Source organism: Mustela lutreola, chromosome 2 (assembly GCF_030435805.1).
Source record: "Mustela lutreola isolate mMusLut2 chromosome 2, mMusLut2.pri, whole genome shotgun sequence".
Taxonomy (NCBI): domain Eukaryota; kingdom Metazoa; phylum Chordata; class Mammalia; order Carnivora; family Mustelidae; genus Mustela; species Mustela lutreola.
This window is the reverse complement of record NC_081291.1, coordinates 44,432,823-44,504,911: the sequence shown is the minus strand read 5'-3', so window position 1 is coordinate 44,504,911 and position 72,089 is coordinate 44,432,823.

The following is a 72,089-nucleotide window of genomic DNA, read 5'->3' as shown; positions in this document are numbered from 1 at the left end:
TCCATCTACAAACTTAAAGCCCTAACATAATCTTGGGGAAACTTATTGGGGCCATTTTCCAGGAAAAAAAAAAAAAAGGTGAAATAGATACCAGGGACAAGTGTTTAATACTCAGATTTTTTTTTTTCCCTTAAGAAACAGCAATGTTGAATTCTAAAAAGTAGCACATTTACCACACTGTCTCTAAATAGAACCAAAATTATCTCTCTATGTCTTTCTAGTTTATACCACTACAGAACATACATGACATATTCCATTTCCAAATACCTATTGCAGTAATTAAATACTCAATATGTTGAGAGGATGTGGGTAGGAAAACAACTTTGGTAACATCAAATTCTAAAATGAAAACTAGACTGTTTTCTTTCTGTTCCTTCCTACTTTACGCATCCATAAATGGTCAAGTCTTGTTTTGGACTTACACAAGAATAGTATCTTTGATAACAGCAGTCACTATTAATTAACAATAATCTACTCATAGTGTTCTGCATGCCCAAGTCAAGTGTTCTCTTAGGTAAGACTTAAAATTTATAACATCTTGCATGTCAGAGGACTTTAAATATTACTTATGTGTGACTTCTATGTGACCACCAGCAGCAACACTGTTTGGAAGTTGTTATAAGAGCAAATTTGAGGCTCCACCAAACCTTCTAGGGATGGGGTCAAGAATTTATTTTAACAAGCTGCCCAGGTGGTTCTTATACATGGTAGCACTTGAGAAGCACAGCAATGGCTTAATGAAACCAATTAGCATTAATTGGTAAGACACACTAGGGTAAAGATACATTTCTCTGTGGGATGCTGCCTGCGCCTTTACTCTTGACTTCATCTTAGTTTCAAATAAAGACTGGGACTCAAGTGCCATACATAGAATGCTTCTTATATCCCTGTTGTGAGTGAATGAAACTATGAGTCACTTTCCTTTTACTACAGTCCTAAGTAGATCTGTGACTCTGGTATGCATAAAACAAAAGATCTTGTGTTTTGGATATAACACTTTTACCCTCTTTCCCTCCTTTCCTTCCTTTCCCTTCTCTGTCTTCACCCTTCCTCCCTCCTTCTTACTGCCCTTCTTTCCTTCTTTTTTTTTTTTTTTAAAGATTGCCCCTAAATCCCATGAATATATGTGGGTGTATATATACACCCACATATATAGTTATATATGTATAGTATAAATTTAGAACACAATCTACACAAAGTAAATGAGGATGATCTAAGCAATGATTATTTCTCCTTTCTGTGGGGAAAATTAAATCATCTTTTTATTCACTCAACACCTCTGAGCTAACCAGACAAGTTCATCAAATTTTATAATCTTACTGTACAGTAGAGCACTGGATGACTGTAAAAAATATTTGATACTACGTCCTTCAAATAAATCATTTTTTTAAATGGTTTTATTTGGGGCACCTGGGGTTAAGCCTCTGCCTTTGGCGCAGGTCATGATCTCAGGGTCCTGGGATTGAGCCCCACATCAGGCTCTCTGCTCAGCGGGGAGCCTGCTTTCCCCCCCCTACGCCGCCCCCGCCTGCCTCTCTGCCTACCGTGATTTTCTCTGTCAATAAATAAATAAAATCTTTTAAAAAATAAATAAAGGATTTTATTTATTTATTTATTTGACAGCAACAGAGCGTGAACCCACGAGCACAAGTATGCAGAGCAGCAGGCAGAAGAAGGGGAAGCAGGCTCCCTGCTGAGCAGAGAGCAGGCAGATGTGGTACTCCTTCCCAGGAAACTGGGATCATGACCCGAGCTGAAGGCAGATCCTTAACTGACTGAGCCATCCAGGCACTACCCTTCAAATACAAACTTAATTTAGAAATAGAGATAATATATGAGCAGGTATTGTTCCTGCACTTGAGATCAGACTGAATCACCAGTACAAATTTATGGAGCACCTAATAAGTCATGGTATGGTTTTAGATATTATGATAAAAGCACCTTGAGCTTAGTTCTTGTTCTGTAGTATAATCCCTTCTTGTAATTTATATACAAGGCTCTCAAAGGTATTTTCTCATTTCCACCTTATATAGAGCAAAAGATCATGGGAGCTTTCCAGTGAAAAATAGGCTCATGGGCAGCCAAGTACCAGAAAAGAAAAAAATAAAATGCCATAAATTTGTTGCTGGCAACATGTAGGAATCTTCTTTCACATCCCAATGAGAGAAAAATTTGTGGTTTTATGTGTTTTGAATATAAATTAAACCTATAAAGGTAAATATTTACCTTGATAGCATTTTAGGAGACAAATTCATAGGACATACTATGTCCATCCAGTAAAATTTGGGACATTGCATGTATTTTTGGTTAAGAAACCAGATTTAATAATTTCTGTTTTGAACTGCAATGTATTATGTTTTAAAGTTTAATTTTTGGTATCATGTAACACTATTGGTAAAAGTCCTGTCATTGGTAACATGTAACACTATTCATTGTAGAATTAATATAAAATATAATAAACTAAATTGATAATGATATATTCATAACTTTATTACAGTAGATTAACAAAGAAGGATAGGAGAAAATAAAAACATCAACTAACTCAAGACAACATTAATAGTATAATGATAACAAAGCAAATTCAAAATTGTTGGTATTCCCAATTTCCTTGTTCAAAATGTTCCCAAGGGCCATATGGCAGAATATTGAATTAAAATCTTCAGTAAGCTCTAGCAATACCTCAATTTTAGTTTTAGAATACCAAACTTAAGTTACACTTAATAGTACATTTATTAGGTTAATGGTAAGAACTTCCTAGTTCTATCACATAAAAGTGAAAAATCAATGGTATTATACATATTTTACCTATAATAACTGAGGGAAGGACTTACATCTTTTGTAACAGTTCAGAGCCCCATAAGAGAACTATGCATATTAGAACAGATCTATTGAGAGATGAGATATAAACACTAAAACTAAAACTCACTAGAATTATATAATAAGGAAGACAGTAGAAAGGATGTCTCAGTGTAGTATGTGCATAAGGCCAAATGATAATAGATACAATGCATATTAATAAGAATTCAGACCACAGAAGTTATTCGAACCTGAAATATGTGTGTTTAAAATAGTCCTTGAAAGGTATTAAACATCTGGAAAATGAAAGAGGAAGAAAGAATCTTGATGGGTAAATACAAAAGGAATCAAAGCATAAAGGTCAAGGAATACCCAATTACCACATTTGAACAGTTTGCTCACCTTCAAAATGGCAAAATATAAAGACATATTAATTATAAATACCATATTTACTGGGGTAAACCACAAATCATAAAATTATATGATATTTTTTCTAAAAACAAGCAAAATATTTTCAATGATTTTGAATCTCAATACCATTGAAAAATTCTATGTTCATATGATAATGGAAAAGCTTTCTTAAGATTGTCCAATTTTGTATTTCATTATATTTTTAATAGTGGAGCACATTACTGAGTTGACAAAGGCAATAAAGCTTAGAGAGTGAAAAATAAGCCAATATCATGGAATTATTTAGGAGGGAGGGAATGATATTGGGGGACTCTTAGAGAGGGGATGGGTAAATGTTTATGCTACTCTGTCCCCCAGACGATACTGCCTTTCATTAATCTTCATAATACGTTGATTACAAAAACTCACCGAAGGCTCACTGGTATTAATTACTAGGAAACCAAGAAACATAACCAAATTGAAAACAGTAAAGATTTCTAAGTCAGGTCACTATAAAATATCCCTCAGCCTTCACTTGAACTTTTGTTTTTTTGTAGTAGAAAACTTAACATTTCTGTTTTTTCTTCCCTTTGTGATAACTCCCTCCCTGCCTCCTTTTCTTCCTTCTTTTGTATGTATGTATGCATGTGTGTATTGTAAATATGAGAGTCCTATCATCCTCTTTTCCAAAAGCCTTAGAGGTAACAACCATCTTTTTTTTTTTTTTAAAGATTTTATTTATTTATTTAACAGACAGAGATCACAAATAGGCAGAGAGGCAGGCAGACGGAGAGGAGGAAGCAGGCTCCCACTGAGCAGAGAGCCAGATGCGGGGCTTAATCCCAGGACCCTGAGATCATGACCTAAGCCAAAGGCAGAGACTCAACCCACTGAGACACCCAGGCGTCCCAGTAACAACCATCTTATAAGTGAATTCCTATCAAATGCCCTGGAGATTATGTGAAAAATGCAGATTCTTATTCTCCAATAGGTCTCCAGTAGTGTTTGAGGTTTTTTTGTTTTGTTTTGTTTTGTTTTCTAACTAACTGATGTGGTGGGTGCTGTTGTGCAGACTACACTTTGAGTAGCAAAGCCTCTGTCCCTTTTGTGTTTTTGAGCAGGAGATTACTTTCTTGCTAGCTCATGTACACACTTAAAATATGTTTCAGGCACGCCTGGGTGGCTCCATTGGTTAAATATCTGCCTTTGGATCAGGTCAAGATCCCAAGGTTCATTGGGGGTGGGGAAGCGATCAAGACCTGCCATCAGGCTCCCTGCTCAGAGAGCAGCCTGCTTCTCCTTCTCCCTCTTCTCCTCCCCTCCACCATGCGTTCTCTCTCTCCTTCTCAAATAAACGAATAAATCTTTAGAATAAAATAAAATGATTTTTATAAAAATGTTTCAACTTTTTTTTTTTTTTTTTTTTTTTTTTTTTTTTTTTTTATCGAGCAGGCTTAAGTGTTGTCCACTGAGAAAGGTTTTAAAGTGGGCTCCTGAGTCTCAGTCCTTAAACATCTGCCCTCAGCTCAGGTCATAATCCCAGGGTTCTGGGACCAAGCCCTCCATCAGGCTCCCCGCTCGGGGAGGGGAGGGTGGAAAGCCTGCTTCTCCCTCTCCCACTTCCCCTGCTTGTGTTCCCTCTCTTGCTATGTCTCTCTCTGTCAAATAATAAAATAAAATCTTAAAAAAAAGAAAAGTTTTAAAGAATGAAGTTTTAGAGAATGAAGTTCTAAAACATGCTTATTGATTTAGACTTTGAATATAGATGTACGTGTGTAGGCTTTGAGTTTGCGTGTTTGGTTTAGATCTTTGGATAGGTTTACTAGAAAAAAGCTGCAGCAAGTATTTATGTATGACCTCACATTAGTGTCAGTGGAAATTTTAAAATTTGGTTTCTAGTCTTATGATTGTCTACAAAGCAAAGTCTGGAAAACAGCAGGCAGTTCAAAATACCTATTTGGAGTTGTTAGGATTTTATAACTTGGAATCAGAAATGCAGGGATTCTGCTAAGTCCTGCTATGTTAAAGCTGTGTGACTTTAGGAAAAATATTTTTCTTAGCCTGAGTTTGGTTTTTCAGTTTATCTATAAAATAGGTTTAAAGGAATACTTACTATAGAGGGCTGTTTTAAGAATTGAGCAATATAGTCAAGATCTAATTTTATTAATGTTTAAACATTTGTCTTTTTTAAGATAGATAGTAAAGTTCATAATAAAGGGACTACTGTGATTATATTAAAGAATGATGAAGATCATTACTCCTTAAAAGACAAATAGAAATCCCCCTCAAAATTACAATTTGAGCAATGATTTCAGAATTACTAGCTCTGTACTGTCAGCCACTGGCCACATGTGGCCATTTAAATAGAATTTTAAAAAATTAAATTAAAAATTGAGTTTCTCATTCATATTAGCCACATCTCAAGTACTTAGCAGCCACATATGGCCAATAATAATGCATAGAAGGTTTCCATCATTGAAGAGAGTTCTATAGGATGACTGTTTTAGACCATACATAAAAAATATTACATTGATAAATATAGGACACAAAAAGACAACTATATTTAAGTACTGGTTTATTCCAGTAATTAAATGCCAAATGACTAATTTGTTGTTGTTGTTGTTATTTGTTTGTTGTTAAATGGACTTACTGATTGGGTCTATAGAAAGAATGCTTAAAAGAATAAATGAAACAAGATGGGATTGGGAGGGAGACAAACCATAAGTGACTCTTAATCTCACGAAACAAACTGAGGGTTGCCGGGGGGAGGGGGTTTGGGAGAAGGGGGTGGGATTATGGACATTGGGGAGGGTATGTGATTTGGTGAGTGCTGTGAAGTGTGTAAACCTGGTGATTCACAGACCTGTACCCCTGGGGATAAAAATATATGTTTATAAAAAATAAAAAATTAAAAAAAAAAAAAAAGAAAGAATGCTTAAGAAATAGAGAGTCTTAAAAAAAAAACTAAAAACAAATAAAAACCTTGCCATTCCTTCAGAAATGAAACTAAGCTATGGTTTCTATGATGCCATTTAATTTTTTTAAAGATTTTATTTATTTATTTGATAAACAGAAATCACAAGTAGGCAGAGAGGCAGGAAGAGAGAGAGGGGGAAGCAGGCTCCCTGTTGAACAGAGAGCCCGATGCATCATGACCTGAGCCAAAGGCAGAGGCTTAACCCACTGAGCCACCCAGGTGCCCCACTGCCATTTAATTTTGCTTAGATCATTCTTTTTTCCTACTTTGAAATGGTGACTTCAGGGGAGGCACAGATGTGCAGCACTTGCTTACTAGACCACGGGCCAACCAACATATTCATAGAACTGTGTAAACAAGCTTACAGCAAGATATTCAACTGGATAGTCAGAAGAGGACCAAAAAATAAAATTTAAGGTAACCTAAAACCTAATTGTGGGGAAACTTCCAAGAATGCAATGCAGTATGAGGTGGCCCAGAATAAAGTAGGCATTCTTGGTTGTTTTTCTATCAAAATAGGAAATAAATCAAATTCAGGGCATCGTTACCAATTTGACCTTACCTAGAGGAGGTATTGGATTGGTCATTACACATTATGGAATTCCTTAAGGAAAAGAAAATAGATTTGGAAAATATACAGTTTAGGAAATACTATGAAAGTGACTATTTCAGAGATTTAGTATGTTGAGGAGAAAGGCTAAGGAAATGAATCTTATTCTCACAGGAAAACAGTACACTTCATGATGATTTAATTAAGCATTTAAAATGGGAAAGGGGCTGGATTAATAAAATTGATCCTTCGATTATATTCACACAGGGACAAAACAAAGCTGTTAGAAGGAGGAAAAGACACATAATAGTATATTAAAGAATATACTGCAGAGTAACTAGATTTGGATGCAGTAACTTTACAAGATAACAGCACTGGAATAAATCCAACTGCCCGATGTAATCATCACAACTATTTGATCGGCAACAATATCAATAATGTATTCAAATAATCTTCAGTATCCTACTGCAAACAGATGCATTCTTCAACTTAATCTAATTCAATCTCCCCCAAAGATTGCTTTATTAAATGATGTGACTTGCAATAGCATAAAAACTGGAATTTATTATTTCAGTGATATCTAGCTATATTCAAATATTCATTAATTTGAAAAGAATGAAACTAGCAACAACAGGATATCCTGTGTGCGCTGATTTATTTTTAATTTCAAACAGTTAATTAGTGGTAAGAAGATTATAGGCTGCAAATGAGTTAATTGAAAACTTAATACCATGTTCCTGGAACACAGTAGGTGCCCAATAAATATGGTAAATCGATCAATCATCGCTGCTGCTGTATTAAGACTTTTGCCCCATATATCATGGGAAGCATTACACAGACTAAAGAGAGCACAGATGTGTTTCTTTCATGAAGTCTTCATTTCAAGAAAGTTAGCTAACAAGCTACAGAACGAGCAGGGTTCTTCGCAATTTATCAAGCATATATAAATACAGCTTAAAGGAAATTGAGTTTACACTTTGAAATTGTTTCATGAGAAGAACTGAGTTTCCAACCATTGTGATTCTTCTTAGAACTATACCATGTTTCAAACACCTTTAAGTTGGGACCAGTGCTAAGTCTTATTCATCTTCATAGCTAGCTATTCCTTCCTTCGTCCCATATTATCACAGCGTGTTTGTTGCACACAGTAAGAGCTTATGATACATTGCCTATTTAATTGAAAAAAAAAAGCACTACACAATTCTTCTGAAAAGCCATTGTACACCAAGCCTGCCTTTTTGACATGCTACTCCATTTGAAGTATGGAAATGTATTATTAAATAATCTTTATGTGTCTCTAAAGGGGAAACTATCTGAGACCTAAACATAATTATGCACAAACTTCCCTTGACAAACAAAATTATTTTCCAATGATTAGATTAAGTCAGAAGACCTTATGGAAAAAGAAAAGAGCTCCACACAAGTCACTTGTCAAGGCTCCTGACATACCTGTTTTATTTTATTTCGTATACTTATATCTATCTTTATGAATTAACTGAAATAACAGTTGTGAAAAATTCTCTGCCAGTTTTAATCAGTGAATGTCCCAAGTGAACATTCTCATTTTAGCAGGGATCCAAAGAATTGAGGAAATTGTCTGATCTCTCCCCTTGAATGAACATGAAGATACTTAGTTTAATTCACTATTAGTTCATGAGATATTTCTGACAAAAACAATCTGTTCTATGATTTGCAACAAATATTTATTACTGCTCTCATTAACCTAGTGAAATCAAGATGTCATGGGTTGCATTTTTTGCATCACTTTGTTCATTAGTGGACATATTGTCCTATATAAATGCAAGGATAAAGTGCTTTCAAATTCTACTTCACATCAAGAAAATAGTATCATCACTGCAGCTGAAACATTTTGATAGGTGAAGAGGAAACTATTTCTTAGTATCCTGATTTTTTTTAAACAAATGAAATTTCCTTAGAAAGGTATATATTTAATGAGATTTGCTATCTTTTTCTTTTCTTTTTTTTTTTTTTACCAGTAGGGAAATGATTTTGAAATGGTCTTGATATTTACAATATAATAATAAGGAGATGTTTTATTTTTCTTGGGGTCTTATACCATCAAATTTTAAAGGCCTTTTAATATTTCCATTAACTGTCTATTTTTCACATGCTATAAAACTTTCTCTTTACCAGGACAACAACAACAAACAAAATTAAAAGAATTTGAAAAATTACTGAGGAGATTTGTGTGAGAAAAGTATTTTAAAAGATAAGGTATAAGGTGAGTATTTTTTCCTGTGGCTACAAGAAAGCATGCTGGGTGAAGGCATTTGTATATAAATGATCTGAAATCTGATCTGGAAGGAGAAGGCTGGTTGAGCCACAAGAAGTATTTTAATGGAACATTTGAGGCTTTTACAATAGTGCCCTACTGTGGCTTTCCAGTCTATTTTGATCATGGATCCATGCATCTGCACTTCCCATACTAACAAAGCACATAATAGATCTTCCAATTCTCTTACCTCATCCAGTTATGCTGGCTGATGACTCGAATTGTTCGTGCTGATAATGAGAACAAAAAAAATTTGGAAATTGTTACATATTCAATAACACATTGCTGGTAAAAAATTACCTTGTATTCTGTGAACAGTGCTGTATAGTGAGAGGACCAGATAAGAAAACAATGTTTTAAAGCCTGGTGTTTCTTTCATAAAGCATCAATTTTGATGATATATTGAATGAGCATTTAAAATGCCATTTATTGGGGCACCTGGGTGGCTCAGTCGTTAAGCAGATGCCTTCGGCTCAGGTCATGATCCCAGGGTCCTGGGATCGAGACCCACATTGGGCTCCCTGCTCAGTGGGAAGCCTGCTTCTCCCTATCCCACTCCCCTTCCTTCTGTTGCTTCTCTCACTGTGTCTCTCTCTGTCAAATAAATAAATAAAAATTTTAAAAATAAATAAATAAATAATAAAAAAATAAAAATAAAATGTTATTTATTGTCATTTTTCCAACATCCCCAAATGCCTTTCAAATGTTTTCTTTTCAGTTTTCCAATTGTCCATATACTATATGTGGGATACTATTGTAAAAATCAATTTTTAAAAATGTTATAAATTTTATCCCACAAGACAAAATAATTTCTTCAAAAATGATCAAAATTTAAAAATGTGTTTATTATAATGGTTTAAGTGAGAAAATGAACATAAATTCTTGACCCCTGTGAAGGCAAATTTGCCCATGTAGCCAAATCGTAAGTTTTTGGAAATAGTTCGGGTACCTTTATTTTGACACAAGACAATTAGAAACATGTATTCTGGATACTTATATAAGGCCCTTCCAATACACAGTAATGGTGAATTGCATCTTGACTCACTGAGTAGATCATATAGCCCCTGTTCCTGGGTCGGTCTCATAAACTATATCACTTTCTACCAGAGATGTTCAATTCCCCCACAAGCAAGGCTCTTTGGAATGAGCCCTGCGACAGAACTTCCTGACTATGGAGAGACTATTTCATTCTGCACACCATGGCAGCAAGTTCTATATATAGACCACAGCCTTGCTAGAAAGAATTCTGCACTAATCAGGTACATAAGAAGCTTATCACTACCATCTGATCTTTCACCTTCTGCTTCTCTTCAGTAATGCCAAAATAAAAGGTCAAAATGGAATATCATAAAGCCAGAAATAGGTTTTTCCTCTCCAACACTGAAATGAAGGTGTTTTCACATAGGGCATGGCCTAGCAATATCACTTGGGTGATTGACATGCTTTTTCACTTTTTAACTTGCTTTTGCACTGGGGCATTTATTAATTGTACCTGCACACTTTCACCCTACTGCCAAGCCCTACAAGAGACTTTCATAAACCCAACAGAATCAGACATGGTGCACTTTCCAGACACAACCTGCCTTCTCTTTTTTTTTTCTGTCTTCTACTTCCTCCTCTTTTTTTTTTTTTTTGTTGTTGTTGTTGTTGTTGTTGAACAGCAGATAAATGAGACTTGGCAGATTCAAGATTCATCGTTAAAACTATTCTTGCGAGAACTCTGATATGTAGTAATCTGTCATCTTGTTAAAGTATAAATCAGAGTAATTCTAATAATTCCTTACAAGGCTGATCGTCAAAGCCAGGCATTCATCCAGTAGCAAAACTGGTCAACAGCCTAATAGCAATGTCTCAGTTCAGCAGTGTTGGTTACCTTTCCCACTGCCTCTCAAGAAGACAATCTTTCTTTCTTTTTCAGCTCTATCAAGTGAGATATAAAACACTGAAAACTGAAATGGCAGCAAACTAGGGACATGATATTACACACTGTAGATAACACATGTGATTCTCTATAGATCCATGATTCATGATTCGGGTGAAACTTCCCTCTGTTGGCAAATTTCAGGATTATAGGAAGTCTCAGGGCATATTCCTTGTAAACTTGCACAAGCTGCTAGCTCTCATTTTCATATTCCACTCTTGTTCAAATTATTCCCTATGTGCAAAATGCTTCCTCTCTGCTTATTTCTTTTGTTTCACTTTTCTCTTTACTGTTTTATTTTCAAGCACAGTAAGGCATGAATGCAGTCTTGCTTTAAAATATTTAAATAATACATCATTACAAAAACAATGTCAAAGTTCCCATCACAACCTCCTCACTCCTACTTTGTTCTCCAGAAATAACCAACTCCAGAAGTAACCTATATAGTGTGTGTTCTTCCAGAATCCTTACTACTGAGTTACATAAACAGATTTACTCAGATGTACATAGATTTTTTTCACTTATTTTTATTGTTTTTTTACATAAACTGGATTACGGTTAAATGTAAGTTCCACGGGAACAGGGACTTTGTTGGCACTGTGATATATCCAGAAGTCAGAGAAGTGCTTGCTATATAATAACCACTTAAATATTTGTTGGGTGAATATAACTTGCCTTTTCAGCTTAATATGTCTTGGTGACTATCTCATGTCAGCACCTGGATTTGGGACCACCTCACTTTTTTCATACACATGCAAAGGATTCTACAATGTGGCTATCAGGTAAATTACTAAACCACTCTAAATCCTAGTTTTTGTTTAGAAGTTGAAGTATCTCCTTTACACAAATCCTTCTCTATGCACAGTGACGTTTTATGGGATCTGACAAGACAGTCATTTTGCCCCTCATTCACATTCTCCCTTTTGGCATTATTAGATCCTTGAAGGTGTCTGCCAGAGATTCACTTCTTTGATAAAAAGGCTACAACAGTGTTTCAAACAAATGTCAACTTTAGACTATAAAGCATATTGACACATGCCTACATGGTGACTAATGTCTAGAGGAAGAGTTGTACCTAAATACATTTAAATGGTGGGGAAGATTACAAACTATTTTTTAGTATTATAACTTAATTAAATAGCTTAGACTGAAGTAGGCTACGGCCATTGGATATATCTGCAGACGTAGAACAAGGTGGGTAGAGAACTGGAATTGCCTCTGTAAAATGCTATTTTCTTTAAATTTTAACACTGTCTACCTCCCAATTTTCTCACTTAGGAATGTTGACAAGAAGATACGAAGTTTCTCAGATGATAAAACTTGGCCTTGTATTTATAAATTGCTTACTGGACATTTTTAAGACATCCCAAATAATGCTCAACCATACCTATTAAAACTTGTGAAAATCAGCATTTTGTCCCAAATTGCATTCAAATTAAATAGAAGAGTAGGATGATGAAACCTGGAGAAAGTTTGAGCCTTTCCTACAATGACATAACAACTGTAAAGCTAAGCAACTGTTCTTTATTCTTGATGAGTTTAAATAATGATATATCCACACCAAAAACAGTATTTTTATCCCCAGGTAAGTGATTGTTTCTGTCTAATAATCTCAAAATACTGCCGTGGTTGTGATTGTTTTCTTGACATAAAAATGATTGAGAATAAGCCAATAAAATTTGTTGCTGAAAAAGGAAAACATTAAATTAGGCCCCAACTTTCAGTAAAACAGAACCATATGGTACATTTCATTATAAGTTGAGGAGATATTTGAAGTTTTAACTTAAATGTTTTACTTACAACATTAGCTCAACTCTTCTGGCCAGATAACTACCATCAAGTCACAGCACCTCAAATGGAAAAACAACAACTTAAAAGAGAGAATGAAAAACCAACAAGTTACGTACCTGTTCTGCACATCAAAAAGATATAAACCTCAAAAAGTTCAGCAAATGGGGTCAACTCATAATGGATTCTATTTCTCTTTTTTCTCACAATGGATGTTGATTATGTAGTTTGTGTTGTTTTTATGCTTTACTTTGTCAGTCACAGGGATCTATCACGGCATCAGAGCCTTGAGCACAAATGCTTGTACCGCCAATTCATTTGTTCATTTATTCATCAATTCATTAATCACGCAACAAATATTGAATGCCTGGCGTGTGCCAGGTGTCAAGCCAGACACTATGAGGACAAAACAGTGAGCAAAAACTGGCAAGAAGCTTCTACATCTACATATTAGAGTTCAGTTACTAGGAACTGATTAGCCTTTGTCAAATTATTCATCATCTCTAAGCCTCAGTTTCCTTGTAAACTGAAAAAATGGTATCTACTTCAAAGAATTATTGCAAGGCTTAAGAGGATAATGATATATGTAAAGACAGAGCTTAGCGCGTGTTTCGAAAGATACTAAAAACTGCCAACTACATTCCCTAACGCTTCTTCAGCCCATTCCTTCAAGGAACAGAGATCTTTAATCACGTGAAGCTAGCACCCTCAGAAAGCATGGCTGCACTGAACAGCTTCAGGGCAGCATGGACTCTGCAGACGTTACCCACTTGCCAGGACGATGAAGACTGATGAGTGGGGCGGGGGGTGGCCTGAATGCGGGGCTCCATCAGGCACTTGATGAATCCAGGGATTCCTGCACCTCTCGTTTTGCTTGGTTTGAGGAAAGAGGAACAGGGCCAGGAACAGCTGAGCAAACAAACTAATCCAACTCATACTTGTGGTTATGGTGACAAACTCTCAAAAATAACACCAATCATTTCAGGCAATGACTGTCTTCTCAGATTGTGTTCACATGGACTAGAGGAGGGAAAAAATAAGTCTGCCATTCAATACTCTAGAGTAAAAGCTCTTTTCAACAAGGATGGCTTTGTTGTTCTCTTATTACTCACTGTATTATATCCCCTAATACTCACTCTTCTTGTTCTACCTTCACTTTCAGCATCATAAAGCTGACAGAGGAGACCATGAAACCTATTCACAGTGTGACCTGTCCAATGAATTACATTTATTCCCAAACTCTGAAAGGGCTTGTGAACAAATACAAGAGGAGCCAGCATTTCCCTCATTATATTACCAAATGGTGAAAATCTTGGGATTTCTTATGAAGAAAGTCCACTTCCAAAAACTTGAGGGAGCATCTCACCTCCAAAGATTCCAGACAAGGACACTGCCCCCAATAGAGATGAATTATTATTCTCTTTCTCCACTTGCTTTGTCTTTATGCCTTGGGGAGAATTTTCACCTTCTCCCTCTAGCCAGTTGATATGCACTCTGGTGTCAGAGCTATTGCTGCTGTTGCCGCCTACTGCTTTTTTCCTGGTTTAACAACACTAGTACTTTATTATTCACAGCATCATTAATTAATTAATAAGACAGTTGGTGATGATATTAAGGAAGCTGGACCCATTTCAGTTTAGATCGACGCTACTCAAGACATTGGCACAATTGATATTTGTTCAGAAATAGTAGAAGATGGCAGGGAATCTGGGATAGAATAATGGATGGCTAATTTGGACACAACTAATTAGAAAATCATCATAATTTGGATAGAGAGTAAGCTAGTATTCATCTTTTTACAAGTATAAAAATGATTTCTGAAGCAGTGCCATAAGGCAGTGATTCTCAGTGGAGATAGGGAGCTATAGCAGAATCTGTTATCAAGAAGCATGCCAGGTTTGAAAAAGTATATTCACTATACCTATTCCTTACATAAGCCTGAAAGGAGAGCTGGATAAAACTTCTTGACTGGGAGAGAGGAATATATAGAATATGGAGTGAGAAATCAATGTAGGAGGCATGTAGAGTGGGAACAAAAAGCCAAGAAATATTTTAAAAATATAAATTAAATATTTGGAAGAGTATTTAACTTATTCATGAGAACAAACAATTTTCAAGAACTTCAAGCATATAGTATATATTTTTAAAAGTACTGTTACCATGGATTTTAATAACTGGTACAGCAAAATTTCCTTTTTTATTTTTTATTACTTTTAAGCCTAATTGGAGAAAGTACAGTGGTGCAACAGACAGGGTGCTACCAAGATTTACTGGCTTTGTTGCTATGCGGCGGTTAAATTCAGTGAACACTTTCAGAGTGTACTGAGTATGTGTTCTAGGAACTGAGAGCTCAATTCCTCCTTGAGCCTGTTTCCTCACTATAGGTTTCAGTTACTAATACTGTGCATCAGGTCACCCCAAAATTTAGTGGCATAAAATATCTGGTGTCCTGCTCATAGGACAGGACAGGTAGGAGTTTGAACAGGACATAGCCCATATTGCTTGTCTCGGTACAGCAATGACTGAGGCCTTGGCTGGGTAGCTGAAAGGCTGGGATGGCTTGAACACCTCAGGACAGGAATCATCTAGAGGTGTCTTCACTAGTGTGTCTAGTTGCTGACTGGACTGTCAGCTGGGCTGCTGGCTAGAACACCACACTCTATGTGGCCTCTTTGTGTGGGCTAGTTTGATTTCTTCACAGAATCACAGCTGAGTTCCAAGAGCAAGTGTCCCAAAAGAGCTAGGTGGAAGTTAGCCTTGCAAGACTTTGGCATTACTTTCAGCAAAGTCACACAAACCTGTTGGAATTTAAGAGGTTGGAAGATGAACTCCATCTCTTGATAGAAGGGATGTCAGAGTCGCATTATAATAACAGCTTCTGGGATAGTAGATGTCAGCAATATCTTTAGAAAACTCAGTCTCCCATACTTCATTTCAGTTCAACAAATGGCTGCTGATGACTTGCTGAAGAAAAGTTATGACTTTCATACATGAATGTCAGAGGATCTGGTGGTTTTCAAACAGCTGGAACATCATGGGGAATATTGTATTTTTTGTTCAAGAGACATTATTAGTCCATTCCTCCTCAACCCCCAGGAGGTGACTGGTTTTATTTGGTAAGTAACTTTGATAATCTTCTTGAGTTGGTAGAGTGTAAATCCTCCAGAAATTCTGATTGGTAAAAACACATCTCCTAGTAATGGTCTTTCTTAGGGAGAAGTCTCCCTTATGTTTGTTAGGCTTTGTATCCTCTACCACTTATTACCTGAATGTCCTTGGACAGATTAACTAATATTTCTTTTCCTCAGTTTCCCTAACTATAAGACAGAATAGAATAATAGTAACCTCTTAATAGAGTTGTTTTGAAAAGAAAAATGGGGAATTAGCACCATGTTTAGAGTATGCCAAGCACTCACAAAAGACTGCTGTTATTATTTAGGAGGATAGCTTAAACTAGAAGTATTTATTTCACCAAATTATTAATTATAATAGTTGTTACTCAGTGCAATAGGAGGAATTTTGAGAAGTTGTATGTTGGGAATCATAAAAGGGATTTACGGCAGAAAGAAATTCTGGAGGAAAATGCTTAAAGAGTATTTTTTTAAAGGATTTATTTATTTATTTCATATGTATACATATATAGAGAGAGAGAAAGAGAAAGAGAGAGAGATGCAGGTGCATTGGGTGTAGGAGTGCAGGGAGGAGCAGAGGAGAGGGAGATAAGCAGACTCCCTGCTGAGCTCAAGGTGATGCAGCGTCAATCTCAGAACCCTGAGATCACGTCCTGAGACCAGAGTCAAAATCAAGAGGCAGATCTCAACTGGCTGTGCCACCCAGGTGCCCCTCCAGAGTATTTTATTTTTTTAAATTTAATTTATTTTTTATTTACTTAACATACAGTATATTACTAGTTTCAGAGATAGAGTTCAGTGATTCATCAGTTGTATACAACACCCAGTGATCATTACATCACATGCCCTCCTTAAGTCCATCATGCAGTTACCCCATTCTCCCACTCCCCTCCCCTCCAGCAACCCCAAGTTTTTCCTACAATTAAGAGTCTCTCATGGTTTGTCTCCCTCTCTGATTTTCTCTTATTTTATTTCCCCCTCTTCCCCTATGATCCTCTGTTTTGTTTCTTAAATTCCACATATGAGTGAGATCATATGATAATTGTCTCTCTGATTGACCTATTTTTTAAAAAGATTTTATTTATTTGACAGAGATCACAAGTAGGCAGAGAGACAGGCAGAGAGAGAGAGGAGGAAGCAGGCTCCCTGCTGAGCAGAGAGCCCGATGCAGGGCTCGATCCCAAGACCCTGGGATCATGACCTGAGCCGAAGGCAGAGGCTTTAACCCACTGAGCCACCCAGGCACCCCTGATTGACCTATTTTGTTTAGCCTAATATTCTCTAGTTCTACCCATGTCATTGCAAACAGCAAGATTTGGGTTTTTTTTTTTTTTTTTGATGACTGAGTAATATTTTATGTGTGTGTGTGTGTGTGTGTGTGTGTGTGACATACACATATATATACACATACGCAAACAGATATACATACATGCACCACCTCTTCTTTATCCATTCATCTATAGATGGACATCTGGGTTCTTTCCATAGTTTGTTTATTATGGATATTGCTGCTATAAACACTGGGGTGCAGGTGCTCCTTTGGATCACGGTTTTTGGGGTATATACCTTGTAGTGCAATTGCTGGGTTGTAGGGTAGCTCTATTTTCAACTTTTTGAGGAATCTCCATACCATTTTCCAGAGTGGCTATACCAGCTTGCTTTTCCACCAGCACCCTAAGAAGGTTCCCCTTTTTCTGCAACCTCACCATCATCTGTCATTTCTTGACTTGATAATTTCAGCCATTCTGACTTGTGTGAGGTGGTATCTCATTGTGGTTTTGATTTTGATTTCCCTGCTGCCAAGTGATGTGGAGCATTTTTTCATATGTCTATTGGCTGTTTGGATGTCTTCTTTGGAGAAATGTCTGTTCATGCCTTCTGCTCATTTCTTAACTGGATTATTTGTTTTTTGGGTCTTAAGTTTGGTAAGTTCTTTATAGACTTTGAATACTAGCTCTTTGTTAAGATATTTGCAAATATTTTCTTCCATTCTGTAGGTTGTCTTTCGGTCTTGGTGACTGTTTTCTTTGCTGTGAAAATTGTTTTTATCTTGATAAAGTCCCAATAATTCATTTTTGCTTTTGTTTCTCTTGTCTTTGGAGTCTAGGAAGAAGTTGCTGTAGCCCTGGTCAAACAGGTTGCTGCCTGAGTTCTCTAATCTAAGATTTTGATGGTTTCCTGTTTCACAGTTAGGCCCTTCATCCATTTTTGAGTCTATTTTTGTGTATGGTGTAAGAATACAGTGCAGTTTCATTCTTCTGCATGTGGCTGTCCAATTTCATAACACAATTTGTTGAAGAGACTTTTTTCCATTGGATATTCTTTTAGGTTTTGTCGAAGATTAGTCGACCACAGAGTTGAGGGTCCATTTCTTGAGTCTCTATTCTGTTCCACTGATCTATGTGTCTGTTTTTGTGCCAAAACCATGCTGTCTTGGTGATCACAGCTTTGTAATAAACTTGAAGTCAGGCAGTGTGAAGCCTCCAGCTTTGGTTTTCTTTTCTCAACATTCCCCTGGCAATTCGGGATCTTTTCTGATTCCATACAAGTTTTAGGATTGTTTGTTCCAAGCTCTGTTGAAAAATGTCGATGGTATTTTGATAGGGATTGCATTCAATGTGCAGATTTCTCTGGGTAGCATAGACATTTTAACAATATTTTTTCTTCCAATCCGTGAGCATGGAATGTTTTCCTCAATTTCTTTCATAAGTGTTTCATACTTTTCAGAGTACAGATCTTTTAGCTCTTTGGTTGAGTTTATTCCTAAGTATCTTATGGATAATTCAGGAATCTATTATATTATGGATATATATATATATCTTATATATATATAATACAATCTATATTATATGGATAATTCAGGAATCTATTCCATTTGATGCAATTGCAAATGGAATAGATTCCTGAATTTCTCTTTCTTCTGTCTCATTGTTAGTGTATAAAAATGCAAATTTTGGTGCACTGATTTTATATCCTGACACTTTGCCAAATTCCTGTATGACTTCTAGCAATTTTGGGGTGGAGTCTTTTGGGTTCTCCACATGGAGTATCATGTCATCTGTTAAGAGTGGGCTTGAGAGCTTCTTTACTGATCTGAATGCTTTTTACTTCTTTTTGTTGTCTGTTTGTTGAGGCTAGGATTTCTAGTAATATGTTGAACAACAGTGGTGAGGGCAGACATCCCTGTTGTGTTCCTGACCTTAGGTGAAAGGCTCTTAGTTTTCCCCCCAATGAGAATAATATGTGTTGTGGGCCTTTTGTATGTGGCTTTTATGATATTGAAGTACATTCCTTCTGTCAGTATACTGTGTGGAGTTTTAATCAAGGAAGGATGCTGTACTTTGTCAAATGTTTTTTCTGCATTAATAGAGAGGATCATATGGTTCTTATCCTTTCTTTTATTAATGTAGTATATCACACTGATTGATTTGTGGATGTTAAACCACCCTTGCAGCCCAGGAATAACTCCTACTTGGTTGTGGTGAATTATCCTTTTAATGTACTGTTGGATCCTATTGGCTAGCATCTTGGTGAGAATTTTTGCATCCATGTAATTAAGCAATATTGATCTGTAACTCTCCTTTTCGGTGGGGTCTTCAGTTTTGAGATCAAGGTAATGCTGGCCTCACAGAAAGAGACTGGAAGTTTTCCTTCCATTTTGATTTTTGGAAATAGCTTCAGAATAGGTATTAATTCTTTAAATGTTTGGTAAAATTCCCTTGGGAAACCATTTGGCCCTGGACTCTTGTTTGTTGGGAGACTATTGATTACTGCTTCAATTTTAAAGAGTATTTTAATGCAGTATTGCCATTTGGTGTTTAGGGCTAAGGATTTTCTCCATCTCCATTTAAAACTTTTTACTTAAACCACCATTTCCTATTTATGTGCTGTGTATCTTATGTATGTATCTTGAGGCTGCAAGTGAAGTACAGAGTTTTGCTTCAAATAGAGAAAGAATGAGACAGAAGCAGCCTTGAGAGATCACATATTTAAACTGTTGATTCCCTAACAGCCCTTTCAGGGGCCACAGAGAGGAAAGGACAGGTGCCACTCAATGTCCTACCTTTGCCTCAATCAAAGCTATTGTTGGACTTTTTCTCTCTATTTTTAGGTTCTGCATAAAGAAGCCCTTTCATCTATGGTGAAAATATAATTTGAAAACCACTAGGTCTATAGATTCCTCCAGCTCTGAGACTTTTTGAGACCTAATTCTGTAATGTTCTTGACTATCATGCAGCTGTTGCACATAGTTTTCCATAATTTACATTTTAAATGTTAACTTTAATACCTTGAAGCTACATGAAACTCAAAGTAAAGTTGGTATAAAAGTCATTTTTAGATTATTAACAGTATAATAAATGCATTATAAAAATAAAAGTTTATATGAATATGAAAGCTTACTGCCTAATAGTATGAGAGAACAAAGAATGTGTAAAAATCAGACACCTTTATATAAGAACAAGCTCCCTGGAACACAGACATTCACATACAACCCTCATCACCACAACCACAAAGTACAGCCATATCACTAAAAGTGATTTCCATACCATGTTTGGGTTTTTTTGTTTTGTTTTGTTTTGTTTTTAAGACTTTAGCTAAACTGTAACTACATTTCCCAAAGTCCCTTCCTTGTCTGGTTCCAGATTAAAAGAAGAAATTTGGTGGAAGATTTAGGACGTGAAGTGGAGCAGCAGCCAGTTTTTATACTCAAGGTCAAGTGTAGGGTGCTATCTACTAGGGCAGCTCATGGATACTGTTGCTGACTTAGCAACTCACTTTGGTGGTGTGGGAGCACCCAGACCCACAGGTGCAGATCCTGCCACCTCTTCTCCTTTGGTTTTTCTGAGCTTTGGGCCAGATATAAATATACCTCACCTAACACCTTACTGACATCATCAAAAGTGGAGACAGTGAAAGACCAGTGCAAGAGATTCCAGTTTGTCCTTGCCCTTCTTCATATTAAGCTCAATGCCAGATATATAGGCAACAACCTTGCATAGCTCTTGTAACCAGTTTCCATAATTGCCTAAGGTCTCATCTCCCTTACTCCACAGCACCATAATAGTGTTACTTCTTTGGCTGAAGACCAACTGATAACTGTCATAGTTCTTAGTTGTTTATAAAACCATACATTTACAATCTTTTCTTGCTTTATCCTCTGTAAATCCCCAACAGCTAAGAAGATTTTATACAGTTTATTTTCAGTGCACTATACAAAATTAAGAGGCACTGAATGATCTGGCTCCTGGTTACTTCCCCACTTGAGGTTCTACCATCTTCTGCTTCCATCCTAAACTCCAAACACACTAATCTCCTCAATGAGCTTCAAACCCATGGCACTCTTCCATCTCATGGCATTGGCAAATGACTGACACTTTTCCTCTTGCTACTGAATGGCTGGCTTCTCTTCTCACTTTTTAAGTATTTCCTGAAAGTTCACCACTCATGAAAGAACTCCCCCTCCCTTCCCCTCCATGTGACTCCTCCAAGCCTTTCCAAAGGTGTCTACATTGACTTGCTTCTGTTTCCTTTATCACATACCCTTGAATTATTATAATATATGTATCTCTTTGTTTAGTGCATTATTATCCATCTCACTGACCAAAATACAACTGTTATCATGGCAGAGGCCTCAGTTCTATTTTCATCTGTGTTCACATTGCCTAACACAGTGCCTGAAATACAACAGCCTCCAATTGGTGAATAAATGAATTTAGTAGCTAAATTAATACATTAACCTATCAACCCAGGCATGTATGCACTTGCATTCACCCTCTGCCCTACAGGACAGGAAAGGAGTCACTGTCCTCTGCTGTTGTTAAGTAGTAGTTATGAACTTGAGCTTGTCAGGAGAGCTATCACAAGCTTCCAGGTTCATGCTCACATTCTAAATCATGTTAGAGTTTTGGCTTTGGAAATTAAATTCAGTAAAAAGAATATATATTTCCTCTTCCCCCAAAAGAACTATGTTTGGTTATAGATTTCTTTTGGAGGAGATGGTAGTTAAAAAATAAAATCTGTACCAATCTTAATAGCTATGAAACAGCATATATGTATTTCTTGGTTATAATATACAGCTTAGTCCAAGACAGCCTGATAAAATGGAAATAGTGACCACTGCACATGAGAAAATATTAGCAAACCTTAACTTCTTTACTTTCCTGAATATTACTTATAGACACATGCTGTTATAGAGTCACTGAGTCTAGTTGGAAATATAAAAAATGTAACTTATCTCCCTGGATTCATGTTGAAACAGAAATGGTACTGTCTGATCAACCATGCTATTTCTGATGTTCTCTAGAGTCACGTATCTAGAACAGAGCCAATAAAAATGAAAAAAAAAAAATCTCACATACGCCTACCTAGATATTCTCATTCTCTTTTTTTTGAAGTTTTCATATCTATTTCTATTGACTATCTGCGAAGAAGCTAACTGCAGTTGGCCACTTGTTTCAAAACAGAAGGAAGAAAAGAGCTGGCTTTGCCACAGTTATTCTAGCAGAGTCAGTGATGCTCAAAGCATCTTGGCTTTGGAGGTTGTCCTTGAGCATTAATTGGTCTGGTCCTGCAATACTCAAATCATAACATGTTAATGGAAACCTCTTTTTTTTATTTAAATTCCATTTTGTGACAAAATAGAACCCCCTCATTTGTTTGACGAAAAAAGTTAAAAATCAGAGATAAAATATATGCTGCAACTATGACTTAGAAACTTTCACTGACTCCTAAACTACATTTCCCTCCATTAAATATCTCATGATTATTTTAACTTCTCTTTAATATCTTAGCGCACACTATTATAAAAAATTTAAGCTTTTTTTTTTTTTAAGATTTTATTTATTTATTTGACAGAGAGAGATATCACAAGTAGGCAGAGAGTCAGGCAGAGAGGTGGGGGGGAAGCAGGCTCCCTGCTGAGCAGAGAGCCCGATGTGGGACTCCATCCCAGGGTCCTGAGATCATGACCTGAGCCGAAGGCAGAGACTCAATCCACTGAGCCACCCAGGTGCCCCCAAAATTTAAGTAAGCTTTAAAAAGAAATCTCTCTTCCATTCCATCCATATGAAAGTATAAATTCTTATGGGGATCCTAGTAAGGAAGGATATGTTTTCTCTTATTTAGTGCTGTGAAACCACAGCTTTGTACAGTGCCTGGCATATAATAAACATTCGATAAATGTTCGTCAAATGAAAGAGCAATGCAGTCCTTAACGAAATAGTACCAGCAAGGTTCATTTTTACCTATGCTTTCCCTTTTCTACCTTCATTTCTATGTGAAAAGAGAGAAGAAAAATCAGGCACTTGCAAAGTCTTGAGATTATCCTCACAGAAGTTATGAGACATGGTGCTAACACATAACATCACAGCAGAAATGCAGATACAATAGTGATAACATTGTGATTTTCAGTCTGAGAGAACTGTACATATTAAGTATTTGATAATATACTGAGTCTACAAAGTGGCTGGGTATTAACCTTCTTCTTAACACTAAGATCACTGGAGAAGTCTACTTCCTCATATCATGGCTCTTTCTCCATTGAGGTGAAAAAAACACATCAATTCTTCAATAAAGCTTCCAGTATCACTGAAATTATCTTGAATGTTTCCTCTGACCTCTTTTTTAAACTTTCAGCCTTGAAAATAAGTAGGATACCTAGTAGACCTAGTCAGAAAGAGAGGTAAAGAAGTGGGACAAGTCAGGATATGGTAATTAATCATACCAGTAATTAATCATACCACCTAGGGCACTGCTTCCAAATTTGGCTAAAGATATGAATCACCTGGAGCATTTGATAGAGAAAAGAAAAAGAAAGATTACTGGCTGCAACTGAGACCTACTGAATATAAATTCTAAAGGTAAGTTATATATTTAATATGCACCCCTTAAGGATTCTTATCACCAGCCAACCTAGGATGAATTAATCCAGGCTTGGGGGTAAACCCAGGTACAGATGATAGGAAGTTATTCAATAAATAATTAAGGGCATAGGGGTGCCTGGGTAACACAGTCAGTTGAGGGTAACTCTTGGTTTTAGCTTGGATCATGATCTCAGGGTCGTAGGATCAGCTCTGTGCTGAGTGTGCAATCAGCTTGCGATTCTCCCCCTCTGTCCCCCTCCCCCAGTACACGTTCTCTCTCTCTCTAATGGTTGGATAAATCTTTAAAAAAAATAAGGAAGGGCATAGTGTACAGAGCACAGGCAAATCAGTCTGTAATACCAGGAAGCCAACAGAACAAAACAGGTTTTGTGAATTACCATAATATAACCACAGTAATTATGATATAACGAAATAGGAGTTCTAGTCAGATGAACTAGTTCATTTATTTATTTATTTTTCTTAAGTGGAGCCTAACATTGGGCTCAAATTCACAACCTGGGATCAAGACCTGAGCTGAGATTAAAAGTCAGACAGTTAACTAACTGAGCCACCCAGGTACCCAAGTTCTTCTATTTTTTTTTTTTTAACGAGAATTTATAACTTTGCATTGCTTCTTGTGTGATGCCCACAAATAGGCATTCTATCTATGCTTCCAGTTTTTACTTTTGCTTACAATGGATTGATAGTTTGAATCAGCTATTCTGTCAAAGCCAGATAGAAAGTTTACAAGTCAGATCTTGGCCTATAAGATGTTCACCAGCAGGTCACAGGGCTGGGGTTGAATGGAAGGTCTCTATTCCTATGGCTAAACTGTTAAATAAAAAGACTGGACACATTCTCAGAAAAACAAATAAACATATTTACTTCTAGCCAGGTTAGCAAAACTATGACCTATAAATGGGAGAAACATAAGAAATGAGCAAATTTTTTGACTCTGTTATGGGGCAGGGCTTTGGTCTCAGTAATAAGACCCAACCCAATGATCAGAATGTGAATACGCTGTGTTATCAACATCTTAAAATTGATTGTGGGTCAATCATGCATTTAGGCAATGACTCTCAAATTCCCTGTAGGCAACAATGATGATCCTAAGACCTTGCATGACATTGTTTCCACAGGTAAGGATCAAGTGGCATCAGTTCTGAGTGATCAAGAAGACACGACCATGGAATAGTGGAGATTTGTTTTTAGTTGATGACAGCAGGTAGTCTGGCTTTTTATTAAAAGAGAGAGATCTGAATAATAAGCTGATCATGTAGTGACAGACAACCGTTTTGCTTAACTGAAATTTACAATAAAAATAGTCAAGAAGAACTCCCCTGATCCTCCACATCAAAGATTCACCCAAGTAAAGAAGGGAACCTCTAAGACTGAAGTGCCCTAATTAACATAATGCTTATTAATTATAGACTTCAAAAAGCTTTTATTTTCAAAGTTTAGAAGCGCTGCTGATAACCTTAATATGTCTTATTATGCATATCTTTACCTCACCTTGCCACTGGGGAAGAACAAATTTTAACTCTGATCTGCTAGCTCAAGGTATTAAATAAATGAGCATTTTAAATGATGTTTCCTAGGTCACTTTTTTTTTTTCCTTTGAGTGTGTGAAAGAAACAACAACAACAACAAAACCCAGAGAGTTTTCAAAAACTCCTTTGCCCTTCCTAGAAACAATTACTTATAAGATTCTCTGTACTGTATCCTAACCTGTGCTGTGCCTATTGTGCACACTGGTTAAGAATGAGAGGTGAACAAGGGAAACAGATCAGGGTGGGATCTACATTTAGAACAGCAGAAGATTACTTGTGGCAGAAAACTGAGGGTAAGGGAAAAGAGGAGGAAGAGGGGGTATATTATTAAAAACAACTACTATTTGCTGGGCAATCTGATAAATATTGTACAGGTATTATATTAGTTCATTTACCTTCATGATAATCCTGAAGGTAGTGTAGGAAGCCTTATCAGTTATGTATTCAATATTCTATTCCCCACTTCTTTCTCATTAAGAACACTTCACTTTTGTTTGGGGGCAATGTTCCAAAGCAAATCATTGGCCTTACAAGCTTCTCATGCGGCAGTTCTGGACAATGAGTTGTAAGTGGGCCTCAGCTGGGGATTTAGGGGAAAGCTTTTACATTAGATATCAGGGCCATTTTTCTCTTCCTCCCTTCCCTTGCCTGAAAGATGGGTATGGTGGCTGAAGAGGTAGCAACCATCTTGTAGCAATGAGGGAAGAGCCCAGAAACTTACAGAGCAGCAGCTCAGATATTGAGTTCCCAAACCAAGGCCAACAACCACTTCCTACCAGATAGACTTCCTGTTGTGGGAGAAGTAGATAATCAGATTGTATGAGCACGGGATTACCTTTTCTTACTGCTGACTTCATGCCTTATTACTACCAGTAGGCATCCTCATTACATAAATAAGAAAACGGTGTCACAGTGAGTTCAAATAACTTGTCCAACATCACACAGGTAGAAAGGGAGAGAAGAGTGATGAGGGTCTTTCTTGGGCTGACTTGGAGAGATGAATTTTAGAGTTTGGACTGGGGATGGAAAGTCTTTAGAGAGCATCTCTCAGGATTATGTGAGATACTGAGATTGATACTATGGGAAAATAAAAGTTTTAAGATGTTTTGCTTTCTATTGTAAATGTGGTTCCCCTTTGGTATTTCTTTTAGAGAGACTGTAGTTAATGGCTTGGATTTTATTTCCTTAATGGTTGTTGAGCTATGGTTTATATATAAATGATATAAAACATGAAAAGCACTCAGTACATGTCTGACATATTTAAAGCATACAAAGAAAATTAGTTGTTGTATTAATATAATAATGAAATCAAGAAAATACCGTGCAGTCTTCAAGAAAACCAACCTGAATGTGGATTAAACAAAGTCGTCTGCTAGAGTTCATTTGTGAGAAAATCTTTCACTGACTTGTAAGAGACCTACTTCTAGGGTTTATCTATTTAATGCCAAGGTTCAGGCAGAAAACATCAACCCCCAATATGTACATGCGTGTACACACACACACACACACACACACCCCTCAAATCTGTTATTTGCTCTCAGTAATCTGACCAGATTTATCCAAATTTAAAAAGTAAATTAATTTTAAATTACTTGCATTTCAAATTTTACTTACTCTTGGAAACACAAGACAGTTAAAATGCTATATCTGAAGATGCATATTATTACTCTGGTAGAATCTAAGGCATTAATGATTCAACAAATGTTACTAAGTGCCTGTGTGTGTGAAATCTTGTGAATAACATCATATATTTTCTTTTTTATAACATTAGATTCTATTTGATTTTAATATCAGAGAGATTTAAAGAGATAAAATAAATAAAGATGCATTATGGAATATAGAAAAGTGAGTGATCCACTATGCTCAGTAGTAGGAAAACTTCTTATGGTATTATCACTATTTGAGTTGGAGGTGGAAGGCTGCATTATGCACAAAGAGCTGTTACAGTAGAAATAAGAATGGAATGCATTCTAGGTTGAACAAACAAGGTATGGGAGAATGCTCAGCAAATGTTAGTTGTTGTTAATGCTGAATTGCAGAGTAATTGGAAAGAAGAGACTAGGAAAGTTAAGTCTCTTACTTAAGTATGGTCTTACTTTAGCATAAAATTAGGATTTTCTTCTGGTAGTTGTAAAAAATAACCATATTATTCTTTTAGAAAATACTACCTGTGGTAGCAAATGTGAGGTATTTAGCAATTGGGAGATGACTTGTGGGGGATGAAATCACCTCCCTACGTGTTTAGGCAGACAGTTTTCTTGTAGCTGGTAATATATACTCCCAAGTAATATAGAGGGCTACTATAAAGTCCATTTTTATTGATGAGAAAATTTTGGCTCAGAGAATTTCAATAACTTGCTCTAAATCTCATAGGTAATAAATAGAAATAAGATAGAGAGATAAGACATTAAGTATCTTTGAGATGACCAGTGTTATAATTAGCATGTTGTCAGTAGAAACAGTCTAAAAAAGCTGAAGACAGGTTTGGAGAATTTTACAGGAATTGATAGGACATGCAAAGAAAATCCAACCTGACCTGGAAGTTTATATTCTTGGTGAATCAGGAGATGTATTTTTTTGGAGAAGGATTCCACTGGGTATATTTGGACTAGGGTGATATTTCAGAAATAACCAGTGTGCAGGAATAGGTGTAAACTTGAGTGGAACAAGAGATACAAAATGGAGGAAAAAATCAGGACATAGAACCTGGGACCTTTGGGAATGCCTACATATAAAGGTAGAGGTAAAAGGAGATCTTTGAAAATGTCAGTGGGTAAATTATTGCTTTCCTTCTTCTATGACATTTTATGCATGAAGAAGTAGATAAAGCATCATGAATTATCAAGATTTTTGATTTCTGTATTTTTTAAATTAAATTTGCATAAATGTACATTTCTAAATTACCTTTCAAAGTATCTTATCTTAAAATGATATAATTTTCCAATGAAGACTTTAGTCTGATATCCAGGGAACTTTGGTTAAATATGAGAAAATATTCCCATAGTAAAAAGAAGATATATTTGCATTAAACCTCATATGCTCAAGAAAATAAAGAAAACAAAACAAACAGTAAGAAGTCCCATTTGTTCTAGACATTCCTCAGGATATGTCATGATGGGAATATCTAGAGAAAGCAGATGTTTGGCCTAGCACACATAACAGTCTGTCAGGGAAACTGTGATTGAAAACAAACCATACTAAAGAGCTCTACCCTAGCCCAAAAACTCCCACCCCCATCTCCCCTGCTCCCCACTTCAAAACAATTCTTGGAAATTGTTCCCAGTTAGGTTTATTCCCAGGTATTTTACAATTCTTGGTGCTATAGTAAATGGAACCGATTCTCTAATTTCCCTTTCTACATTTTCATTGTTAGTGTATAAGAAAGCAACTGATTTCATACATTGATTTTGTATACTGCCACATTACTGAATTGCTCTATGAGGATCTGTACTTGAGGAACTATAGAACACTCATTAAAGAAACTGAAGAGGACACAAAAAGATGGAAGAGCATTCCATGCTCATGGATCAGAAAAAAAAACACATTGTCAAAATGTCTATACTGACTAGAGCAAGCTATACTTATAATGCCATCCTGATCAAAATTCCACTGGCATTTTTCAAAGAGCTAGAACAAACAATCCTAAAATTTGTATGGAACCAGAGGAGACCCCGAATTGCGAAGGAAATGCTGAAAAAGAAATACAAAACTGGGATCATCATGTTGCCTGATTTCAAGCTTTACTACAAAGCTGTGATCAACAAGAGAGCATGGTACTGGCACAAAAACAGACACATAGGCCAGTGGAACAGAGTAGAAAGCCCAGATATAGACCCGTAACTCTATGGTCAAATAATCTTTGACAAAGCAGGAAAAAATATACAGTGGAAATAAGACAGTCTAGTCAATAAATGGTGCTGGGAAAACTGGACAGCTATATGTAGAAGAATGAAACTTGGCCATTCTCTTACAACCATACACAAAGATAAATCCGAAATGGATAAAAGACTTCAATGTGAGGCAGGAATCTATCAAAATCCTAGAGAACATAGGCAGTAACCTCTTCAACATCAGCAACTTCTTTCAAGACATGTCTCCAAAGGCAAAGGAAACAAAAGTGAAAATGAACTTTTGGGACTTCATCAAGATCAAAAGCTTCTGCACAGGAAAGGAAACAGTCAACAAAACAAAGAGGCAATCCACGGAACTGGGAGAAGATATTCACAAATGACACAACAGACAAATGGCTGATATCCAAGATCTATAAAGAACTCAAACTCAACACACACAGAACAGATAATCATGTCAAAAAACGGCAGAAGACAGGAACAGACACTTATCCAAAGAAGACCTACAAATGGCTAACAGATACATTAAAAAATGTTCATCATCATTAGCCATCAGGGAGATTCAAATCAAAACCACACTGAGATATCACCTTACACCAGATAGAATGGCCAAAATCAATAAGACAGTAAACAACAAGTGTTGGAGAAGATGTGGAGAAAGGGGAACCCTTTTACACTGTTGGTGGGAATGCGAGTTGGTGCGGCCACTTTGGAAAACAGTGTGGAGATTCCTTAAAAAATTAAAAATAGAGCTACCCTATGACCCTGCAACTGCACTACTGGGTATTTACCTCAAAGATACAGATGTAGTGAAAAGAATGGCCACGTGTTCCCCAATGTTCATAGCAGCAATGGCCACAGTCACCAAACTGTGTTATTTGTGGAGCATAAGGAATAACACAGAGGACATTGGGAGATGGAGAGAAGAAGTGAGTTGGGGGAAATCAGAGGGGAAGACAAACCATGAGAGACTGTGGACTCTGAGAAACAAAATGAGGGTTTTGGAGGGGAGGCGGGCGGGAGGTTGGGTGAGCCTGGTGGTGGGTATTAAGGAGGGCACGTATTGCATGGAGCACTGGGTGTGGTACATAAACAATGAATCTTGGAACGCTGAAAAAAAAATTAAAGAAAGAGGAAGGCAGGAAGGCAGGAAGACAGGAAGGAAGGAAGGAAGGAAAGAAGAAAAAGAAATTATTCCTGGAACTAGACCTTCCTCTTCCATTTCCATAAGAGGCAAAAAGAATTTCTCCTGGTCTGGCTTTGAATACTTAATTTCTAGACACATCTGTTTCTCTTCAGGAGCTGACTTTTAAAAGTAACCTCTCAGAAGATGAAAGGGAAGCATGAAACATTTTTATTTTCCTGAAGACTCTCATTTCTCTTCTCTCAGGAGACAATTGCACCTGGGTAGTCTTTTGGTTCACTTTAAAGCAAAAGCAACTTGTTTCATTTAAAAAAAATAAGAAAGAGGGAAAACAAACTGGTTTGTAAATGGACACACAACTTAAGCAGGTTTTCTTTAAATTCGTGCCAACTGGTTGACCGTTGGTGTCCAGCGTTCTTGCCTGGTTCAAAAAATTCTCTACCTAAGTCCCCAAACATCATGAATCTCAAACTCAGTGTCCAAGCCTAACTTTGTTTACTACTTTGCTTTCCAACATTTGTATGTTCTCACTTAAAATTAAAGAATAAAGGAAATAATTGCAAATATAATTATGTAGTCAAGCAGCCATTTATGTAGTGTGTGGTTAATTACAGGTGCCCAACTATACTTCTAAAGCCATCTTCCTGTACTGTCATTTAAAGACATTGCTGAAAACTATACAACAAAACTGATTGTCATTTAATTGGTAGATTCAAATCAGATGACTTATGAGATCGTAATGAATTTGATTTACAATTTACCCTCCCATACCACTTGTGCTTTAGGCACTTTGGGGACTGCTGAGACAATGCTATGCTTTGTTTTTATCTTAGTCATCCCACATAAAGCTCTTTACAGAGCCTACAAGGCAAAGAAGAGATTACTAACTTCTCATCTTTTACTGGAATAACAGCTGTGATGGGCCAGATTAGCAGTCATAAAAGTTTTACCCCTTAGGCTCTTTTGTTGGTGTGCATAAATGGAAAGAACAGTGTTAGTTTATTTTTATAAACAATAATATTGTTCTGTTGCTCTCTCTTCTCTCCTTTTCTTCCTGGAAGGAAGCCTAGGTGAGGTGGGTATTTGACAGGGGTAGCAGCCATCTCATGTCAAGGCTCAAGTAAAGAGGGTGTCTCAGCTGTGCAACATCCAAGTGGGGTCAAAGGGTTGACTGTGTGAAAACTAATAAAGGGAAACCTTAGCAAAGTAGACTTGGGATGCTAGAAAGGGAGCCTGAAAGAGGGAGCCATACTATTCAATGTGAATTACAAGAAGAACTGTCAATTATAGACTCCTCGAGAATAATCCTCATTAGGAAAGAATGGTCAGTTACAGGCCCCAAAAGGGAAAGATGTGCATTGCAATTCCTACAAGAAACTGACAACTTCTGCAATTCAGCCAATGAGAAACTATTACCACCCTGAATTCTTCCTTTTCTCCAATATACTTTCATTCAAAAGAATCCCTCTCCATTTTCTCCTTCTCCATAAAATAATGTTCTTCTCCTTTGTTGGACCTGCCTATGGTTTTACTATAGCTTACTTTTCCCAGATTCCAATTTTATGCTTTTCCCAAACAAAACCACTTTTGCTGGTTAAATAGCTGGTAGTTTTATTTTTAAGATTAGCAAATATAGGCAGGAGATGAAATGAATAAATACATATACTGAAAGATAATGGCGGGAGGTTTTCTCACAATTGGCGAAGGGAGATACAAATATGGAAATGGAGTAAGCTGAAATGAACACTCTTTGTTGCACTGGAATGAGAAATACTGGTGTGAATTCATGATTTCAGTACCTATAAATATAAAAAGAAATCTAGATATAAACATGTGTATCCACTGGGATGGCCTGGGTACAGCAATACCTCAAAAGCAATGAGCATATTTAGCATCTGTATCTCAGTTTCTAAACAAACAAACAAAAATTATCCACTAAAAGGATCAGAGATTCTTGGAAAATGGCTGATTATGGGCTGCTGCAGGAAAAGAATAAAATGATCTGAAGCATTTTCTTGTGCCAGGAATCAGGGACAGGTCTGAAGAAAATGGGGATATGTCAAAAGGACATAAAAACCAGACTGAAAGTTCTGCTACTAGCTAAATCTGAGACAATCAGACCAACAACAACAACAAAAATAATTATAGCAATGGATTACAATTAATTGACTAAGTGATTCTACAAAATATAATGAAAGAAAGGAAGGAAGGAAGAAAGAAAAGAAGGAAGAAAGGGAGTACTGTATGTTGACAAATTGAACATAAAAATAAAAAAAATAAATAATTTGCACACAATAAATCTAGATACACACTTAAAATAAATTGATTAAAGAAAGAAAGGGAGTAGAGAGAAAGTTTTTCCTTTGAGTAGAATGCCAAGTTAATGAATGTAGAAGAAATGACATAATTAGAAAGTCACCATGAGACAGCTATTATAATAAAAGTTAATTCAGGAAAGAACCGTCACTAGATGCTGTAAGTCACAGGTAAAAGTTGTATAAGGAATGGGATTTTGCATAATCTCAAGTTTCTACCCACAAAAATACTTATTCTCTACAGAGAGATGGTAATATTACAGTGAGGAAGCCTACAGACACCATCTTAATCAGCTTATCCAAGTTAACACTGTCTCCAATGGGACACATCAGTATCTCTGCACTGCCCAAGGTTCACTGAGAAGTTGGCAGTGTTTGTGTGATATTACAGCCAATATATGTAGCCTGGGTCTAATGATGCCGAACCACTGGACAAACCCGCACTGAGAGACCTTCTCCAAAATGATTTGCCTTCAATCTTCAGAAATACCATAGTCAAAGTGGGTAAAAAACTGAGGAACATTCTATTGAAGTCGGCTATAAAGACATGATAAATGGATGCAACCTGTGACCTGAGATGAGGCTCTTAAGATAAAGGGCATCACCAGGATAACTGATGAAGCATAAATGAAGTCTGTGAGGGAAAATTATATGGACATTATTTGTAGGATTCCTGGAAATTTTCTGACATTTGGGTTTTTTTTTTTTTCAAAATGAAGGTAAAAAAATGTTTAGTACCAACATTATGACTCTGTCTTTTATATATAAAAAGGCTACTAAAAATTGGTTAGATCAATACCGCCATACTGTCCAGTGGAGCATAAATTCTGTGGAGACAGAAGCCCTGTATATCTTGTACACTTCTAGCTGGGCTCAATAAATATCTGTCAAACTTAACAGATCGGCGAGTAGGTAGATAAACAGTACTTCTTCATGAAATGCTCAATGAACAAGTGACTTGGCAGTATGTAGAATCTGTACTTGGGATGTTTTTGTTCTCATTCTGGAAGTCAAAAGCAACCCCCATTCCATGGCTGCCCTCATGGAAGGAAAAATGCTGAATTCTTGTTTGCATGGTGTTAGGACACATCCAGAATGCAGGCTGCCTGGGACAGAATCCTGGTTGTGAATTTCAATGATGTGAAAGCCTGGGCAAGACAATTTTATTTCCAAGCCTTGGCATCTTTATACCCGAAATGGGATGAAGAAAGTACTAACCTCTTAGTGTTCTGAGTGGTTGTAAGGGAGATAAATATGATAAATATGCAGGAGTAAGAAGAATACAGAATTTATTTCTGCTGGTTTTAAGATGTACAGGTTGTCTAAATTCTTGTGGTCTAGTAACTTGCAATGAGGTAATCACAAATAAAACAGGAAGGAAAATACTAACAATAATGCATGTTCATCAATTCATGTCTTTATTTCTTATCCATTATTTGAGTGACTACTAGGCACCAAGTACTGTTCTAGGTATGTGACATATGTCAGTGTTGTCAGAACAAAATACTAAAGTTCAGTTGGACTTAAAAGTATAGTGTGGACAGAAACCATGACCTCAAACTGTAGTGCACGTAGAAACCACTCAAATAGTTCCTAATCTTTTGTTTGGATGGGGCTCAGGAAGATACACATTAATAAGCACTCAGAGAAGTTCAGCACTATTAGCACTTCTAATAATCACTATTAGACATTACTAGGAATATTGAACATGTATTTAGCATTTATCTCATTTAATCCTTACAACAATCATATGAACTAGGTACTGCTATTATGTTTTATGGGTGAGCAACCTGAGAGAAATGTGTGTCTTGCTCTTGGTCATAGAGCTGGCATGAAGCCAATTCAGGACTTGAACCCAGTTTTGTCCAGAGCTAAAGCCAGCTCTAGGCTAGCCTGCTGCCTTAACAATTTCAGGAGGCAGAGCTGTGGACTTCGACATGCCTTGTCTGGCTCCATGGACAGCCGCAGAGTGGCTGAGGCTCAGTGCCTATCTTAGTCCCAGGGTATAGTCATGGGCTGACTCCTAGTGAGTGAGCATGATCACCTGAAGTTCATGAACACATAAAAGTTACTGATAAAAGCCCAAAAATGAATGTGCCAGAAAAAGATTATTAAATGACCAATGAATGTTGCCTGCAATAAAAACAAAAAATAAGGAAAAGAAAAAAAATTGTGAATACTACATGTGACCAATGTGTTTTAATCCTATACATGTAAACACTCAAAAATGTTCACTTTCAGTAATGGTGTGGGGTAAAGAGAAAGACTGCAAGAAGCTGAGGGTCCACTAGCCCTAGTCACAATCTACACAAAGTAAAATTGCAATCTTGACTGCGTTATGCCGTGGTAAAACCTGATGGCATTCATGCCAAGTCACTTTCTATTTGCAGTTCTGTCCCATCTCAGGCATTCCTGTTACCAGTAAACAAAGTAGACCCAAAGCTGGAAGGATGAAGAACACTTGATGCTGAAATTCATTATTTTTGGTCTCTTTCTCTTCTTACACAAAACTCCACATGAATATATGTCCCTCTTGGCCGCCCTCCCAGTCCCCTTTTGTCAAAGAGCCATCATTTTTAACTTCTAATGTATCAGAGGTCTTGTCTTCAGAGAAATTCAAGAAGCTTTTAAGTTGGTCAGTTTTGTACTTCAGTCATGATAGCCACAAGCTAAAAATGTGTACGAATTGCAGAAACAAGCTCTAGGTGAAGTTTCTGGAGTTAAGAGTGAGGATGCCATTCACACTCAAACCCAGTTGCCAAGCCCTTTTTCTAAAATACATCCTGATGGTAAGGAGTCTGCTCAGAAAGTCTTAGGAAGGATGTAGAAAGGGAAGTTTGGCATTTACTCTGAGACATGGTTTCTTAAACACCAGAATCACCTGTAGTGTGTGCTAAAGGTGAAGATTCTTAAGCTCCTCCACAACAAACGAATCACGATTTCTAGGAATTTTTGCATTTTTAATGCATACTCAAATTTGAGCTCCCAGCACTAATAGTTGATGCATATTATTAGGAATCCTTTTTGTGAACAGCTGAAGGCAGTACTCAGTATGTTATGCCTCTCTGCTTTAAGACTCTGTAACAACAATAACAAAAACAACAAGTTCCAACATGTTTGCATACTATAGTCCAGATGCAAAACTGCTAGGTGCCATATATTTACTTCACTGAATTCTTAAAATGCGATGGCCTAAGGACTAGTCTTTTTTTCTCACTTATAGATGGGAAAACTGACACTGAGAGAAATTATGTGAACTGTTGAGTGTGTCAGAGCCAATCTCTTGGACAACCCACTTCGCAACTGCATGACTCCTAAGACCATACATACTCTCAAATGCTATATTCTACATAAACAATTCATGGTTAAAAACACTTGGCAATTTATTAATTGCAAAGAATTCTTCAAATGAAAAGAAACACACACACACACATATCCCTAGTTCTAACTAATATTTGGGTTTTGAACCCAGTTTCAGATTCAGAACTCCCAAACTGGTGTCATTTCCTGAGGGATAGGAGTGTCTAACCCAGAGCTCTTAGATCCCTAGGAATTTCCAGGGTGATAGGAATATGTTTTGTTCTAATGAAGGTATTCTTGATGGGCTCCTGGATGGGGGCTGCATACTATAAAGACCAAGTTGTGATTAAAAGCTAGCACCTTTTATCAGCACTCCTCCCTTTTCTTCTTTAGGGAGGAAAGAGGGGCTGGAATATGACAATAATGGATAATGCCTACATGATAAAGCCACCATAATATTCTTAAAGCAGGAGATCTGGACAGTGGCCAGGCTGGGGAAACATCTATAGGCCAGAGGGTGGTGCACCCCAATCCACAGGGCCAGAAGCTCTTGTGCTCCTGACCCTTCCAGGCCTCACCTTCATCTTTCTCTATCTGGCTCTTCATTTGCATCATTTATCAATCCTTTATTATATACTACACTGGTAAATGTACATTCCTGGGTCCTTGAGTTCTGTGACGCTATTCTTGTAAATGAATGAAACTGGAGGGAATTGCGGGGACCCCTGATTTGCAGCCAAGTCAGACAGAAGTGAGGGTAACCTAAAGACCCACTACTGTAGTGGTGGAAGAGCAGTCTGGTGGAAATGAGCCCTTCACCTGTGGGGTCTACCCTAACTCCAGGCAGTTATTTTCATAATTGCTTGCTGTGGAAAACCCATTCATCTGAGGTCAGAAGTGTTGTCAGTATAGTAGTTAGCAGTGTGAGAGTTTAAAAGAAACAGTGAGTTTTTCCTTAGATGGGTTTTTACATACATTACTTCTTTTGATCTTCATCAGAACCAAATGGGTTCTGGAATGGGCACTAGGAAGGTAGTACTAATTCCATCTTACAGGGAGCTTTAGAGTGTCTTCACGTCCAGGAATTCGTTTTGCTGAGACCAAGTCTCCAGACTTCTACTGTCCCAAGCTCTGGCAGCTTATTTGTTTCATTACCCTATCTAGCAGGCAAAGAGCCTTCATAAACCAGGCACTATTACACTTCACCTCCAGTAGCTAGCTAGCTAGTGAGCTGTTAGTAATGGGCTTATTTGAGAGCATCAGGTGAGGACACCTTGACCATGCTGTTTGACAGGTGAAAAGAATGGCTGAAGAAAGTAAGAGCAGCCAGCAAAACCCAATAAGGAATTGTTCAGTTTTGGAATGGTAACATCTTCTTATTCTCTTATCCTCAGATAAATGATTCCCTTTTCATTTTTGAACCTGGAGCTAGTAACAGTGATTTTGAAAATAAACTTCAGAGATAATCTGAGCCCTTGGACCTCCAATGCCATTTTCAAAGCTAATGTTGCTTTCTTCTTATCTGGCTGACACCAGGTGTTTCATAGGGAATGTGTAACATCTACTCTTTCATTTGTAATAATTTAGCATTACCTAAAATATTTGAAAAGGGTTTTATGATCATTTTAGTTCATTACTTCTTACTAGCCCTGAGGTAAATTCAGCACTGAAGTCATCAGGTAGATATTATTAGAGCTATTAATACTAATAATAGCAATACGTTTAGAGCTATTGTCATTTTGGCAAATGGCCTGAACCCCGAGGACCTGAAAGTGATGACTGTCGATCTATAGGTTTAAAAAAATGGTTTAAATCATCCTTAGAATATAACATTTAAAGATGCTGGGGGAATTTTCTGTGGGAGATTCAGCTTTACATGTGAAGAATGATTCCAAGCTTCCTCAGGTGGTTCATTACAACAAATGTCACAGCCTGGAAACAACAAAAAAAGTAATACTGTACCAGAAAATCACTGTAACACACATGTATATATACAACATATCTATAATGGATACCACTTCATATAAGTGTTTTCATCCCAAGGGAAAATATTTACCTCAGAAGCAAACACATACCTGATTCTACTTCAAATATAATTTAAACTTCTAAGTTAGTATGACCTGTCTTCTCCATTTAGTTTATCCACTGAGTACATGATTCTACCACAACAGCCTCCTCCCTCATTCTTTAACTCCAAAACTTGTGCTTGATTGAGGACTCTTGAATATGCTTTTCATATTCTCCACATCACTTCTCCACTAGACTGTTGCATGACTGGCTCCTTCTGGTCAAGCAGAATTCAAGTCAAGTATCACCTCCTCAGAAACCTTTGCTGACCATCCTAGCTAGAGAGGACCTTTATGACTATTGTGTGACCATCTTACTTCTTCTTCATGGTACTTTTTGCCATCTGAAATCATCTTATTTACATACTTAATTTCTATGCATCCTTCCATCTTGGCCACTGGACTATAAGTTGTCTAAGGGCAGGGAGTTTGTCTGTTTTGCTCACCTTATGGAAGAGAGTTCCTGGCAAAAATTAGGTGCTGGATAATTATAAAAACCAATACTGACTGGATGTATAAGCCAGGTACACGCTCTCCTTAGGGACTCATTGGTATTAATGTATTTATTCCTCACAAAAAACCTGTGAATTAAATATTTCTATGGACTGAATGTTTTTTGTCACCCACAAATTCGCATGCTCAAATCCTAACCACCAAGGTGTTGATATTAGGAGGTAGGATCTCTGGTAGGTGATTAGGTCATGAGGGTGTTGTTTAATGAATGGGATTAGTGCCTTTATAAAGGAGACCCCAGAAAACTAGCTTGCCCTCTCTGCTATGTAAGGACACATTGAGAAGATAGCCATCTATGAAGAAATGGGCCCTCACCAGATACCAGATCTGCTTGGCACCATAATCTTGGACCTTCCAGTCTCCAGAATTGTGCAGAATAAATTTTTGTTATTTATAAATCACCCAGTCTATGCTAGTTTGTTAGAACAGCACAAATGAAACTGAGATGCCTAAATTATAACCATAACCGCTATTTCTGCTTCTGTACCTTCGCTTGCTAACCCAGGAGGAGATGGAAAATTACCAGCAAACTTTCTATAGGCACTCTGTAACCACACAACCCCCGCCCAGAATCGAACCTAGCAGAGTGGCCGCTCCCGGAACCCCCACCCAGCTTTGGGTACGAGAGATAATAACCATCTGGCACCCCGCGGCTTGACAGGGAGACCCTGGCCAATCCTGAGGTGACACATACCCTAGCGGTGCCAACCAAGCAGTTTGAAGAATGACAGCCCTTTGACCTAACCAATAATCTGTTCCCAGCCTTTTCCCACTCTGTAGCGCGCCAGTCATATTATAGAGTTGCTGTTTGATTTTCCCGCAGTATGTAGTGATTTGTTACGAGATACTATGATGTATGCTAAGTCCCTGCCTCCCCAAAAATAGTGTTTAAAAAGTGCTGTGATCCTGAGCTCAGGACCTCTTAGCGTCACCGGCAACGAGTACGCGGAGGTCCTGGTTCGAACTCGAAATAAACGACCCTTGCTGTTTGGCTTTGACTCTGGACTCTGGTGGTCATCTTTGGGGGGTCTCGGAATTGGGGCACAACAAAACCACTTAAAATCATTAAGTGGAACAATAATCAAAATGGCTGCACTAATGCTTTGACAAATCTTGATTTTAAACTAAGTAACCTTTTTCTCCTCTCTTTCACAAACCTATCCCCCTCCCTTCCTAGCCTTTTGTTTCAGGAACCTGCTATCTAAAAACATGACAAAGGAGGCTGACCACAGGTACACAATTCCTGTCAAAACTGGCTAGATCCTGTATTCCCTATAAAGGCCCCCAGTCCCTTCCTCCAGGGGGCTTGTAGTTGTTTTGAAGGCCTTAGCCTGTTGGCAGCCTCCTTTGTCAGGCAAAACAATAAAGCTATTGCTCCTCTTTATCCAAAACTCTGTCTTTGTATTATATTTTGGATCCAAAGCAAGGAGACTGGTTTTGACAACACAGATGGACTAAAACAGGTACTGTTATTGTCCCTATTTTGCAGATGAGAAAACTGGGTAACAGAGAGGTTAACCTTTTGCCTTAAGTTACACAACTAATAATGGAACAAGGATTTCAATCCATACAATCTAGGTATGACCATACCAGCACAATAAATGTGGGCTGAATACATCAGTGAAGTAATGTATGGACACACAGGACCACACACATATGTGTTCATACATTTATATGAACACATAAACACTCATGTATTTACATAAGTGCATCGCATTTCTAGAAGTATAAACAGATTTGTGCTAATGCACCAGTCTGGTACCTGCCTTTTCAGATCATCTGATTAGAGCAATGCATATTCACTGAGAGTATGGGAGGAACCAAAGAAAGAAAGGTCTACCAAGATATCAGTATTAACCAAATGGTCATGAAGTTCTAATATACTTGAAAGATATCTAAATGCCCAATAGATATCATAGTGAGGCAGAATCATTTATAAAGCACAATGATGGCCCCAAATAAGTTTAAATTTGCATACCATAGTTAATCTGTTTAAAGATCAATTTCCAAGAATAGGAAGCTTTAATATAAATGTTACAGAATTAGAGAATCTAAATTTTATGTTATTGTTTTTTAAAGATTTTATTTATTTATTTGTCAGAGATAGAGAGAGCACAAGCAGGGGTAGCAGCAGGCAGAGGGAGAAGCACGGTCCCCACTGAGCAAGGAGCCTGATGCAGAACTTGATCCCAGGATCCTGGCATCATGACCTGAGTTGAAGTCAGATGCTTAACCCAGACACTTAACTAACTGAGCCACCCAGGCATCCTTAGACAATCTACATTTTAAAGGACCTTAAAAATCATCTCATTCAATGATCCAAAGGTTGCACAGTTTGTTATACTATACAGAACATTTTTATATATGTACATACACATACAAATGCAAGTGTAAATGCATATATTTGTTCTCATTTGATGCTTATATCACATAGAAAGACACAAAAAATTATCCTCATTTTACCAATAAACAAACTGAGACCAAAAAGAAACTTTGAGTAGTTTATATGTGGATTACTCACAAGTACAATTGCAGAAAGAACTTCAAAGAGAAAAGATTAAAATCTTTTGAATGACTGCCATGTATAAGCACTATGTTGGGTGGTCTGCATATGCTATTTTACTTAATTCTCACAGCAATGGTTAAGGCAGATCTTAGCGGCTGTCCCACTCACAGGATATGGATCCAGCTTTAAGTATAGAAACAACTTGCTAATAGTAACACAGCTATTTAATAGGGAGTGAGTGAGAAAGCCAACCCAACATTTCTGACAATAATACAATGAACAGTTGAAATAATGACTCCATATTCATATGTATATTTTGTATTCTGTCCTTACACTGTGTAAAAGTTACAATCATAGTGCCAAGTCCTAGTGAGAGAGGTGTGAAACATTATCTTTGTGGGGTGCCTATTTGACTCAGTGGGTTAAGCCTCTTCTTTCGGCTCAGGTCATGATCCCAGGGTCCTGGGATCGAGTCCTGCATCAGGCTCTCTGCTCGGTGGGGAGCCTGCTTCCTCCTCTCTCTTTCTGCCTGCCTCTCTGCCTACTTGTGATCTCTGTTGAAAAAATAAATAAAATCTTAAAAAAAAAAAAAAAACGAAACATTATCTTTGGGAAGAAGATGTGTTATAAGTGGTTTTGGTCGGTAAAAACTATGTACAGTCAATGTTTTGGAGAATCACTTGCAAATCTTAATTCTAAACATTTAGCAAAAAATATTTACTTGTCATCCAATCAGTTCTGATTTGTAAAATCTGGCAGCAAAAGAAAAGATAAAGAGAAATAATAATAAGCACCCATTTGGTGGGAATAGATTTTTAGAATAATTTCTTCATATGTAAATAATTTACAAGGTAGATGAATAATTTTGGCTATTATATCTGAATGTTTGATGAGAAAAATCTTGCTAATTTAAAAGTTGGACTCATGCAGTTCTCACTTTTTAATACAAAATCAAAAAGCATCATGGATAATTTGCATTTGAATCTGCTGTAAAGCTTCAGTTATTTACTCAGAGAGCTAGGCATAGCACAGTGTGAAATCATTTATTTTCAAATTTAGCTATATCAACCATTTACAAATAATCATAAAATTTCCCTGTATCTTCTTCCTAGCATTAATCCACTATTCTAATGACTGAGCTTGAAATATTTTTCTCCATTTGATTAAGATACTGAAGATAAGATTATCAATTCTTTTATTAAAATTTGTCTTCTTAGAAATCTAACATAGATTTCAAGTATTTATATGGTTATAAATCTCTAGCTATAAATATCCCTGTCTTATCTATCTATGTACCCACTTAACTAAAATCTTGTCCATTAAGCAATTTTTTCTTGTAAGATATGAAAATCAACTTGCCATAGATGGATCAATCTATCTATCTATCTCTCTATCTATCTATCCTTATTATCATAATGGTTTAGCATTCCAAAACGAGTATAACAGTAAAAATGAAATTCTTGCGTTAAGGAGAAAAAAGGATGTAATTTCTCTGAGCATTATTTTGTTTTGATTTGAATATGTGTACAATTCAAACTTTAAGCTGTCACTACTTTTAAAAAGTAAGTGGTGAAAACATGGTAATTACAAAATTAAGTAATATCCCTGTTCTTTTTAAAGTAAAATAGTATCATGAAAAATCACCATTATCTTCCTTGAAGGTAGAGGCAAGGATATAGACAGTATCTTTTTTTATTTTATAAACATATGCACATCTGTACTGTTAAATACTTCTAAGAAAAATTTTACTTACTAAAATATGAACTAGTACTTAGACTTCTAAGAAAATGACATCCTCTTGCTCATTAGTTCACTGAAATTTAAAAAATATATATATCTTGCCTGACACATACATGATAGTTTCATTTGGATTAAACTCTTTCTTCCCCCATAAAACACACCTTTTCCTACTATGGACTGTTGCATGGTTTCAATATATATATATATCTCATTCTATCAAGATTTTTTGGAGTAAATTGTTGGGAGTATTTTTTTGTAATACGATGATCTCTGTTATCAAAGGTGAAAAGGACAGACCATATAGAAAATAAAACAGAAAATGAACATTAACTAAAAGAAGATTTCCTTTTAACAGGAGATGCTGAATGATGGAATAGGTTACTTCAGTGGAGAAGCTGGAATCATTTTCTCTGAAGTTGATTAGAAATATGATATGTGTGAATCTCTGTGTGAATCATCTGTGTCATTCTATTTCAAGGCAGGGCACTGACCTTTATTTTTTTAAACAGAAATACTTCTAAAATTTTTGATTGTAGAAATGAAGTGTGCTTATCATAAAAGTACAAAAGTACTTAAAATAAAATAAGTGCTCTTCATCCATGCCCATAAATACAGGAATATTAACTAATTAACCAATTTCACTCATTCATGTATATATACATTTATTCCTTCAGCAAATACTGGTAATGCGATTTCTGAGTATAAGTCATTATTCTACCCACTGAAGATAGTGAACAAAACAGAAAAGTCCATGGACCTGCAGGATTTATATTCTAGAGTGAGGAGACAAAAGAAAAAAAAATCAACAAGCAAATTCATAATTTGACTGATGGTGGTAAGAGCCTGGAGAAAAAGCAGGGTTAGGCAAGTGAAGGGTTTTACTAGTTTCCACAAGGGTGGTCAGGGAAGGCCTCTATAATCAGATGCTTGTGTATAAAGGCCTGAAGGCACTGGCCTTCCTGCACCCAAAGATTTGATAATTCAGAGAGAGTAAATCAGCAACAAAAGTCTAGGTGACTGCCTGGTGAGTTAGGAATCTTACAGGGACTGGGTTCGATGGAAAACAGCTCAAGAAATCTGGACTTGGATTTCCATTATTCTTTTCTATTGAATACTTTAAGCTTTTTTAAACCTGTCTCTTTGATACCATCCCATCATAGTATTCTGCACAGAGCAGGTTTATCATCTAACATCAGAGATTTTACCCTCTCAGATTGAGTGCTGCTCTGAAGAATGAATTTTTGATTCAACTGTGGCCTAACGTGTCTCTTATTTATGCACAGCCTCCAAGGTCTCCCGTAGTGGTAGTGTATATATGTTATCATTTGTTGGTTTGTACAAAGGATGAAAGCTGTGTTTCCTAATTGATCTTAGGGAATATGCATAATTATGGTCTTTTAACTGCTTCAGGAGACTTTCATTGATTGTCTGAGAAGGAAGCAAATATAACTTCCGTGTTATTAACAGAAACACCTGGCCTTCCCAGGACATAGATTTGTCATACTGCATTTCTCCTTCTTCACCAAGAGGATACAAAAGGGGCAAGGGACACAATGACGGCTTTAGATATGCAAAGTTCAGATGAGCCTGTTAATCCATTGAATAGTTAATCCATTAATTATATAAACCTGCCCATATCTATTATCAATCTTTTTATAATGTCAGTATTTTTCATTGAATTATTCTACATGTATAATTTAAAATGAAAAGTGTTGTTTCTAATTCTTCATTATAGCAATAGAAAGATATGAGTTTCAAATAATTTTTTAAAAAATATTATTTATTTATTTGACAGACACCACAAGTAGGTAGAGAGGCAGGCAGAGAAAGAGAGAGAGGAAGAAGCAGGCTCCTGGCTGAGCAGAGAGCCCGACGTGGGGCTCGATCCCAGGACCCTGGGATCATGACCTGAGCCGAAAGGCAGAGGCTTTAACCCACTGAGCCACTCAGGCACCCCAAGTTCCAAATAATTTTTAATGCATGAATCATAATAAATAGACATCTCCTTTCCTATAAAGAAAGACAACACTAAGATAACAATTGGGATCTCAGAAGTTCACCTATTTTAGTTACCTGCTTTTCAAGATAGTTAGCTGTCTATAATATTTTGGGAGGATGATTCCGTCATTTGGTTCAGAACTCTAACCTTTAGCTACATACTTATAGACACTTCTTAAAAATAAAGTTCTTCCTTCAGTCTGATCTAAAACTCTTGTGATACATCAAGTCTAACAAATCATACTCCAAATGCGGAATTCATATGGCTGAAGGGGATCTTAGATTTTGAAATTGCTTTCCACCCACCGTTCATTAAGCAAATAAAGGAACTGAGTCCAAGAAAGACTAAGTGACTCAACTGGAGTTGTATAAGTACTCTCTACAGTCAGGTGTAGAATGTGTGTTTGTTCCTTATTTCAAAGTTCAGGTCTAAATCATGTTTAAGTTTAGTTAACCTGAAATTATGGGCAGAAAATTGAGTACAGATAATATTTGCAAAGGAAGATTCCATGTAAATGGGAAAACAAATGTTAACATGCAAATCCTGAAGCCGTCAGTTCTGATTTGTCCTTTACACTCAGGCGATGGCCCTACTCCATTCCTTATTATCTGGGGGTCTGGATATGACTGAAAAATCAATAGGAACCTCATCATCTTCCACAAGTTATTGAGCATCACTGTTCATGTGGTGCCTAAGTCAGCACTCAGCACTGCAGCCTCTTTCTCCATCTGGTCCCCAGGGCCAGGGCAGCAATTTCTGCCTGCAATGTTTGCTTCAGACTAGCTTAGAGAGTGCGTCCCAAGCAAAGAACATCCTGTTTCCCAGCAAAAATTCTAATCAAAATTCCTTTTAAATTTAGTGATTCCTTATCACCAAACACCATGTTCCCAAGTCTTTTAATACGCATGTTTTTCCAACACTACTGGCTGCTTATTTCGGGTCTGTCCCTGCTCAAAAGATTTTCTTAGTCAAGAAACTTTCTAGGATTTCACACAGTATGTACTCTGACAAATTGGTACCTGAGTAAGATTTCCCCTACTTAGAAAATTTTTTTTAATCATTCTTAAACTGAAAATGTTTAATTGTACATCACCTAGCCAAGGTGTACTCAGGGAGTTGAACCCAATTACAACATAAGCAGAAGAAAACATAAAGCAAGTAGATATTGCAGAAATCACATAATGTCTCTACTAATCAAATATAAATTAATTTTACATTAGCTCATGCTTTGGATTATCCATGCCCCATTTGCTCCTGCTGTTACCTTTTACTATCCATAGATGTCAGTTTAATGTGGACTGTTTTGTTAATACTTGACAAATGTCAAAACATAGCTTCTCATAGCCCACCAGTGACCTCTCTCTGATTTTCAGCCTATACACTCTCATCTCTGTGACTTTTTCAGAGCTGATCTCTGTGGGAGTCAAATGCATTCACCAGGGTTTTGCAAAATAATGAAATGTAACACCATAATGAAAGTGCATGTTCCCGGCGTCAGGTTCCTTTATGAATTCCAAAATCATTTAGGTTTAGTGAATGAGACTTGTAAGTGCCTCAGATATGATCAAATGGGGATCAGCAGACTCACAGACACTGACTCCTTTCTAAATGACCTCTTTGTATATCGTTGCCCTTTTTCATGAAAATTTTTTCCAATTTTACTAAGATATAACTGACACATACCACTGTATAAGTTAAAGGCATAAAGCATGATAGCTTGACTTAAATATACTGTGAATTGATTAGCACAATAGATACAGCTAACATCTATGTTCTCCTATGAATAAATTTTTTAAAAAGAGAGAAAGAAACAAAATTTTTCCTCCTTGTAATGAGACTATAGTATCTATTCTCTTAACAACATAGCTGTCTACCACAAAACAGTGTTAGCCACAGACCCTCTGCTGTGCATTACATCCTAGGACTTGTATATCTTGTAACTGGAAGTTTGGAACTTTTGACCACCTTCCTCCACCTTCTGCCTCTGGTAAATAAACATGGGTCTGATCTCTTTTTCTATTACCTTGTGTTTGTTTTTTCTTTTTAGTTTCCACATAAATGTGAGATCATACAGTATTTGTTTTTCTCTGACTTATTTCACTGAGTATAGTGCCTTCAAGGTCCCTCCATATTGTCACAAATGGTAGGATTTCCTCACTTTTATGGCTGAATAATACTCTATAGTATATGCATGTATGTATGCATGTGCAATAACGTATTTTGAGGATGAACAACTTCTCTATTCATTTTTTTCATTATTCACCGATGGACCATCAGATTGTTTCTATGTCTTGGCTTTTACAAGTAATGCTGCTACGAACATCAGAGAACAGATATCTTTTTGAGTTAGTATTTTGTTTCTTTTGGATATTCTCCCAGAGGTGGAATTACTGTATCATTATGGCAGTTCTATTTTTAATATGTTAAGGATCCTCCAAAAACATTTTTTTTTTTTAATCATGGCTGTATCAACACACAATCCAACCAACAGTGCTCAAGGGTTTCCTTTTCTCCACATCCATGCCAGCATTTCTTATCTTTTGTCTTTTAGATGATGGCTATTCTAACAGGCAGGAGGTGATATCTCCCTGTGGTTTTAATTTGACTTTCTTTAATGATTAGTGATGTTGAGCATCCTTTTATGTACCTGTTGGCCTTTTATATACCTTCTTCAGAGAAATGTATATTTTCAGATCCTTTGCCAGTTTTTATAAATTGGAGTATTTGTTTTTTGTTATTAAATAACATGAATTCTTTATATTTTTTTGGATATTTACCCCTTATTAACTATGTGGTTTGCAAATATTTTTTCCCATTCCATAGGTTGTCTTTTCACATTGTTGATCATTTCTTTTTCATTGTAGAAGCTTTTTAGTTCGATGTAGTTCTACTTGCTTATTTTTATTATGTTGCTTGTTCTTTAGGTGTCATAACCAAGAAAATATTACAAAGACTCATGTCAAGGAGCTTTACTCTGATCATTTTCTCCTAGGAGTTCCATGCATTTTAGTCTTTAATGCATTTCAAGTTAATTTCATGAGTGGTGAACAATATGGGTCTAGTGTTTCACATGTAAATATCCATCTAAGCACCATTTATTGAATAGAGTGTCTTTTCTCCATTGAGTATTCTTGGCTGCCCTGTCAAATATTATTTGATCATATACACTTGGGTTTATTTCTGGGCTCTCAATTCTGTTACACTGATGTATTAGTTTTTACAACACTACCATACTATTTTGAGGATGTTAGCTTGTGATGCCTCCTACTTTGTTTTTCATTCTCAGGACTTCTTTGGCTGTTTGACATCTTTGTGGTCCCATGTAAATTTTAATAATGTTTTTTCTACCTCTGTAGAAATGCTGTTGGAATCTTGATAGGGATTATATTGAAGCTATAGATGGCTTTTGGTACTACTGACATTTTGACAGTATTAATTTTTCCAATTAATGAATACAGGATAACATTCCATTTATTTGTATCTTTTTTCAATTTCTTTTATTAATTTCTTGTAGTTTTCTGAGTAGCGATCTTTCACCTCCTTCAATTTATTCATAAGTATTTTCCTGTTTTTGATGTTATTATTAATGCTATTAATCTTTTAAATTTTTTCAGCACTTTCATTGTTAGTGAATAGAAATGCTACTGATTGTTTATGTTGATTCTATATCCTGCAACTTTTGATTTTATTGATTAGATTAACGGTTTTTTTTATTGAGTCTTTAGGATTTTCTATATATAAAATCATGTCACCTGCACACAGGCATAATTTTTCTTCTTCCTTTTCAATTCTGATAACTCATATTTCTTTTTCTTGTCTGATTGCTCTAGCTAGGATTTCTGGTACTACACTGAATAGGGATGATGAGCGTGTACCCTTGTCTTGTTCCTGATCTTAGAGGAAAAGCTTTCAATCTTTTACCAATGAGTATGATGCTAGCTTAGGCTTGTCATATCTGGCCTTTGTTATGTTGAGATAGCTTCCTTCCTAATTTTTTAGGAGTTGCTATCACGAATGAATTTTGTCAAATGTTTTTTCTTTTTTTAAAATTTTATTTCTTTTTTTAATTATATGTTTAATTAGCCAGCATACTGATAAACGCTTTTTCTGCATCTATTGATGATTAGAGGATTCTTTTGTTTATTCTACCAATGCATGTATTACACTCATTGATTTGTGTATGCGTAACCATTCTTGTATCCTGGAGTGAAATTTCACTTGATCATGGTGGATGATCCTTTTTTAATGTGCTGCTGAATTTGGTTTTCTAGTATTTTATTGAGAATTTTTGCATGTATATTCATCAGGAATATTGGCCTGTAGTTTTCTTTTCTAGTAATGTTCTTTTCTGGTTTTTGTATCAAGACAATGCTGGCCTCGGTGCCCGTGGGTGGCTCAGTTGGTTAAGCATCTGCCTTCAGTTCAGGTCATGATACTGGGGTCCTAGGATTGAGCCTCGTGTCAAGCTCTCTGTTCAGTGGGGAGTCTGCCTCTCCCTCTCTCTGTGTCCCTCTCCACTTATGCTCCCTCTCTCAAATAAATAAATAATTTTTTTTTTAAAAAGATAATGCTCATGTCATAAGATGATTTGGGGAGTATTTCTTCCTCTTCACTTTTTTGAGAAGGATTGATGTTAATTTTTCGTTAAATGTTTGGTAAAATTCATCAGTAAAACTATCTGATCCTGGGCCTTTCTTTCTTGGGTTATTTTTGATTACTGATTTGATCTCCTGATTAACAGCTGTTATATTAAGGGGTGCCTGGGTGGCTTAGTCTTTAAGCATCTGCCTTTGATCCCAGGTCCTGGGATTAAGCCCTGCATTTGGCTCCCTGTTCAGTGGGAGGCCTGCTTCCCCCTCTCCCCCTACCCCTACTTGTGTTCTCTCTCTCCCTTTCTCTCTGTCAGATAAAAAAAAAAAAAAAATCGATGGATGCATGCCTGGAAACCTATAAACTTCTAAAACTGAATCAGGAAGAAACTGACAACCTGAAATAGACCAATATCTAGTAATGAGATTGAAGCCGTGATCAAACCCTCCCAAAAACAAGAGCCCGGGATCTGATGGACTCTCTGAGGAATTCTACCAAACATTCAAAGAAGAAATAATACCTGTTCTCCTCAAGCTTTTTCAAAAAATAGAAACAGAAGGAAAACTTCCAGACTCTTTCTATGCAGCCAGCATTACCTTGATCCCCAAACCAGGCAAAGACCCCACCAAAATAGAGAATTTCAGACCAATATCACTGATGAATATGGATGCTAAGATTCTCAACAAGATGCTAGCTAGTAGGATCCAACAGTACATTAAAATATTATGCACCATGACCAGGTGGGATTTATCCATGAGATGCAAGGGTGGTTCAACATTCACAAATCAATCAATGTGATAGAACAAATCAGTAAGAGAAGAGAAAAGAACCACATGGTCCTCTCAATTGATGCAGAAAAAGCAAGTGACAAGATACAGCATCTGTTCCTAATTAAAACGATTCAAAGTATAGGGATGGAGGGAACATTCCTCAACTTCATAAAATCTATCTATGAAAACCCCAAACTGAATATTATCCTCAGTGGAAAAGCTGACAGCCTTCCCTTTGAGATCAGGAACAAGACAAGGATGCCCACTCTCGCCACTCTTGCTCAACGTAGTACTAGAAGTCCTAGCAACAGCAATCAGACAACAAAAGAAATAAAAGGTATTCAAATTGGCAATGAAGAAGTCAAACTCTCTCTCTTTGCAGATGACATGATACTGTATATGGAAAACCCAAAAGACTCCACCCCCAAACTACTAGAACTCATACAGCAATTAAGTAATGTGGCAGGATATAAAATCAATGTACAGAAATCAGTTTCTTTCTTATATACTAACAATGAAAATATAGAAAGAGAAATTAGAGAATCAATTCCATTTACTATAGCACCAAGAACCATAAAATACCCGGGAAAAAACCTAACCAGAGAGGTGAAGGATCTGTACTGGAGGAACTACAGAACACTCATGAAAGAAAATGAAGACACAAAAAGATGGAAGACCATTCCATGCTCATGGATCGGAAGAATAAACACTGTTAAAATGTCTATACTTCTTCTGTTTAGTACACCGTACACCTGGTACTGGCTTTCCTGGGGGGTAGGAGAGTATCAGCACTCCTCTCCTCCCTCACTTCTCAGCTTGAACATAGATGGGCACCACTACTTCCAGAAACTGTCACCAGCCCTTCTGGTCATCTGGAACTAGAAGACACTCTCAACGGTAGATGGGTAGATGGGGCTATGAGTCAGTTCCTTACCTGTGAACCAGGTTCTAGGGCTGGCCAACTTTGTTTGAGGATCTAAATCAGGCAGATCCCCTCATCCTCTCCCCAATCTCCCCAGTCAGAGTGCACTTCAGTGCTACCCACAGTGTTAGTGAGGGCTGCCTGTCCTCCCTGGGTTCTCTCTCCTGGAGGAACTAGAGGGTCAGGGAAGACCTCTCCATGTGGTACTACATTAACTTGGCAGGATAGGAGCAATGTCCAATATACAGTTGCTTCTCTTCCCTTTCTAAGGCAGTCTGTTTTGGTCTCTGCAGCGCTCAGAGGGGTGTCCGTCTTATCCCCCATGTTCTCGAATTCCCTCAGTGGAGTCTTGTTCTTAAAAAGTTATTAGTTCTTCTTGTGAGGGGGTACTGAAATAAGGAGAACCTACCTATAGCACTGTTTTTGTAAAGATAAATCTCTCCCTTTTAAAATGTGAATTATCATTGTAAAGGCACACCTAAGTTCTCTGAAATGTCCTTTAACAATCTCCTATGCTATCTACACCTGTTCATCTCTGTTTCCTTTCTTTGTACAACTCTGACTGCTTATCTGAAAGGCTGTGGGCAGATTGAAGGAGGCCAAAAGACTAATGCTGGTAGTTAAAGAACATTATACAGCGTCTGGCAGGAACATATGGGCGGGTTTTGGGCCAGCAAGTCATGCTGCCTGAGAAACTGTAAACAAGGCTTTGAATAATATGATTAAATTAGTAATAGGTTAAGCATCTCCTTGTTATGAATGTGTAATTTTATCAGATTTATATGATGGTGGGTAATGGAGGTGTTACATTTTAGCTAAGTTTGAACTAATCTTATATCTTGGGGAAACTCATTGTCTTGGGAATCTTGGTAAGGCCAGAGATCATTTGGTCTCTTTGCTGCAAGGACCTGAGTGCATTACACCTCAGGTAGCTGGTACACTTACTCTAGAACTGGACTCTCCAGCTTTTGAACAGAAGAAGCAGAGGCATTAGAGAATCCAATTTAGTGGCCAGTGACAGCCTTGCTGGCCATCATGCCACATTTTCAGGATGGTTCCACATGGACATCCAGTGCAAGCTGGATGAGAACGTTCCATGGTATGATGTTGGTGTTAGCCCTAACCAACATACTTTGTTTATGCCCAGCTTTTGAAGTTGATTCACTGGACAACTTTGTGAACTGGTTAATATCCTTCCAATACATTTGTTGTCTACTTAAATTATCCAGAGCTGGTTTCTATTGCTTGCAATTTACAGCTCTACCATTGCTACACTGTGCAATGCATATTAGTGGATAATTATGCATTTTACACCTTGTTGATAATTTAGCTCCCTACAGGGAGTTTATCAATTCCTACATTCAAAAGAATCTTTAGTGAATAAAAACAAAAATTATAACAGTTGTCTTTATCACATCCTATGATTATATTTTCATTTAGATTCCATTACAAAGATACCAGTTTTTCGATTAAGTGGTGCACTGTGTGGGTTCATCTTGCATCAAGAAAGATACAGTTTTAAAGATTTATATTTGGTCCTATCTTGTTCATGTCTTTGTTTACTGAACTAAACAGTCAAAGGAGATATCAAATTTGGTGCCACAGTATCTGCAACTACCAAGATAAAACCACCTCAAATCTTGGTTTATAATAAAAATATCCTCCTGGAGAAACATCATGTGTAACCCAAAGGGAAACAGCAGACCTGAGGCAAAGATTTAGCCTTCAGGGTTATATAACTTTATTCCGTGTTTAATGTGGAGTTTAAAGCCCATGCTGTCCGACAAGAGCTTTTAGGCTTCTGAGCAGAATGTGATGTACTTCTGAAATAAAGAGCAGGGAGAATACCATTCCCTCTCCCTTCACATTAGCAGCAAGACTTGCTCTTCAAGTGCTTCCTGCTGGTTCCCACCAAGCACAGGAAGCAATGTTCTGGTGATTAAGCAGCAATATCATTATAAAAGCCAAATGAATAATCATTGTGTTAATGAACTTTATCTCAGAAAAGATTAGTTTTTTAGTGTTAAGCCTCTTCCAATATGAGAGAGAAAATGTATTTCAATTCCATTTAATCAACCAGAGATGTTCATAATCTATACAATTTCATATCCTGTCTGCACATCTCTCTGTAGATCAGCACACACTGACTTCAATGGATTATGTCTGAAGATTCTCTTAGATCTCTCTCTCTCCTTCCTCTCCCCTAGTCTTTCTCTCTCTTTCTCCCTCTGTCTCTCTCTCTCTCACAGTGACTTCAATGAATACTGTCTGATAGTTCTATTTGATATTTCCATCTCTCTGTCCTCTCCCCTGTCTCAGTGTCTCTGTGTCTGTCTGTCTGCCTGTCTCTGTCACCGTTTCTCTCATACACATACACATGCACACATGTATACACAGACACACACACACACCCCTCCAGGACTAGAGCCATAATATCATTCATGAATTAAATAGATCTGATTTCTTGGTAACAAGCAACATGTGGTTCATAAATTAGTAATGACAATTAAATCACTGAGAAACAAATTTTGCCACTTAAAAGAAATCTGGAGTGCTTCTTTAGAAAAAAAAATGAGATAATAATTCTCTTTTGAAAAGTGGCTTTATGACTTTGGGTCCTGAACTGTGTTATGAAGATCAAAATCCTTTTAAATGTAAAACCCTCCTTCCAAAAAAATAAAGACCTTTGCTATATGACAGCAGAAGAAAATTTTTGTCCTTTGGCTATGAACCCAAAATATCAGCATTCTATGTCTTACACATTCTTTTTTTTTTTTTAATATTTTATTTCTTTGAGAGAGAGAGAGAACACAATTGGGATGAGGGTTAGAGGGAGAAGCACACTCCCCACTGAGCAGAGAGCCAATACAGGGCTTGATCCTAGGGCTCTGGGATCATGACCTGAGCCATAAAGTAGATGCTTAACCAAGAGGGGAACCCAGAAGCCCCTGTATCTTATATATTCATAAGGAAATGCCACAGACATATAATGAGCGCCAATAACTGCTATTATCACCCATTTTTCTCTCCCTTCTGATCCCATTGCCCTGGACGCTAATATGGAAGTGCTAGATAAGGTTCCTGGGGAGTAGGAGTTCAAATCTCAAGATGGACACTTTCAATCTAGATGAAATCATCCAACAAGAAATGCAGAATTCTCAAACACTCCGAGAGAAGCATCTAGTAAAAAATTTTACCTTTCTACCTTAAGAATTCTGGTGTCATAAGCCAGTAACAGAGAAAATATGCATGCTTCTCATCTGTACTGTAGGCCAGGGTTTTGGAAAGCTTGATATCATTTGAGATGATACATGAGCAAACATTTAAAAATTATGTATTGCTATCATATTACAATGTGATTTCATGCATAATTTTACCACAGTAAAGACTAAATTAAAAAGCGAATCAATTTTAAACTAACTTAGAATGGCTACTGAGTAAATCATAGTGCAGATGCTAATGCTGGTATGGCAAAACTATGATGCTTTAATGTGAATAAATGAAGCCAGAAAATTATTATTTCAACTTTAGTGAATTACCATTTCTGATGGAACTCCAAAATAGTAGAGAACCATTATCCAAGTTTGAGTTCTGACCAAATCAGACCTTTAGATGAGGTTTTAGATACTGGTGGTTCATTTGGAGGTGATTCCAGAGTGCACAGGAAGGGAGTGGTGAAGAGAGACATGGAAGGGGGGAAAGACAAGTCAGGGCCATTGAGCTTGTATCTCCAGGTCAGTCACAGTGGGGATGCTCTGATAGATGGTGCAGAACATAGCACAGACTTGTCCCACTGCTGGGCAAGGAAGTTGTAGACTTAACCACAACTTCCCATCTATCACAGGCTGATGGTCGCTCCTAGGGAAATTAGTCTTCTGGCAATTTTGTCCTGCCCTGAGGGGGCCAAGTGAGCTCAAACAAAGAGAATGGAATTTGGTCTTGACCTTGGCACTGACCTCTAGAATATGCAAAGAGATGAGAGATGCCCTGATATTATCCCCTACAAACATTGCTCTAAATGCTATAGAATTGATTTTAAAAATGGCCAGTGATACATGATTTATTTTCCAGAGTTTTAAAAAAAATTACTATTGCATTCTAATTCAGGCAAATATATTCATCCCAATACAATAAAAAGGAAGTAAATTTATTAACTAAACTATCTATTCTACAACTAGATTGTATCAACAAGAATCCAATTTTATTCATTCTCCATTTTGTTTAAGGACTATCTTTATAAATGGTGTTTAAAGAATATTCATATATTTAATATGACTATTAATATTCCACATCATAGGCTAAAATTTAATTCTGAAAATCAGGAACAAGAAACAAAGTAGATATTTGGAAGGAAAAAGAGAAGAAAGATCAACAGATGATTCATAACTCTATTAGGATCTAAAAGGGTTTTAGTTCATCCCTTTTTCAGTTACCCTCTTACTACTAAATACTTTTTTTTTCTTATATACTTTTTCTTAATATTTACTTTCAAGTGCATTAATATTTACTTTCCCAGGCTGAATCCCAAATTCAGTTTATGTCAGCCATCTCTGAGTAGCATTCCATTTTCGTTACCTAGAAGGGTTTTCTACCTCAATATTTACCCTTCAGCTCAACTGACAATAAATAAAAGTTATCCCTTGAAGCTTTAGTTTTTGAGAAGTCTAAGTATTAATTGGGATATAAGTGCTTATCTCAGGTACTCCATTAGAAAGTTAAAATAATAGTACTATTTGGAATTTTAAAACAGATCTGACTTTAATTGGGATGGGAGCTTGCTGTTGGAGTAAGAGAAGTCCACAGAAGATAGGCCCAATACCAGTGTGTCTCCAGCCATAGATTCTCAGTAAGAGCAGTAACTGGAGAGAGGGACATATATTCAAAAACAGAAACTTGACTCCTTAGCCATGCTTCGGCAGGCTCTTCACTTTTTTCTTTTATTTTCTTTTTTTTTTAAAGATTTTTTTATTTATTGAAAGGGAGAGAGAGAGAGAGAACAAGAGAGAGCATGGGGGGTGGGGAGGAACAGAGAGAGAGGGAGAAGCAGACTCCCCACTGAGCAGGGAGCCCAAAGCGGGACTTGATCCCAGAACCCTGACATCATGGCCTGAGCCAAGACACACATTTAACCAGCCAAGACACACCAACCACGTGCCCCCGGGCTCTTCACTATTGATGAGAAATGGAACCGTAGTCTCTCTTCTCAGACTGCAAGTTTATTTTTACTCCTGCGCAGTCCTATAGCGAATTGCAATTTAGAACTGCAGTCCTAGCTCTGCTCTGTCCTCTGAGGCACTGTGGGAACATATTTTGCTCTACTTTCCTTAATACCATCCTTTCTGCAAAGGTAAAATTGGAGTTCACTAATTAAACACTGCTAGAAAGCGGCGGCATGAAGACAGACGCAAAAGGACTCACAGCCATTCTTAACTGAAAGCACACGGTTGTTCAAACAGGCAATGCCGATTTGGTGAAAACTAAAATCAACACATGAGGGAAAATGCTAACTTTTCTATGACCGTTTCTCCTTAATCTTCATACTTGTCCATGACGATTGGACAAGGCTTAGTTATGGTTTTAACCAACAATTATAAATGTTCACTGCATGTGGACTTTGTGATGGAATGTGTTTTAGGCTGAACACAAGGAGATGAAGAAGGGTTTCTTCCTTCAAGTTGTTTGCAGTGTCCTCGCTTGCAGAGGAAAACATGCGGTGGTTTATTCAGTGAACTGGGGAAGGGTGAGAGGCTTGAAAGGAGCATGGAGTAGAGACTGACTGGCCGTCAGGTTGGCGAGCATGCATGGCGGGGTGTCCTCGGCCCCTTCAGCACTTAGGACAGAGTAGAAGAGGTGAATGAGTGGATACAGGAAAGTGAAAGACAAAAAGCGATCATTCTGGAAAGAATTATATTCCAAATACAAACCAGGGCAGCGGAGGTATCTTTGTTCTGCAAATATGTGTTAATCCTTACCACTGGCCAGGCCTGTGCTTCATTAAGTAGCAACAATGAGGATCTTTGGCAATGAAGCGAAATGAGTTGAAGTAACTTACAGATTAATAGATACAGCAGAGATAGATCAACCAATCATAATTTGGATCCTAATTCAAGCACATTTATAAAAAATCATTAGACATCCAGAAATATTTGAACACTGACTGGTTATTTGAAGTTATTGATGAAATACTGTCATCATGGAACGCCTGGGTGGCTTACCCAGTTAAGCATCTGCCTTCGGCTCAGGTCACGATCCTGGGGTCCTGGGATGGAGCCCCGAGTCCAGCTCCCTACTCAGAAGGGAGCCTGCTTCTCCTTCTGCCTGCTCCCCCTGTTCATGCTTTCTCGTTCCTTCTCTCTCTGACAAATACATAAATAAAAATTAAATAAAAAATATACTGTCATGGGGTGCCTGGGTGGCAAAATGGGTTAAAGCCTCTGCCTTCGGCTCAGGTCATGATCCCAGAGTCTTGGGATCAAGCCCTGCATTGGGCTCTCTGCTCTGAAGGGAGCCTGCTTCCACCTCTCTCTGCCTGCCTCTCTGCCTACTTGTGATCTCCGCCTGTCAAATAAATAAAATCTTTAAAAAAATAAAAAAGTAAAAAATACTATCATTTCATTTAGGTTTTTTAATAATATTAAGGCTCAGGGCCCTGGGTGGCTCAGTGGGTTAATCCTCTCTTTCGGCTCAGGTCATGGTCTCAGGGACTTGGGATCAAGGCCGGAATCTGGCTCTCTGCTCAGCGGGGAGCCTGCTTCCTCCTCTCTCTCCACCTGCCTTTCTGCCTACTCGTGATCTCTCTCTCTCTGTCAAATAAATAAACAAAATCTTTTTAAAAAATAATATTAAGGCTCAGTTTCTTTTTTTAAAAAATATTTTATTTATTTATTTGACAGACAGAGACCACAAGTAGGCAGAGAGGCAGGCAGAGAGAGAGAGGGGAGGAAGCAGGCTCCCCCGCTGAACAGAGAGCCCGATGCGGGGCTCGATCCCAGAGCCCTGGGACCATGACCCGAGCCGAAGGCAGAGGCTTTAACCCACTGTATTAAGGCACAGTTTCTTAAGGACCCTAATCTTTTAGAGATGTATCCCGAGATATATACAAATAGAATGAGGACCAAAAATAAAGTTTAAAAGTAAGAATTTGGTTCGTGGTCAGGAAACTTTCAATTAATCTCATTATTATTGTAAGGGCTGGTGTTGGTTTGAGACCTTGAAGCAATTCAGCACCATTTATATTAGACTGTCATAAACATTTCTGATACTATGTGACTGGAGTAAACACATAACATAATCCTCCCCACCATCCCTTACTCAGCCTGCTCCCAGCTCTTTGCTTTCCATCTCCTTTTCTTTGAGTTGGGGTCAGATCATGTCATTTCCCACTTTCAGACCCCCTACCCTTACTCTTTGAGTTTTAATGCAACGGCCTTTCTGACAGGTACCCTTTGACTGGTCACCTGTATCAGTGGAAGAAATAGGATGTGACACATAAACGACAAATTACCACATTTCAAAACAAATTCTCTAGGGGGCCTTTTGCAATGAACCAAGCTATAATTTAAAACTATTTATCTGCTTTCCTAACATTAAAAAGGAACTGCTGTCTTACTTACGTGCCTGAGGGAGGTCAAAGTGTTCCATCCACGAGGGGGATGGATCTTAAAAAATGGAAATCTCTTTGAAAGCCATTATGAACAGAATATAGGAATTCTATTTCTTAGCATTTCCCCCTCACGAATGCAGGAAAATGGATTCAAAAAATAAACCTAAGTAAGCCTTTGTCACTGATAAACCTTCCACTAGCTTGACAAAAAAAAGTGGCCATTGTCTTGCAGCCCAAACAATTTTTTCTTAGATGAGCTAGAATTCATTTGCTTTATCTATACAGCTTAATCGCCTCTGCCCCTTCTTGGCTGGGATTATACTTTAGTTCTGTCTGATTATACTGTCACTCAGATCTGCACTAAGAGCAGCAGAAAGAATAAGCAAAATATTAAACAGAGTGAGTTCTAAAGAACTATTTCCTAGCTTCTCTATCAGGAGATGAACAGAAGCACTACCCATACAGTTATGAGCAAACCCTGTTTATACCACAAGTTCTTCCTCAAAGTGCCCTTTTTTTTTTTCCCTCTGCTGAAATCACGCCAAATGGCTTAGTGTCGCTTGAGTAAATATTATGTACTTACCAGGTTGGCTTGAAAATAGTTTGGGAATTAGCTCTTGATCCATCAATGGGCAACAAGGAAACTGCAGCCACTGAAAGGTCTGTTAACATTCTCCCCTGCTAGCAGTCCCTGAAGTCAGAGTCATTTTCTACTGTAAGAGTTGATTAATGGGAAAGAACTCTTGTACTAAAATAAAATGTCAATAGTTCAGGCACAGAACAGTGTAAACCGATTCTAAAAGGCTGGCTCTCTATACATTACTGAGTGAGGCATTCATTCATTCATTTATTCACTCATTCATTTTTCTTCTTCGCATTACTCCCTGTGGGCTCCAGGACCCAAATGGGGAATACAAAATGTGTATGATACACTCTCTACCCTTGAGAAGTTTATAATGTAGGCTGAGAAATAATACTCTCTAAGGTGTATTGAACACCTACTTAGTAATATACTGAATGTTATTTAAAGCATTTTTGATAGATTGTTTTATTTCATCTTTATAACACTTCTATCAGGTCTATCCCATTCTAACCCTCAGTTTCAGATAAAGAAATTGATGCTTAGAGTGTGGTATTGACCCCGAAAAGCTGGAGCACAGCAGGTCAAATGCTCTGGGAATACAGAAATGTGAGAAATGTGTCTGAGGTTTGGACTGCATACTTCAAATGATGTGATAGTATTTCGATTTAATTTTGAAAGACAAATTGATGATATCTGATGCCTACTTCCACAGAGATTCAAACGCACTTCTATTATAGTACTTTGGACCATATTTTATTTAATTGTATATGTTTGTTCATTCTCCATGGAGTTACACATGAACAGGTACCATTTTACTTTATTTTACTTTAATTTTATGTTTTAGAGATGGAGAAAGGGGGGGAGGGGCAAGAGGAGAGGGATAGAGATAATCTTAAACAGGCTTCACTACGGAGCCCCAGTTGGTCTCAATCTCACAACTCTGAGATTATGACTTGAGTTGAAATCAACAGTCAAATGCTTAACCAACTGAGCCACCCAGATGCCCTAAGCAAATACCATTTTATTTTATTTATTTTATTTTTTACTTTTTATTTTTTTGCAAATACCATTTTAGATGCCCAATGCCTTGAACTGTGTTTGGCACACAGAAAATTTTCAGTAAATTGATTTTGAACGTGTACGTGATCACCATTCATTAAATGTAGTAAAGTGACCTTTCCAGAGAAATAGAACAGCATCAGATATACACAGGTATAAATGTGAATGTGCTGAGGATAAATGAGCATTCCCACAGTTAAATATAGGACGTAAGGATTAGAACTGGAGGAGAGGTCAGAAAAAGGGAGAGATAAGAGTGGAAAGGCAAGTTGGAATCTGATTCCAAGTGATTTGGACTTGACTTTGATTCAAAGTCAGTGGGGGATAAAATGAACATGAAGACATGAGTTATCTTGGTAGAAAGATACTTATCAAGCCAAAGATTATTTAGGAACAGAGGTGGTCCCAGGGTGAGATGAAGTATGCTAGCACAAAGCCAAAGGCTGGGATGAAGTGACTGAATGGAAAGAAATTTAGAAAATGAAATCAAGAGTATTAGGGACTGATAGGATCAAGGAGATGCTTCAGAGAGAGATATAGACCTGAAGTGTGACCTTGAACTTTGAAGGGTGTCTGGGAAGAAAGTCTAGCTGTTAATGCAGTAAGTATTTCAGGGTGAGAAGAAAACCTTGGGCTTTAAATTCTCTAAAGTCCCCCAGAATAGAATAAGAAAAAAAAGTTTGTCCTTAACTTCCTTAGATTTCTAATACCTGTCTGAAACTTTTCCTGAGCCACTGAGTCTGAAATTCTAGAGCAGTCTTCTTTACCTAAAAGATGGGATATTTGGCATTGGCTATCCCAAACCTTCAAATGTAGTCAATTTGTTTTTTTCAAGGTACATTCTATAAGAAAGACCTTTAGAATTCAAGTGAATGCCAAAAGAAGCCCTCAGATCCACTATAGGCTCTAAATCCCCAGAGATGGAGGATACAACAATTCTTGTGTCCTTCCTGTGAGACCTGTAGAGTAATTTTTTATAAAAGACTTTATTTATTTGACAGAGAGAGAGACAGAGCAGAAGCAGGGGGGATGGGACAGGGATAAGCAGGCTCCCTGATGAGCAGGGAGCTAGATGCAGGCTCGATCCCAGAACCTTGTGAGCCGAAGGCAGACGTTTATCCGACTGAGCCACTGGGTGTCCACTGGTAGAGCAATTTAACATGCCAATGTGCTGACCCATCTAGATCCTGTTTTCATAGACATCTATATAGTAGGTCACAGCTGTGTCAGCTAGAAGAAAGTAACAGAAACCCCATCTCATAATGACTTAAAATAAGAACATTTATGGCTTCCCATCCCTGGGAATCCAGAAGTAGGGTACCTATCAGGAATGACAAAATTCACTTCTCTAGAGGTCTTTGGACACTGCTTTCATCTGCGTATAGACTTAATCCTCAGGAGGGTGATGAAATGACAGGAATGAAATCCATGACAGTATTTAGAGAAAGAACCAGAGAAAAAAACTACAGGAAAGAAATTGTTCCAAAAAATAGAATAAAAGTTATTCCAAGCTTCAATAGCAAATATGTCCTGTATTCTCATTGGTATAAATTATACAAAAGGCCATGCTTGAGCCTATCACTGGCAGTGGGATGAGTTTACTTTTAGAATCAATTAGTAGCCTGGGTGGAAAAAAATACAGGTCATTTTGCAATGAAACTGTTACATGGACAGAATGCGTAGTGGGGTCAGGCAAGTGACCTGGGGCCTGTAACTGCAAGAAGACACTATTGCCTCCCCCATACCTGGGAGAACCAAAAGGGGAAGGTCAGTGTAACACAACACTGCTCTCGAAAACATGGCCACTCTGTCACTGGGTAAAAACAATCGAGGAGATCTCTGTTCCATTCACCCTGCTAGAATACATAGTTCCCTGGAAGTTTCCTTTACCAGAAGCAGAGCACTCCTTATTTCCCACCTACTGGCTCTCACTGGCAATACTCACCCAACACGACAGTCTAAGAAATGCCATTTACAGGCTCCCTGCTGGAGGATATGAAAGAATGACTGTGGGGCTCGATGTGTAAGACAAATGATGAGCATACTCGCACACCAAACAGGACTGCACATGGAGCTGAGGAGGTGGTGAGCGAGGACAGAACTACAGCGGGTATGAGTCACCCTGAAACACCTAAGTTAAGTCCATGAGAAATAACTCAATAAAAGTAGGCTTTATTTGCTTGCAGGAAAGGAGAATGGATACCTGGCAGACCCACAACAGTGTACACAACACCTGCTGACAAGTAAGCCTAAAATCATCTTCAGCGACGAATCTGAATTTGTGAAGAAACTTTGGAAGAGATCACTTGAATTAAAATCACTTTAAAAGTGTGTCTCTTGATAGACTCAGAAGATGGCTTTGGTTTTTACTTTTACTGCAGTAACACTGATGTGGACCAAGAAGTACTTCTCTAGGGGACATTGTTATCATTACAGCACAAGACCTGAAAGGAATAATTAATGCATTAACTAAGATCAATTCATTAAGAAGGAATGTGTTAGACATGCTCACACACATTATCAGTAACTTTGACTGCTTTATCACTTAATTGATGCTAACAGATTTCCTTCTCAGAGTTTTCACTTCACGTTGGCTCAGTGGGAGTCCAAGTATCATCACGGCAGGCCTGGGAGTAAGGATTTTGTCAATTCTTTTCCTTGATGAACATGTCATTTAGGAGGAATTCCAGTGGGCAAGATAATCTAGGTTTCCAGCGTGACTGGGATTACATGCCACAGTCCCAATGGACCCATTTCAAGTTGCTTGGCTAAATATAAAAGACTGCTCCATTAACTTACTTCTACCCTACTTACCCTCTAGAAATTTCTAAACTCCATTTCTTATCAGACATTCTGTTTGAAGACTCTTCTTCCTTTTTGATCATGACTAACTCAAATGACAAGTAAACTTTACATGAAATGTTAAGCTATCCATATTACACACCCATTTATGATGTCGTGAGATCATCTATCTTTTTTTTTTTAACTAATCTCACAATTCCATACTGTTTTTCAGCCAACAGTGTCTGGTTCATGCCCTTCTTCTTTCTGGTTTTCTTTGTAAGAATGTTTTCCTTACTATTTTAATGCTCACTCAATAATCATAAGTGTAATTACTTTATTTTTTTGCTTTTTCTTTTTTAACTCCCAAGAAACGTAAACTACATGTAACCATTCAAAAGGTATAGAGACATAGAAAATAAAAATACTAATCTCTCCTTCCCATCCTCAAATTCCTTCCCATTTCTGAAAATCATGCTAGGTATATCCTTCAAGATTTATAAAAGATTTATAAAAAACTTTATTTATTTGACAGAGGGAGAGACAGAGCAGAAGCAAGAGGATATCCTTCAAGATTTGAAAAAGATAACAGAATTTTATTTTTAAAGATTTTATTTATTTATTTGACAGAGAGAGAGAGATCATAAGTAGGCAAAGAGGCAGGCAGTTGTGGGAGGGGAAGCAGGCTCCCCGCTGAGCAGAGAGCCAGATGTGGGCCTCGATCCCAGGACCCTGAGACCATCACCTGAGCTGAAGGCAGAGGCTTAACCCACTGAGCCACCCAGGCGCCCAATAACAGAAATTTTTAATAGGAAAAATTTTAAATATAAGGAAAGAAAATAAAGATTCTTCAAGATTTGAAAAAGATAACTATCTATCTATCCTTCAAGATTTGAAAAAGATAAAAGAAATTTTTAGTAGGAAAAATTTTAAACACAAGAAAAAAAAAGATCATTCATTGAGTTAATCAGTACCTGGCATATAGTAACTGCTTTTACTCTTTTGTAATGAAAATATAAGTCAATTTATCCACTGTCCAGGTTTGACATGTATATTTCTTTCTATGTTTGCATCAGAATTGCTTTGTGCTTGCAGAGAAATGAAACACTGTAGGTTCACTACCACTTGAGGCCCAGAGTTTTTCCCCCATCTCTTCCTACCCTCCCCCCTTACCATCCCTCCCCACACCTGCTCTGCAAAGTCTCTCTGGGTGGACCTTACAGAACAGACCTGTTTATGGAGAATGATGATGGGCGAAATCTTAGAATCAGATGCTTGGTGTATACCACCGTCTTATAAATTTTGGTACTTTAGTACATATGTACATATCCATAATCAATACATGCTTTGTTCTGTATATTTTCTGAATAACCAAAACTGGCATCACACTGAACACAACTATTTTGCAACTTTCATTATGCTTTTGAGATCTATTCATTCTAATTCATGTCATTCTTGCTCATTTTAATTTTTATATGTTTTTCAATAGTATGACTAAATGTTATTTTATTTACTCATCTTTTTTTGAAAGATTTTCAGGCTGTATAAATTATTCTGCTGTTAAAAAGGAGGCAAAAGTGACTATTCTTGTACTTGCTGCCTTAAACTCTTATGCAAGAGTTGTTTTAGGTTAAAGATCTAAGCATACCTATCTCAATTGTAGCAGAAGTGTATTTTTCACATTTTCTAGGTATAATCAAATTATTTTATAAATTAGCTATATCCATTGACACTCACTGACAAAGCTTGAGAGATTCCCTCTTTCCTGCAGACTAACAACTGGCACATACAGAAATTTGAATTTTTGCCAACCTGGGCATGAAATGGTATCTCATTACAATTTTAGTTTAGCTTCCATGAACATTATTGAGGATATGTATCTTTTTAAATGCGGATGGGTGATTTGGGTTTATTTTTTCATAAAACAGCCTTTGCTTATTTTTCTGTTGGGTCATTAGGTTTTTTTTTTTTTTTTTTTACTGTTTTGTTCACTATTCTTTTTTTTGTTTTTTTAAGATTTTATTTATTTATTTGACAGGCAGAGATCACAAGCAGGCGGAGAGGCAGGCAGAGAGAGAGGAGGAAGCAGGCTCCCCACTGAGCAGAGAGCCCGATGCGGGGCTCGATCCCAGGACCCTGGGACCATGACCTGAGCTGAAAGCAGAGGCTTTAACACACTGAGCCACCCAGGTGCCCCTGTTCACTATTCTTGATATAAGTTATTTCTTGGTTATTTACATTATAAATATCTCATCTAGTATGTAGCTTATCTTCTAACTCTGTTTATGATATCTTTAATTTTAATGTAGTGAAATTTCTCATCTTCATGTTTTCTCTTATTTTGTCTGTTGCAAATATGTTTTTTATGTTCTCTTAAGAAAGCTTTAAAACTTTACTTTTTGGCGTTGAGGGCTTTAATCTGTCCAGAATTTATATCTGCATATTATGTAACAGAAGGATACCATTTTCTCCTTTTTTCATATGAATAGCCAATTGTCCCAGGATCATTTATTCTTTCACAGTTTTTTTTTTTTTAATGTCAGATTTGTGTTATCCCCAATTCCCATATGTTCAGCACATTTTTCTTGGCTCCCTATTGGATTCATCTGGTCTGTTTTTCTCTCCCTCCTTTCTATTTTACTTCTCTCTGTTATCACCATAATCTTTTAATTACTAGATGTTATTTTAAGAATTATTAGCTAGGTTGCATGATAACAAAACTTTCCTATTAAAATATGCTTTTGTTTTTTGTTTGTAGCATGTCTATTAGCAAGACCAAATTTAGGCAGAATCACACTTTTTTTTTCTCTATGTTTATCAAATACTACGTGTTGGGAAAAAAATGTTCTTATATAACCCTAAGAATTTTTCACCCACTTTCCTTCACTATCAAGGTAGCTGATATGTTTCATTTGTTGCCTTAGAGAAGGGATGACCAAGTGGATTCTATAAACAACCCAAACAAAGATTCAGTGAAGACTCAGAAAGAGGAGAAAGCATAAGAAAAAAAACTGAAAATAAATTGTCAGTAGGAACCTCTCATTTCCTCTACATCCTTTCCTGGCCACACCACTATATCACGTATATTCCAGGAGCTGAAATTAAAGAATGAGATATGAAGTGAAGGTTGTTTAGTGGTGGGTCTCCAAAGAAGGGTGCACCCAAACTTCTCTTAGAACTCCAACTTCTCTTAGCCCTCTTCTTTGGGAAGCAGTTACTTAAGAGATGAAAAACAAAAACAAAAACAAAACTCATAAATTTTGAGTCTGCAAAGGAAACCCAAGCAGACGTTGTGGTAGCAGGAGATCCCAAATTTCCTTCACTCTCCAGTGTGTCATTGGAGCAGTAGAAAAGAAATGACTGTGCTCTGTCTCTAGGACAATGAGCCCTGAACTCTTCACAGTTTCCCAAGTTCCCAAAACCGGGTGGGATCAGGAGTCTAGGAAAAGCCTGGAAATGCTGAAGGACTTAGAAACCCTAACTGATTTTCCCACAGCCTCTTTGCAGCACTGGAACTGTGGGATTCTTTTCCCTTAGTAGCTATAAGCACCTTCAGCAACGACCTGCATAGGCTTTTGCTCAACAAAACAAAGCCAAAATCAAACAAAAAAAAGTCTCTGGTACTCTAAACAAGAGAATTCTACATATAACATGCACGGGGGTTGCCTAGAGGTCCCAACAAGATGTGATTATTTTTGTTGTTTAATGATTGTGTGAGGGAGCTGCATTCAAAATTAACTTCAGGCTGCCAATGACCTTGACTCTTCTGCTACTTTCCTCTGCATGAATTTAATTAAATTATTTTATGTGTGAATATATATATTTTTAATGACTCACTCCCCGAAAGATTGAAAGCACTTCAAGAAAAAAGAATTATGGCTACCAGTTCACCACTCTTCCCTAAGCCAAGAGGAGTATCTGGCACACGGTGAACAATCAATAAAAAATTGTTGAGTGAATGAATAAATAAATCATATGTACACACAAATATAAGGGTCATATCTAGTTACAATAGGAAGAGCCCGAGTGTGGGAATTAGGGATTCTGGGAAGAATCCTGATCTATTTACTAATCATGTGTGACCTTGACAAGTGATAACCTTTTCAGTGACATATGTTCTTATTTTGCAAAATGGAAAGATTAGATTAAATCAATGATTTATAAACTGGGATTTCTCTGGGGATATTTTTGAGAACTAGATAGGACTGGAGAAAATGGGCAGTGGGTAGGCTTAGTACCTCTCATTTCTAAACCAACAAGAACAAGATTAATTTAAATATTAGGCTAAACACCTGAAAAGTGTCTCTGTGGCATACACACATATATACTCACACACAAAATCAGGAAGACTATCTCCAAGCTTCCTTACATCTCCTTGGGATAGACATGCCAGTCTATAACTAGAAAAGATAATACAGTGTTTCTCTTCATCTTAACTTTGTAGTAAGTTGTTAAAAGCTCTTAAGTGCTTTTAAGAATCTTTTAAGAATTGTCTAGCCAAGAATTGGCAGGAAAAGAGTTATATCTGAGGAACTGCAACAGTAAAACTGTCCTCTACTGTTTAATATCCAGAAACTTCATGTATATATTCTACGAATCAGAAATACATATATGTATATATGTGTGTGTATATATATACATATACATATATATATATATATATATACTCATAAGCATTTGGTGTATGTGTGATGTTGGCATATTTGCAAGTACTTAACACGTACCAGGTTTCTATTAAGAAGTTTAAAAAAAAACTAATAAAATACAGCATTATGAAGTTGATAAAATTGTCACTTGTTTTATATTTCTTTTTTTTTTTTTTAAGATTTTATTTATTTATTTGACAGAGAGAGATCACAAGTAGGCAGAGAGGCAGGCAGAGAAAGAGAGGAGGAAGCAGGCTCCCTGCCGAGCAGAGAGCCCGATGTGGGACTCGATCCCAGGACCCTGAGATCATGACCTGAGCCGAAGGCAGCGGCTTAACCCACTGAGCCACCCAGGTGCCCGTTGTTTTATATTTCTTCAAGTATTTATTGAGCAACTATTTTTTTTCCTTATAATATTCAATGGAATGAGCAGTGGATATCAAAGCAAAGATGTGTAAGTTCCCCACTTTTATGATACTAACTTGAGAAGTGAGTGGTGGAGACAGAAAAAAACCAAAATTGATAACATACTTTGAGATAGTAAAGTGTCTCATCACTCTTATAAAAGATTCTCAGATAGGTCTGAAGAAAATGAAAAAGGGAAAATGGAATAGACACGAAGTGGGTAGAATGGGTGAGAAGAGAAGCTACATTTGAGGGAATTCTTGGGGAAGATTTCTTTAAGTATGGAGAACACTTGAGCTGAGATCTACATAATGAGAGGGATCCATTCTGGAGAGAAAAACTGATTAGAAGTCCCTGGGGCATGAAGGAACATGGCATGTCAGAGGAACAGAAAGAATGAAGAAACTGAGGCACAGATGTTTTAACTAATTCTTCTCACAACACAAAGGTGGTATATGTTACCTAGGTTTGCTTGATTGCAAAGTTCTCTTAAACACTAAGCAATACGGCTTCCTTAGAAATGGACTTGGCAGCTATATAGCTAATACCCATAAAACAGACCAGAGAGCTTCTCAGGATAAAAAGCTGTATGGTTTTGATTATGCAACATTTAGTGACTTGAACTGCTGTACATTTGGGAACATCACAACAGTAGCAATGATTCACCCTTTCATATTTATATTAAGAAAAATCCTATAAAATCCCCTTTTCCTGCCAACTGCATAGTTGGCACTAAGATGAGATACCTTAAGGCAAGGACATAGCCAGGTAATTGGAACTGCAAATTGGTAACAATTAGATCTTTTGTACTTGCATAGCAGCAAGCAGTAATTGTAATTGACAGTGGAGTAGGCCGTAATTGATGTCTGTGATTCCAAAAAAGAAGAGAGGAGAAGAAAAGAAAAAGGCTTAGACTGAATTTGTAAACATAATAAAAACCAGTAACAATATGTTAACAAAGAAAATAAGGTTAGGGGCACCTGGGTGGCTCAGTGGGTTAAGCGTCTGACTCTTGGTTTCGGCTCAGGTCATGGTCTCAGGGTTGTGAAACAGCCCCACATCGGGCTCCACACTCAGTGTGGAGTCTGCTTGATTCTGTCTCTCTTCCCCTTCCTTTGACCCTCCCCCCACTCAGGTGCTCTCTCTCTTTCTCTCTCTCTCAAATTAAAAAACAACAACAACAACAACAACAACAACCCCCCCCCCCTCCACAACAAGAAAATAGTGTTAGAAAACTAGTCATGAGCCATAAACCTTGTAAGTATAATCCTTAGTATCTAAGATTATGAACTTCCAAGGATAAAGAGTATGCTGGCAGATGATCCTTATGGGGTAATACAAACTTACCTTTACTTTGGAGAAGTTTTAGAAAACATTTTAAGCAGGAAATTTCTATAACACTAGGACTCAGGCTACAGGTTTGCTGTATTTATTCACACAGTCCTTTTCCATTTTCAGGCTCTAAAATTTTCATGGGTCCTGGGCTCATTAACTTTTATAAAAAGTGGCTCTGTTGTACATATCAAACTTTATTATTACCCAAACATGAGAAATGGTATACAGAGTGGTTGTAGAATTCACTTTTTATCACAAAGCAACTGAAAATTCAGAGAACGCTTCAGTCACTAGCTCTCACTGATTATTTCATCAAAAATGAGTCATGTGTATACTATGTCCTTGGGCTAGGAAGGAAGAAAATAGCACCTAAAGAAGAATGATATAATCTGCATGAAGTAAAAGGCTTAAAGAAATATATGCATCCTATATATCCTCTGTAACTTTTCTATTGATAACATTTCCTTAGTTACTCAAATTGTATTTTTTATTTCAATATGCACACATATTTGGGAAGTTTTATATTGGAATGTTCACATCCAATATTTTTTCTGTGATTATTATTTGTTCTGAGGTTAAGATTTTATTGTATACACTCTTCTGTTTCCTGCTTTATGGTTCAATATGACATAACAAATATTTTACCATACCATCATAATCTTCGTAAGTAAAATTTCAGTGACTGACTATATATCCTTTTTCCTAATGCTGGGTTCATTTTTCTCAATTTTTATGATAAGCATTGTATCCTTATGCATAATTTTTACATTTCAGATGATTTTCACTTGACTTCTAAACTGGGTAAATAAATGGTAATATTTTAAAAATGACATTCATACCCTAAAATTTAAAATTTCATACAGCTAGAGCAGTGCTCATCAAATTTAAAGTGGGTGTGAAGTATTTAGAGATATTTTTAAAACTGAATCTCTTATTCACTAGATCTAGGATAGGGCCTGAGATTCTGCATTCTAATAATGTTGCCAGTCCTGTGAATGCAGCTGAGAGTTGCCCCACACTTGGTAGCAAAATGCTAGTGATTTTTTCCTAAAGTGTCAGTGGCAGATATGTTTCAAAGTCCATGTATATCAAAGAACACTCAATAATCCTGCCATCCAGGAAAGACATTAAAACTGGATATGCAGGGGCGCCTGTGTGGCTCAGTGGGTTAAGCCGCTGCCTTCGGCTCAGGTCATGATCTCAGAGTCCTGGGATCGAGCCCCACATCGGGCTCTCTGCTCAGCAGGGAGCCTGCTTCCTCCTCTCTCTCTGCCTGCCTCTCTGCCTGCTTGTGATCTCTGTCTGTCAAATAAATAAATAAAATCTTTAAAAAAAAAAAACTGGATATGCATATTTAGGTGTATGTGATATTCACTGAAAATTCTGAGGAAAATCCATTCTTTTGTAGCATTTCTGTTTTGTAGAAAAGAAACCTGAGGACACTTGTCTTTGCTTTCATCTGTAATTACATACTCTCTTACATCTCCCCTGTGTGTTTATAGGGTCATAATTCAAAACTGAACTTCAAGTGGCAGGACCAAGTAAGTTATGTAGAACTAATGCTCCTGTAGACACTGACCATGAACTCTAGACAAAATACAAACAATGACATGAAGACAATGAGCAGTGAACAAAAGCTATGATAGTCTAGAGGGAAACTGACGTTTGGAAAAAAATAATAAGAGCACAAGGTGAGTTTCTGGAGGTTACAGTTTTTAGTCTACGGATAAGTCATTGTCAGCATTGCACAGGCAGTTAAAACTCCAAAAGAGGGGTGCCTGATGGCTCAGAAATTTAAGTGTCTGACTTTAGCTGAGGACATAATCTCAGGATCCTGTGACAGAGGCCTGCGTCAGGCTGTCTGCTCAGAATCTGCTTGTCCCTCTCCGTCTGCCCTTTCCCCCAATCATGTGCTCTCTAATAAATAAATAAATAAAATCCTAAAAAAAAAAAAAAAGAAAAAAAGAAAAACACCTCTATAAGAAAACCCAAAATTTCTCCCAAGAAGCATTGGTAGGTAGAGTTTGAGACAATCACATCTCTCCCAAGGTCAGAAGATAGTCTTACAAAAGAGATATGCAGAAAGGGGAGCCCTTGAGTCTGTGTATTAGCTCTACAGACATGCCAGGCTGAACCCCCAAAATGTGCATGTTTAGAGCAAGCACGCTGCCAGCAGTCTGGCTAAGGATGATGGAAACTTTAGATACCACCCATAGGAGATCAAGTTTAACAAAACACATGTAGTACCTGGCTTAGTCATCTACTAAAAGGAATTGAGAACACCTAGAAAAAAAAATGGAGAAATATAACCATGGTAATGATTTAAAAGGCAAAATATTTTTAAGAAATCAATTTTACCTTAAATAGATCAATATATTCCAGGTACTCCCTATCACAATCCCCAAAAAAACCTTATTTAAAAATTCAGATGTTAAGGACCTACATTAGCCAAACAGTCCTGATAAAGATGAACAAAGCTTGAAGACTATACTACATAACTTTAAGATTAACGATAGCATAGGATGAACTGATCATTATTTTACTGGTACATGGATCAATAAATGGATTAAATTAATAGAGAGCTAAGAAATGGGTATGTACTTATATATCCATTATATATTTTTGATAAAGATCTGGAAACAATCCAGTGGGAGAAAGAACAAAGGGCCAAAAATCTGGATATCCTCAGGAAAGCAATAACCTAGA